Genomic DNA, 72,089 nt, shown 5'->3' with positions numbered 1-72,089 from the left:
AGTTTCCATTATGATTCAAATGAAGTGTTACTGAGTGGGGGTAGATAACATAATACCTTCGTCAGTTACAACAGTGCCGAGTGTTTCGTGTTGATGTGTCTCTGGAAACCATTAACACTTCTATAGTAACATGGTTCAACAACCGGCAGACTTGTGTGTAGACGTGCCCCTAGCAAATACTGACAATGTAATAATAACATTCATAGCCTATTGTGTGCGTGTGTGATTTCCAACTCCGCGATGACCTCAGGCTGCTAACTTCTGCCCGATTACTCTGTTGGGCCAATTCTGGCCCTCGGGCCGTGTTATGTTCCTATCCCTCACGTGAAAAAAAACGACAATGACAGTATCCCTGGATAGCTGCCACGACTCTCACCAAGGCAACATAAACAATACCCAATGTTTAAACAGTGTTAAGTTTTTCATCCGACGCCCTAGTTACCTACATGAAACAGATTAGAGAAAAAGGTCACTGTATACATGAACTGAGTAATGGGGCCAGTCGTTCTACCGGCTTTCCAATGGTTCCTGTTTGATCATGTCTGGAGTGAATTATTCAATATGTCTATTATTTTGAAAGGAATGGATTGGTCATTAATTATTTAGTGTCGTGTAAAACAGTTTATAAATATATCCCCAATATTTACAGTCAATTAATTGCATCAGTGGATAGCCCTTAGACATAGTTAAACACCAATGAAAGACGGGGTCTTATATTTTCTCTGTATACGACTCCATTTAATACGAAGTGACTTCGCAACTTACACAGCATAACGCAGTTCAGCATAATAATGTTCACACTGGAGAGTTCTCTGAGTTTGAGACAATTGCGATGTTTTTGGTGTTGGCGTTCATATATGGTCATGCAAGATGAACCACGTGACAGTTTTTGCTGTCTAGGATTAGGGCTAATGAGCAATCAGTCTTTAATCGTGAAATTAATGACTTGTAATTTATCAATTGAAGGATACTACAACATTCACAGATGTTTGTTTTTCGGTTTCGTTGGACAAAGTTGATCGACAACGTGACCCATTGGAGGGTCACCAGTGGGGTTTAATAACATAGGTTTAGCGTTTAATGTGAAGTTGCATAGTAATCCATAGTTTCTTTAATTGTTAAAATATAATAAAAACGCAGAATGTAAGCGAAAGTGGCACTTTTATTAGCATGCTAACTGGATTATCAAATTTCCATGAAAAAACAGCCACAACGCGAAACTGTACAAATGTTCTAGTAATATTTCAATAGTCTGTCATGGCCAGGGTCTCTGTATTATTATTAGGCGATGTTGAGAACATGGTTCTGGAAATTGTCACTTTTACGTAATAACAACCGATTTTTTGCAAATAACCCAAACCATCCTATTTTCTGACTTCACATAATACACCGTACTATAAAAAAAAAAAATACCGATTAACGAGCTGATCTTCAAGAAAAGTTAGTTATACCCGCCCTGTACACGCTGAACAAATATACTTTAAAGCGGGAAGTCGTCATCTGCGCATGCGTCAGATGGCCGTAGCGTGTCATTGTTTACAAACAAGCGTCTGCCTATGAGTATTTGCATTTTCAGCATGTGTTATCGTCGCGTGGGACTCAATTCCCGCGCGTGCGCAGGTGACGATCCTCCCGCATTAAGAGATGAAATCAACATGGGCGTAATGAATAATTTGGTGCCTGTACTCGGGCCATAAATCTTTATATCCGACAATGCCACCGGCTATGTTATCTAAACCATTGTGGTATGTGTGTATTCTTGGTCTATTTTGGGATTACCCCAGGCAGACCGTGTAATGAGAACAATCTAGAAACTTTTCAATTCGAACAATGTCTACATATATCTTTTTTAACATGTACCAGTAAACGAATTCATGAATTCTGGTTCTGCTTGCTCCCATCAAGGCAACGAATATACTGCATGTAATGAGTTGTCTTGAAAGTTCATGATGTTCGACTTGCAGCATTTTAAAAGTTTATTTACCTAACTCTGTAACTGTGTGGTGAGCGGACTGAAGCGGGTAGAAAAAAAAAGAAATACAAATGATATTGTGTAAATTCACTCAAAGATTATTTTAAACTTTTAAAATATGCAATATACGCCTACATTCGCATTTATATTTTACACATAAAATACAAAAAAAAAGAAAACTTCATAATGCATTTAATACAATTCTTCTGCGCACGCCCCAATTTCACAAAACCATAAATCATTTTTTTGACCTTCGCAGTCTGTTATCGTTTTGACCAATCGTAGTCTGAATTTGTTTGCAACGCACACACATTCACCATGACGCCATCTTGCATGGAGAAAGAGATAAGCTGATTTCCATGTGATTAAGTGAGTTGACACAAGCAGCGAAGCAGGTACGACCATAAGTTGAAGTAGGTGTATTTACTTTTTAACAAGAATTACTTGTAATTAATTCTTATCTAATTAATATCACAATTGTATTACCATGGTCTGTACACGCGTACGTTTTTGGACATGTTGTGAAATGTACATCTAAGTTTGGAAGTGCGATTTTACTACCTGATATTGTTTACAGGCTTTATTGATGACTATTATTATATCAACAGTTTAAGACACTTTCAGACCATTGGCCATCTGGATAGAGAAGCATATTAATATAATGTTTGTGTAAATCGCCGATGAGTTCAGACGACCGACATGGAAATCATATTAAACAAATTAAATTGTTTTGAAATTGAAATTAATATATTACGCTCATTGGCTTAGCATAACAGCTAAAGAATATGTCGACATACCTGTAAATTAGTTTTTGGGGCGGGAACTCATCAAACCACATAAACAACACATGTAACTAAGGGGATAGGGTGGCCTGATTTTGATCCGATTCTCAATTTAGTCTACTATGCCAGTGTGTTTTTTGCGTGTTGTGAATGCCACAGGCTTGTCGTCAAAACAGTTGACCGTAGCACACTATCACGTGACAATATCATTGTTCCAGGTAAGAGTACACAAACAAAAACTGTCCCTATTATATAATGCTGCCATAGAGACCAACAAGAAATGGCAACATTACAGTTATTGATTATTACCTGATGCAATGTAAAGTTGTCAACTCAATGATCATTCGTGTAGGACATGTGTAATAACACCTGCCTGGGGACATTCTCCAGTCTTATTGTCAGAGTAATTAGCTCTTTCACACACGAAGCTATTGAGTACAACCACATTCACATATCTACATATTAATTTGAGTTTGTGTGATTGCATGTATGCACTGAGTGAGTGTCAATGATGGTCACTATTTGAATGTACTGTAGAAAGAATATACACCTTATTTGCAATCACATGGTTGCCGAAATCTCGCGCGATTTGTTCTTGCCCCGAAAAGTTGTCTACCATTCTCTGTCTCCGCTTTTTTAAAACATTATTGACACGTATGTCAACGGAACAGTGGTGTCACACGCAACTTAATATTACCGTAATTGGTATAGTACAGGTATGATGGTTCAAATACCAAAATGGCAACAGTAACAGAAAGACTTCCCTGGCGGCAATGATAACATGCGAACACGGAGCCAACAAATGAGGTTTCAACTGGTACTGGTATTATTATACTCTGCAAACATCAAGTACAATAACGCGGTAAAACTCCACTACTCCAATAACTAGATACTTAAACTCCAATACAATACAATTCAACGAGATCTCTGATCTGAACTCAGTGCTGAACAACTCCCCTATATATACCCGCACTGTCTATAAATAGACCATTACATCAGCATACATAATGAGTCTGGAACTTACTACAAATTTCTAGAATGTTCCATTACCATCTATTGCCTCCCACAGTGTTCTATTACCTATTCAACCATTTTCTAAACAAATATAGAATATTCCACTCAGACACAGTACGGTTCTAGAACATTCTCTGTGACACGGAAGTGAATAAATAAGTAAATAAGTCGTATGCGATAAGTGGTCACGATGACGGCAAAGAACGAGCACTATTGGGGGAGGGGGTCATCAACTCCGCTATTTAGGTAATGTAACAATCCCGCTATTCAAATAATGCATTAACCTTGCTATCCATGTAATATCAACCCCGCCATCCAGGTAATATCAAACCCGCTATCCAGGTAATATAAACCCCGCTATCCGGGTAATATCAACCCCCGCTATCCAGGTAATATAAACCCCGCTATCCGGGTAATATCAACCCTGCTATCCAGGTAATATAAACCCTGCTATCCGGGTAATATCAGCCCCGCTATCCATGTAATATAAACCCCGCTATCCGGGTAATATCAACCCCGCTATCCAGGTAATATAAACCCCGCTATCCGGGTAATATCAACCCTGCTATCCAAGTAATATAAACCCCGCTATCCGGGTAATATCAACCCTGCTATCCAGGTAATATAAACCTCGCTATCCGGGTAATATCAACCCCGCTATCCATGTAATATAAACCCCGATATCCGGGTAATATCAACCCCGCTATCCACGTAATATAAACCCCGCTATCCGGGTAATATCAACCCCGCTATCCAGGTAATATAAACCCCGCTATCCGGGTAATATCAACCCTGCTATCCAGGTAATATAAACCCTGCTATCCGGGTAATATCAGCCCCGCTATCCATGTAATATAAACCCCGCTATCCGGGTAATATCAACCCCGCTATCCAGGTAATATAAACCCCGCTATCCGGGTAATATCAACCCTGCTATCCAAGTAATATAAACCCCGCTATCCGGGTAATATCGACCCTGCTATCCAGGTAATATAAACCTCGCTATCCGGGTAATATCAACCCCGCTATCCATGTAATATAAACCCCGATATCCGGGTAATATCAACCCCGCTATCCACGTAATATAAACCCCGCTATCCGGGTAATATCAACCCCGCTATCCAGGTAATATAAACCCCGCTATCCGGGTAATATCAACCCCGCTATCCATGTAACATAAACCCCGATATCCGGGTAATATCAACCCCGCTATCCAGGTAATATCAACCCAGCTATCCATGTAATATTAACCCCGCTGTCCAGGTAATATCAACCCCGCTATCCAGGTAATATCAACCCCGCTGTCCAGGTAATATCAACCCCGCTGTCCAGGTAATATCAACCCCGCTATCCAGGTAATATCAACATCTCTATCCAGGTAATATCAACCCAGCTATCCAGGTAAATCAACCCCGCTATCCAGGTAATATCAACCCAGCTATCCAGGTAATATCAACCCCGCTATCCAGGTAATATAAACCCCGCTATCCAGGTAATATCAACTCCTCTATCCAGGTAATATCAACCCCGCTGTCCAGGTAATATCAACCCCTATCCCCTATGAACAAATCCCATTTCTAGAAGTTAAAAACCAATATACACACTGATTCACGTATTGGAAATGGGTAGATAGAAGCACTGTTCTGAAAACTAAATTCAGTGTGATAGAAGTAGTATAAATTCCTCTGTGTCATTTTATGGATTGCTATGTATATGCAATATCTAAATAACGTAAATAATGTTATCACAATTTTGTTTTTAACAGTTGATGACATCATGCATTACCTACTGACTGCCGCTATGGGTATGTAACCTAAAGACTGTAGTTTCCCTTTTGTCGTTACTTATGTGTTGAGCATAAATTACCTGACAATTCGATTAACTTACAAACAACTGTTTTGTTTTTAAATCAGTCATGTTTTCTGCAAGAGCTGTACATCAACTAGAGTGTTACACCTGTGTATATGAATCTGGTGGTTCAGGAAATGATACTTGTGCTAATGGAGACAACAGTGATTGGCAGACTCAATTGTGTGACGCCAATAGTGTATGTGCTGTAAGTATATGTACCATGTAACTATGTAAGTGCCTTTATATGCACAGGAACAATAATACATGTGTTCTTGTATTCATGTACATAGCTATGACAAACGAAACACATGGTTACCACGCTCGAAGTAACGCATGACCTGTTATTGGGTCGTAAAATTTCAGTAATGATTATTGATTCCTGAAAGAATAAGTGATCCTGTTCTTGTTAAAAATACACGGCCCTAGTTCATTTACAAAAAACAATACACCTTAAAAACCCAGATACCTTAAAACAATAAGAAGAAACAAATTATTGTCATATTTTTGGAAACATGATCTAGGTTTCAAATCAAGAAATGTATTGCTAAAACAATAATGATATAAATATATACGCATATGTATAAATGGCGAACATTTATTGCAGAAAAGGTCATTGACACCTGTTTCTGCGAGGTATCTTACCAGAAATTGTATTTTCAATCACCAAGAAGTTGTTTTACAGAATTTTATTTTAGTATACCCCTTTATCTTGTTAGCGATGAGCTGCATGTTTTTACTTTCTTTATTTTTAGTGAACGTTAATAGTGTTTTAAACTAACTGTATGCGCTTATAGATACAGGGTATATTGTAGAATACTTTATTTTCGCCTGGAATTGATTTTCACTATTTTTGCTGAAGGAATGATTAGGTGAAAATAAAATCCAGCGAATATACCTTTTTTTTCATATTTTACATTAAACTCATAAAAAAATCAGTGAAAATAAATTCCAAACAAAACGCCCAAAAAGTCTATTCAGCGAAAATAATTCCAGCAAAAATAAATGATTTTACAGTGACTAATTTGAAAATATTCGGTGCACCGTAGACCCCATCAACACACATTATTTTAATGAGTACGTTTCAATTATTAGATTAGGTTCTCCAACGACGAGGACATTGATACGATGTTTGCACGAGGATGCCTCGTCAATTGTCAAGAAGGCTGCGTATCCAGTAATGGTAAGTAATTCGTAATTCTTGGCAAATAATATAACAAAGAATATATATATTTTGAAGGGCAAAAAAATGTTAATAGAAAAAGTGCTTGCATATCACCTTACCTAAATATTGTCGAGACACTACATTATGACAGAGCACGTAACAGACAAATAGTTCATTCTACGCCTACGTTGGCGTTTCAGTACATGTTACAAGGTGGCCAATGTGACATGGATTTATTGCGATGCGTGTTTCTTAATTCTTATAATTTTGCAACTTTAGTTTGAATAACTTGTTTTGTCCTGTTTATTGGCTTAATGACTCCCTGTATCTGTGCTGGTAATATTGAAAATATGTATATTTTAATGCATATGGGTCACATTTATTATAACATACCATTATTAATTGGCTCTACTTCTGTTATTTTCACAATGTTTAAACATCATTGAAAACGGCATGCACACTTTTCAATTATGTCATTGTTTGTCAACATACATACAAACACATACATGGATCTGTTTTATATAAATTATGTTAATTAGTCATATTATTTTTCATCAGACAACGAAATATGTTACTCCTGTTGTGACAGTGACCTTTGTAATGGAATCAGCAATACGAGTGCTAGTGTTCTACTGGTGATAACGCAGCTATTTCTGGTTGTACTCAATAACAACAAATGAAATGATACACCCAGAAACTAGATGCACAATAATGGTTCATATCATCAGAATCCGTAAATCCATAAATATAATGTAACGCGGAACTGTGTCATCGGTGCAACTATCGCTATTTCGACATTAACAACAGATGTACACAATGTCATTTAAATGTGTTAATAAAGTGACATATTTCAAATCTGACTGGCGTATTAGTGTGCTATCTCACACTTCTGTATTTAATAATATATTAATGCAGTACTGCATATTGGCCTTGCCCAATTCCCAATTTTCGAGTTCCCGGTTTTCGCTAGAAAGCCGCTAGAGGGCTATCAAAGTACCCGGATGACAACCACTGTCATGGCTCTGAGTGGGGTTAAAATAACCACAGCTTTGGCGTTTACTTGCTGACGCACGCAGAGTGAATTTCTTCGCTTACTTTCGAGGACTCAGTAATCACAATGGTAAATTGGTACTGCAACGCTCCTGGCTGTTCTTCCAGTGCCATAACAAAAAATCTGACAAAATATCCGGTGCTTTCCAACGTAACGGAATCATTAATGTCAGCGTTTTTATGTCTAGTCTGGTACTTCTCAAAATATAACTGGTGTGCGACAGGTTTATTCTCGATGCTGCCTTTGAGAACTCGAAAATTGGGAATTCTTGTATTGTTGACTGATGGTTCAAAAACTATTCATTTAAAGCAAGGCGTATAACGTTTTCTGGCATATAACGTTTATTATTATTATTATTATTATTATTATTATTATTATTATTATTATTATTATTATTATTATTATTATTATTATTATTATTATTATAAGGTGATATCAACATCTGCGATTGAAAGAGCAATTTACAAATTTCACGACAATTTACAATATCATAACATACTGTTAAATATATCTTATATACCTTCAAGCGCCAGTCGATTTAATTATGACTGCTCCTTTTACAGTTAAATCATTCTCAATAATCCATGCTGAGGCACAAACATACTAATCTAGATTGAAATGTTCTTGAGTTACTAGACTACGTTGAGACAACAGCAAACAATAAATAAACAGCGCCCTCTTATGTAAATAATAAACAAACAGATTCAGTATGAAAAGTAGTGTGCAGTATAAACTGTTTTCCTAAAACATATCTCCTGATATTAAAAACATGCTTTGAATGTGGGTCGTACATTTTATAATTTAATCATCGAGCTTGGGATTATAATTAATAATCAATAACGTAAATGTGTTTTTACGCATTTTAAAGAAAAAAATGAAACAAGTTCTATATTCTGATTGGTTCAGCCATGTATGTACTTTAGAGAAACTGATATTTTATAGGGAATTTAAATTTTCTTTTGAACCTGAAAAGTATTTATTTTGTATGAATGTGCATTCTCATGTTCAAATGTTAGCTCGACTCCGCTGTTCATGCCACTATCTTCGTATTGAGACAGATAGAAAAAAATAATGTAGATAGGAGTGGACGCATTTGCTTGCTTTGTAACAGTAACAACATTGAAAATGAATACCATTTTTTACTTATTTGTTCCTTTTTTGTTAATTTAAGAATAAAATATATTCCTGCTAACTTTGTTAATCCCCCAACAGTCAGTAAATATTACAAATTAATGGGTACAAAAACTACAGATATTCTTCAAAGACTGGGAGCCTTTACTTTTCACGCAATGAAATTGCGAAAAGAGCTACAAGTATTGTCAATTGTTTAAAAATTGTACTTTTATTTTCAAATATAAATAATGTATGCAGATATTATGGGCCGATGACCTTCTATTACAAAGAAAAACCATATATATATAATTATTAATTGTTTCTTCAAATTTTAACATATATTTTACTCGGGGCAGTACGTCAGCTGAATGTCATTCGGTAAAACGAAAACATACATTACCATTTACACAGGTGCAATACAGTAAAATTAATTGATTTGTTATGAATAGAAACTTAATCTCCCGATGAGTCAAAATTGTGCCGATTGCCCCCAATATAACACGGCTTTGTAATTAACGCACATCTACACTGTGATATATTAAATAGGATATTAACTTTGTGACCGTGTTATATCGAATTCATTCAACTTGTGTAGTAATTTTCATAAATAACTTGCACTACGCTAGCTTATAGTTGAGTGGAACGCAACATGTACTCCCACACTATCAGTGGATTTTATTCTGCATGATGGGATTTATTATTGTTCAATATTAAAACTGACAGGATGACACAAAAACTCACTTTAAATCGTATGAGTACATCATGGCATCTAAGTGATGTCCATTACATGCTGGGATTTACATCTTCAGGCTGAATCTGTGGATACATTTCTGTTCATAGATTTATAATGTATGGTCTGGACTTTGAGAATTTTATTTTTCATGATTACATGATGTTGAATTCTAATTATTCTAAATCAATAATTAACGCTAGGAAATTAATTAAAAGTCCTCCTTTCCAAATTAGTTGCATGTTAGAATTTGTGTGTTGGTTTTTGATTTCACGATGTTTGGTTTTAAATACTAAAATATTCAGTGCAGTGCATTTTAGGCAAATATATGTGCCGGGATTTATTGTGACTTTAGACTGAATTTAATTTTTCTATGTTGTTGGAGGCATTTCAAATCAGTTCTTGCTCTGTTTACGTGGTAACACACAGTCACGTGATATGTTCTTTTAAATCAGATACTTGCCTTTGATTGTAATAACATTGAAGTGCATCACGGGAAATTTGATGATACCATTATATAATGAGAGTTAAGTCCATAGACTGTTTTTTAGCCTTTCATGAGTGTTCTAAAGATAGTACAAAATGCAAAATTCTGATTCGTTGGTATGTTTTTTTTTTACACAGATACTCTCGCTATAAGTTGTTAACATATTGTTATGCTTGTACAGGTCTAATAACTAACATCAGCTCATCTCAAATGACCTTACCACCACTTCATTGATTGCCAACTATTGTTGACAAATCCCTAGGTTTGCCAGTGTTTATGATATTGAAGTCTGATTAGGCTTTTACCTTTAGGCAATGCAAACGCTCAGATTGTGAAGTTGTTAGTTTTACGTGCTTTATGACAGCTGTTTGCAGGAGCTCTTGTCTTAGCGAGGAGCGCAGTAGCAGTTTACCCCCTTTCGAAAAGACAATACTGACTATTTCATACACAGGACTTCTGCCATGTCAAATAAGAAGTACAATTAGAAAGTCATACCAGGTTCAATGACTATAATTAGAAAATCACCCTCTGTTTAAATATGGCAATAACCATCACCGATGCATGCTACCACTTCAAGGGAAAAGCCACAATCAGGTGTCACCACTAAAATAAGCAAGATTAACGAGAACAAGTAGGTACTTGGCTGGCTCATGAAGCACTGGAAAAAACTGTTTTTCCTAGGGACTGCCTGTTAGGCCTGTGAACACAGGCAGAATGTCACTAAAGAGATACGCATACTAGTATTAAAACCAAATTGCTACAATCTTGATTGTCTATGGCAATGGTTTCCGCTTCTTAAGTGACTGCAAACCTCTTGAATCATACATGCCCTATTAGCTAAAGATCTAGAAGTATTGATTGAGGGCGTCTCCAGCCTGCCCTAAAGTCATGGAAACCACGCTTATCAGTAATGGGATGAAGAAAAGTAGTTCGTCATGTCTATATGTACCAACACCCTCAAAAGGCGAAGGCCACTATTACTGTGTATGCACTGTGATCGAGCGTAGCACAACTGTTGATAAGTAGCTGCTGCATAGCAGCATGCAGGAGATATTAAATCCAGATAACAAAATCAGCAAAAAATGCCCGCAATGTGAACATCACTGTTTGTGTGTGTGTGTCTGTTGATTTCTAACGTAACGTTGTGGATGGCAGATTTATGAATGTCTTCCACCAATCATACTCATATCTGTGTGCAGACTAGGTGCGGAGAGGCAGTGTTCATCCTTGGTCAGCTAGAAAATTCCTACCCTAGTATTTAGCTCAAGGAGGAAATTTGTCAGTGCAATGCAATCAAACATACCAACATGGCCCCTGGATATGAGCCGACCCTGCGGTCTGCATTGAGAAGCTTCAGGTATTTTACCAGCTTTTCTAGTGTAATCCCACATTGCACAACATTGATGACTGTTTATTCACAAAGACAGTGAAAATAGCATGCTGTCCAAGAAGGGTTCCCGGGCTTACACACAGAACAAACAGTCCTGACTCAGCAATACAACAAAGTGAACCAATAATGCTAGTTGCAGTGAAACTGGACGCAGCGTACTTATCGTGTATTGGGATCTTGATGGTGGATATGATGCCAAAATTGTAAGATTAATATAGGGCCTGGATGGGGCAGTTATGACAATGTGTCTTGGAGAGCTATTATTCAATTCGTATCGGGGTAGCCACTATGTTTCTCTCAAGGCTGCGAACATCTCCCTCCCTGAGACTGCCACTGAAGCAATTTGGAGACGCATCTCCCCTATTTGAATATCTTCAAAGATAACAAAGCTTACAAGTCTTTACTATATGTTTCTTGAGTCTGGAGATTTCAGCTTGTCCACACAACTGCTGCAAAGTCCTTGCCCACATTCTAATCTTACATGCTACAAAATAGCTGGATTATGCCTTCAGCTGTAAGATATATTCAGACATCAGTTTATCCTAGTGTGCATTTGGCTTTATCTCGGAACTGAATTGCCTTGTTGTGTTGGTGTTCAGTTTTCTGGAGTACATAAGCTGATGCATATACATAGATAGCAAGGATGGCCAACTCTATGTAGACATCAATGATCTAAACCTTTGATTGATTGTTGAGAATAAGAGAAGTCCACTTTCATCATTGAGCCAAACAGCTTTAGCAGCCTAAATTGCAACGTCGACAAAGTCACACTACTGTAAAGAACTATCTTTGTGTTCCTACATTTATACAAATGTACATCAATCGTTTGTACACAGAAAACTCGGTACTAGTATGAATCCAAGATACATATAGACACAAATTAAAACTGTACACTTCGGTTGGGAAAATGTATATTATTCAAATGCACTGCAGATATAGTGTGTTTGTTTGTATATTAGACAGAGAGAAACACAGGTTAAAATGAATCGCCACTTTTAATTGAACTGCATGTTTACTTGTCTTCTTTAACTTTCCCAAATTTGTATTTTCCTTTTGTATTATTAATTCTCTGTCTATAGACCGGATGCCTTGAAATACCAAGAAATCATATAAATTGAAAAATAAGCAAATTGTGAGATGTGAATATTCAATAAGACATTATTTATCCATCACTGAACAGGCAAAACATCAATGTCGATTAAATGTGTAATAAATTGATGCTGTTATAACATATTTGAACAAATACATTGTTAACGCACACAACTGAAGAAGTAAACAAATATCACAATTCTATTTTGCTAGATTGAATATAATGGTCATAAGAAAAATTGACTTTTCCCAAAAAGTATATTTTTGTAGTTGACATTTATTATATGGTACAATTTTTTGAAAAAGCAAAGAAAAAACAGTATTTATAAAAGTTTTCAAAGTCTGCCACACTATTATTGACCAACATGTTTGTATGCATGGCTTTTGTGGGTTCAACAAACTTTTCAAAGTATTCGGATCTGCTCCGCTTCATGATAATACAGTCTGTGGAACAAATTTCATTTTTGTATACTTTTTTGGAAAAACAAGCTTTTTTGTCCGAGGGACTGCCTGTTAGGCTTGTGAACACAGGCAGAATTGCCTCTAAAAAGATACGCATATTAAAAACCAAATTGCTACAATCTTGATTGTCTATGGCTATGGCTTCCGCTTCTTAAGGGACTTCAAACCCTTTGAGTCACACATGCCCTATTATCTAAAGATCTAGAAGTATTGATTTGTTCTTTTTCTTTTTATAAAAGCCACTGACAAAACTATTAAATAAATGTGGTACACCGAGTTTAAATTGTAAATAATTTATATGACCACGTAAGTCAGTTATTTATAATATAATATAGAGACCTAATGAAACCCGAACAAATTAAAATGAAACAGAATTACCTTCTGAATAGTTTTATACTACAGATACACTGATGAAAAGTGTTACCATTTAAATGGTTAATCATTAACAAACTAATTGGACGCCACGAGGTACGCCATCATTTTATCACTCATCACTCATAGCTCATCTCCACACATACGACCGATACGAGTTGCAAGCAAGAAGCGTTGGATACAACTCTAAGGATGTCTGAAAACAGTGAGACTTGGCAAAATGATCACAATGTGTACTCTAATGAAGCATTCAAGGTATGTACTCTTTATTGGAAATAAACATGCGTGGCTAATAAGCCTTGTGATTGGGCAAATACTAACTGTCCCCCGTACTGTGCCCTGGACCGTAGGGATTAGAAGACATTAGTTAATGCACGCGTGTACTTAATCCTAAAACATCCCAAATTCAACAAACAGCAACAAATTACAAATAAATGTATTTTTGAAATCTGTTCAAATTCACTAGCACGACAAGGTCATGTGAATAATTAATGCTTTTAATCAAAAGCCATCACATCCACACCTCATTAATAAGTATCAGTCTAAAAAAGTTTCATCACACCCGATGATATATTTGTCTCCGATCTTCTATATAAAAGTGGCATGATATATCATTTGATAGTTATTTTACGTAATTGGCCAACATTCGGAACCATATTTGAACCCAGTGAACTATTCAACTCGACTTTTTTGGTTTTTTATCTCCTACCTAACTATTATATCTCATTTTGAACTGAAAAAATTTTGCCGGAGTTGACATTTTGATCGACCAGGCGTAGCAAAAACGGCCTGATATTTGCAATGTGTTAACATAAGTATGCTGTTTTTCTGCGACATTTGAAGCGCTGACAGTACAGGCATCATGTTAGACAACACAACTATTCAATTAATGCAATTATCTGTAAATATTTACGTGTGGTTACATGTTTGTGTTTTTTTAATATACGTTCTGTAGTTATTTCATTATATTTAAAATGTTTGCGAAATCTAGTTTGCCCGAGAACGACAAAAGTTGTTCAGAAAACGAAGTTGTTAATGAAAAACAAAAACAGTATTCGATTTTGCTAGACTAACTTTGAGGAACTGGTATTTTATGAAGGGGTCAATGATCTGAGTGACCGGAGCTTCAACCGCTTGACGGTAACGCAACCTTACGCAATCTGAAGGTACACTGATAACAAGTGTTACCAAATGAATGACACTGGTTAATCATCAACAAAATATTAATACTTATTAATTAATTAATAAGATTTCCGGACAGAAACATTTGAATACAACTTCAAGAATACCCGAATATACAGTGAGCCCAGACATCACTCACTCACTAGTACAACTTTTCTGGCAACTATAGAAATTTCATTTGTGTCGTGTTTTATATATGACGTAATCCTGTTATTGCCATATATTCTAACACGAGTTGACTCAAGAATAAACGTTCGGCCGACTCCCGCTCTTTGCCGTATAAATAGAGTAGTCGACATTTCGAATAAAATCTGTCTTGTAAATAGGTACGTCTTGTTACGTGGTTGGAGGTTTTTTGATTGGGTATAACGAGGGTTTTTATAGTTATTCACCGTATTAAGGATGTTAGCTAAATCTACCTTGACGCAAAAACAAATATGTAGATTATTACATTTTTTTAAGTGGAACATAACAATATCTGACTTCGTTCGATTAACCCAATTAAACGGTCAACGATTCAAGTGTCCTGAGTTTCCCCCTTGATGGTACTCTGATGACAAGTGTTAACAATTAAATATCACTGGCTAATCATTTACAAACTATTTGGAAACGTTATTCTTACATCACCTAGTTTGTTAGTGCATATCTACACATGTGACCAATGTAATTTGAATACAGGGTCCATTGAATACAACATCGAGGATGCCGCAATGAGACCAGGCTAGACAATTATCATTTCTACTAATGTGCATAGCTTATCGGTATTTTGACAGGGCGATTACAGTTCTTACCCAATATAGCCCTGTGTTGTCCGGCAAAACAAATACCACACACATAAGAAATTTAATAATTAACGCTTTTAATAAAAGTGAGCACATTTACACCACAATGAATGTATATCATTCACATAAATTTCATCATGCTCCATCCAGTTTATTCGAGATTCTTTGTTTTACCGAATTCTTTTAGTTATTATCTTCATATTTAGAATATTCGCAACATCTAGCATGACGGCAAAAATAATTCAGATTATCATTTTATTAAGAGAAACAATAATCAATAACATGGTTCTAGCAGAAAAAGCTTTAAACAAAATTTTTGTTCTTAAACAATATCAATGCCTAATAAATGAACTAAAACCTAACTCAGATGGAAATAAATAGCAGCTCATTTTCACTTTAATATTAAACAATTTCTAATAACGAAAAAAACAACAATAATTTGACTTTGGTATTACACTGAAGACTATTGATAATTTTTTATCTAATTTGTATTGGAAATCCATACTCAATAAGACATATTACAAACAACATTTTATCTGGGTCCAGTCGATGCACGGCCATTCAGTTATCGCAATTGTTAACAATAATGTTAACTTTTGAAAATTGTTTTGATAAACATTGTGGCACTATAAAAATGGTGGGATTAACTTAATGGTTCACACGCTATGCGTTATGAATGATTTTAATTTTGATCGACTCTATACAAATCACTTATAACTTGTCATGTATTGCGATAAGATACCAATTACGATTGGTGTGTATACTCAGTAAGGTATACTTACTCATTCCGAACACCTGGTACTGAAACTGAGACATGAGTTGATCATGGTGGTCAGTTATCTACTCTGGTAACGACGAACGCTAACTCCTGTAGTTACATTCCTTTTCAACTATTTGAAAAAAAACAAAAACAGGATACATCGATGTTTCCTCACTCAGTTTGTTAGCACACATCAGCACTTAAGACCAGTAATATTTACAGATAGAAAAAAATAAATACAACTTTAAGGATGTCTGAGGCCAGCCCAGAAGATTATTATTTTTACTTCTATGAAGCATTCGATAAAATAATATGCATTGCTTTTCGGCCTTGTGCCTGAGAGAATATATTTTGACCCCAATACTTTATCCTAAATGTGAAGTCCGTTTTTAAGATGTAAGCTCTCAGAGGGTTTCGGTGACATGAATTAAGCCACATGTGTAGTTACCCGTAATGTTGGCCAACGTTTTGTACCATATTTGAACTCACTGTACTCGAACGTACAGCGAAAGTAGTAGAATATTTCCAAAATCCCGCAACACTCTGTTCATCCTGACTGAATTAAGGGTTTGAATAATAATATTGTATAACGGGATTAATAGCTTAAAAAGTCTTTAATACGACATTTCTGGCAAAAACATACATTTCACCTGTGCCAGAATGAAAACAAAATTTACCCCTACAAAAGTACCCCTCTCTGAAATTGGCATTTTGATTTAAGACGCGTGCCTGTCGACCAGGCTTAGCAAAAACAGGCCGATGTTTGAAGTGTGTTATCATAAAGCACTTGTTACACTGACCACATCATATTTTGCGGATTCTCCAATTTTCAATGGGCTATATATCATTTTCTTACTGATTTTATCATGTTCTTGTTAAAACTAGTTCAGAAAACGATATTGTTTATGAAAACCGGAAACAGTGTTCGATTCTGCTAGAATAACCTCAAGAGACTGCACCTTTATGGTGGGGTCAATGATTTAACTGACCGGAGTTTCACCCGCTTTATGGTAACGCAATCTTACCTAGTATGTAGATACATTGATGATAAGTGTTAACAAATACATGTCATTGGCTAATAATTTACAAAATATTTGGACACAACAAGATACGTCATTGTTTCATCACTCTAGTGTGTTACCTACACCTAGGACCAGTATGATTTGGATACAAACAAATTTGAAAACATTTTCGAGGATACCTGAATAAAGTGTATATATATTTGTCGACCCGAAAATCTGTATATCGACCGAGGCCTGTGTCAATCATGATATTACTATACCGAATATAACAAACATTTTTTATCGCAAGATCTCTCCTGTCCAAGTTTCAATGACAACGTCCAGAATGTTCTCTATTCATTCAGTAGCTGCTTCCTCGCACTTCCAATGGTTTATGCGTATTTATATTCAAGAATTCTTTCCGAAATTACTGTCACGTTTAATATTTGTATAGGTATCAACTAGCTATGGGCGACCGACATTTCAGAAATCACGATGCAATCTCCCAGGCAGAGTTTTAATTCTATGAATATAACTCTTCCACCACGCGAATTTTTCCTCGTCGTTGATTGGTCGATGAGTCAGAGTAGAACTTCTTTCAAAGACGTCCCACCCGTTGTGTCGTCACAGGAAGCGCTGTCCCAGCACAGACCTATGTCATATGACGCCTTACTAGCCGATTTTGGCTAAACTGGCGCTCCGCCGCCTCTATACACCAGTGTTCATACATGGAACTTGATAATTGATAACTTGATAATACGCAAATAATACGCGTAGTAAAAGTCTTGTGACGTTTCACCACAGATTTGCGACGTTTGGCAGATATACTTTCGGGGTTCTGACTATTTATACATGACGCGCATGCACAAGGGAATCAACTGCAGCTAAATGAAACGCAATATAACCTTTCCGTCTAAATAAACAATTTAATTGATGTACGTTACACAAAGTGTAATAAAATTACATTGATGAAATAATTAGATGCGCTAGACGTCGCTAAAAGACAAATCCTGTAATGAGTACTACGTACACCGTGTGGTTCGATGATTATCTCCTGAAGTATTCACATCGAACTGTCATGAATTTGTTTTCGCGTATCCGTTGACCGACTTAATTAGCTGATTATTAGCTGAATTGCTGTGTTATGTCTGTCATCGTGTAGGCCTATTTGAAGTTTTGGACGGAACTTGGCTCAGTGATTTGGAACTAATTACGAGATAATCGTCGCCATTCTGACAGTTTATATCCATAGTTATTAATGTAGTGAACGATTAATCAAAAGATATGACGTATTCAGTACTTAGTGTGATTGGCTTTATGATTGAAGGTTACGCCCTAGAGTCTTTTTACTGCTTTGTAATTGGTTAGAGTTTTGAAAATGAATAAAGAGAGTTTGAGTTGGTCTTGGCGAATACTCCACGACAGACGCAGTCCGAGAGAGTCCAGGGGCGAGCCTTGAGGCAGTCCAGTCTTGGGCGAGTCTTGGTTCAGCCTTGTGAGAGTCTTGGAGACTTTTCCCCAGGGCGCTGTGTCTTATAGAGTGCTCCAAAAGATCGACTAAGACGAGAGCTGAAACGTATTTCGTTGTGTGTGCCTTATTTGATTGTAAAGTTAAAGTGACTTTCCCGATCCCGTACCTCAAGGGGACGATATAGAGACGAGACGAGATTCCCCCCTGACAAGTGTGGAGAACCCCTGAGAGAGAGAAGATTTCCCCCTGATAGAACATACAAGATACCTTTTTGAGCAGAAAATGTTATAGTTGATTCTCCGATAAAACGCCGACAAAACCCGACTATGAATCATCAATTTTTAGATCTATCATATTGTATGCGCAAGTGCAGAAGCTTACATTGGCGAGGCGTATTATCTGAGTTGTGAGTTCGAGCTCGTTTTTCATATTTATATGATCGTATACGTTCCTGTGATTTTGAATACTTACCTTCAGGTTTTCTTCAGTGTATGGTGAAAATATTTTTTCCGAAAGAAGTTTGTGACTGGACAGGTCGGTCTGACTATTATTATACTAGGCTTTATTTGTGTGCAGAATTAAATTCTGTAGAATTATGTTACACGTTTTTTGTTTGTGATGGTGATTCGAATTATGCATGCGCAACTAGTCATTTCAGTAGCGAATACACTGCATGCTATATCAAGCTGTCGTAACCTAATCAAGCTAACCTAATCAAACTGGTGTTTTATGTGTGACGTTTGGCGGGGGTCAACGATCTAAGTGTCCTGAGTTTCCCCTTGTTGGTAGCGCAATCATTTATGACAAATAAATATCTCTTGTTAATTATTTACAAACTATTTGCGCACAGCACGATACGCCATTACTTCATCACTCGGTCTTGTAACACGCATAGTGGGAACTGGGCTAGAAGATTATAAAGTGTTTACTTGAATAGATAAGCATATCTCATCGGCCTTCTGAATATAGTTTGAGAACTGTTAATATGTACGCAAAACTCACACGGAGATTCGACCCATGAAAGAAATTGAGCAACATGTATTCTCGTCCGGTATACAAAATCAGAATTTTGGTATGTAAACATTGCCAAAAACATGAATAAATCAACTTTTTAAAAATTGGTACAAATTCACCAGCAGGACATGACCATGTCAGTAATTAATACAAACACCGGGCTAAACTAAATGTTACCAACCGTTGTCCTGTTTGATTGTATGACCCAATTACTATTGAATATTTTTTAATGTAAGTTTATATGTTGTATGTTCTCAATTCATTGATAATTAATTTTAATGAATGAATGAGTTGTCATTCATTAATTAGTGTTTTACGACAAAGAGGTATACCTCGGTTTACTATTTAAAAAAACATCTTTGTGTATAGCACCCTCATTAGTCTAGGCTTTGTCTTTATTGAGCATTTGTATTTATTTGAGCATATTCTGATACTAAAAACGAGAATGCGCTACGCCCTCAATGGCCACTTCTGTATTTTTGTGTTCTTTTATTGTTTTAATCTTACGTTGTACGAAAATCTATAGCCATTACCTATGATAAAATAATTCTAATTAACTTGTAAATTTTGTTGTTTTGAATGAACTGTACTTAGTTACGATTGATCACGGCGACATGTGTACCAGTCCACCATGCAAAAAGCACCACTAAGTTGAATTAAAAATTGTACATACACACAGACAGACAAATATTGCAACAAAATACAGGGTTCGAACTCACGAACTGATATATGTTTTGTTAATCCAAGCTGGCTGCACCTTTTGGGGTGATGACGTGGGCGTGTCTATTCACCTTGAATATATATTTTTGACTGCATTTAATGTACCAGACAAGCGGTTAGAGTTTCCTTGCCGCGTTCCACCTTGACAACCATTGGTGTTGATTTATTACCCATCTGTCATTAAATAGATTGATAGCGTTGCACATTAGTCGTACTTTGTGTAGGAGCACATTGTAAACTGTTGCCGTTTGTATATCTTTATTAATTGATATGTTAGTTTTTGATGACTGAATAAATACGTTTCGCCATTACAATCTTCAGAGTTCAAATCACCATTCCAATCACAGTAAAGTAAACGGGCTAATCTAATAGTATAATGATCTGTACTATTGAAAACAAATTTTCTTCTGATGTGTATGGCGTCCCTATGATTGCGAGCTATGTCTTCATTGAACATTTGCTTTTTATTCTAATTTTCTGGTAGAGGAAGATGTGTATTTTAGCGGATTAGAATCTTCAATGGCTGCTGCTGTATTTCCGTATTCTTTTGATTTTTGGAACCTGCAGGACATTTCTGCAGCCTTCTTACAATGTTTCATGATAGAATAATTCTGTTGAATAGTTAATTTTGTTGCGCATTTCTAATTTGTATAGTTATTCATCATTCTTTCATTTTGGTTGGATACGAAAAATGATAAATGTATTTGTAGTAATCCCGTTGTTTAACAGTACGCAAAGTAAGCACAAAGTAATACAGATTTAATGCAGTTGGTAACGTATACGTAATTGCCTATGTGGATTGTTTAATTGCAGCCACACAGAGATAATGCCAGATGTTAATGCTCACTTTTAATATATAAATATTTATTTTCAGGTTGGCGAAAATGGTATTGAGTTAGAACCAATTAACCCTCAACAGGTATTAACATAATGATTGTATATTATATAATTCGATGTTTGTTTGTTTGTTTGTTTGTTTGACGTTGACTTTATTCGTATTACTACTATTGGGTATCCATATATTGATACGTGGTATATTTGTAAAAGACAGTATATTTTTTAGGTGGATGGATCTATGTTGCAACATCAAACTCAAACTAACGTGGCAGTTACTGAAGATATCGGTATCACAGAAACACCAAATTATGATTCATCAAATGACGAGATGGAGATTTATGAAGGCACGGGATGCTCAAGGGTAAGTTCCAATAGCATTAAAATTAAACGTAAATATGAAAACGAAGTATAATAATAAACTTGAGCGTACTCATAAAGTGCAAACATTGGCAAAATCTGCAGCAAAAGTAGTTATCCTTATTATTGCACTATTGTCTCAAGTTTACCTAAAGGAATTGGATCATGCATTTTCATCTATGAAAGGTATTTTATCCACTTTTTACATTCTGAGTGGCTACACTCAATGCAGTGAGGGGGCAGGCCAAACGTATCTGAGATGTGTCTCGATGACAGAACAGATTGGCATCATGAGGCTGTATGTCATTCCTCGTTCAAAATTGGGTGCAGCTTGGACAAAGACTTTAGAATAAGCTATGCTTCAACTATATTTGTAGGCAGCCGCGTTATTCCTCCATAGAAACCAGTCAAAGCTTTCCGATCTGTTTGGCATCCATTAAGCAATGCCCCCTGTGTGTTATCTTCATTTGTACACACACACAAGCTTGATATTCACTCGCTTGGGGACATTCTCAAATTCTCAATTCCCAAAAACCGAGTTCTTATTTAGCTTTACATGTGCTTCTTGAACCAGTGATTGCCCTTTTCTGACGCTTGGTTCTGATGTAAGACTCCGTCCCATACAATGTAACTGTATAAGCCAAGGATATGTAGAGCTGGAGATTGTGGAAATAGGGGACATGCCATTCATTACCACAGAGATTGATGTCACAATTGTCTCAACCCAGTCTCTATTAAGTTTTTTTGTGCCTATGTGACAAACAGCTAGAGGCTTGGCAAGCACTGTCTTAATCTAATTTGCCATACATTGAAGTGTATTTTTTGAGGTCATTGCAAATAAAGCATAATATTATTAGCCTGGCATCAGTATCTTGACTTCTGTTTTACCTATACCAGAACCTGCCTTGTAGTCACATGTTTCTATTTATAGAAATAACGTCATAAAAACAAAGTAATTAACTGCGTATAGGACATGTTGGTGTGTACCCTACAAATTACACCAAAAATACCTAGTATCCTACATATTTCACAACAGATCAATGTGCAATGTTCGTCTCTAAACAACAAAGGTTTATATATAATGACTAAATAAGTTAAATTATGCATATCTATTTTCAATGCAGTCAGTGTTCTTAGATAATTGGGGATATTTCCTTTTTATGTTTGAAGACTCGGAAAATGAAAACTGGGCTATTTACTGAATACTTTTGCGACATCATGAAGCTTTCTCGTGTTATTGTTAGATTTTCAACATGAGATTTCAATTCTTTGTAAATGAAATACTAAATTAAACCACGACACCAAAGCATAGCAGAAAAAATGAAAATCCTTCAATTCAAACAAATCGTACCAGTGAAATTGTTTTCAATTATGACCAAATCGTAATATTTGTCACTTAATCATATGTTTTTATTTTTTTACCAGAAAGTTGGAGATGGTGTTCTATCAGCTCGCCGATGGTGTTCCGAAAACCAGGACCGAATTAAAACAACAATCGCCGCCATTTGCGTCTTGGCATTTTGCGCCTATTTTATCTATGCCTGCTGGTACGACTTCAACAATGTCACCGAAATGTTGGTCTTCACTATATTGACGTTGTGTTTTTTGTTTTACGCCCTCATACGAGATAGATGTGGAGATCAAATTGACAAAGCCTGCATCGTACCATGTTGTGGTGTTCTTAAGAAATACTGGTGGATATATAAATGGTAAGCTGACATGTTCTCACCAACAAATAAAACTAAACGACACTCAAAGGGGACGTACACCTGTGGTAGTAATAACTACGAACCATGTGACTTTTAAAGTGAATCAATTCATCCCATGGATTTATATTTGGCAAATATACATTGACACATTGATTTGTAAATTAACTCTTGTGAAGTGTACGTAATAATGTTTGTATGTAAATAAGTATTATATATATATATAAATGTGTATAACTCAGAAAGAAAATATGTACACTATTCACAAGACCTTGCTACATTTTAGGGTCATAGGTTCTTTCAGTTGTGTACTACTTGGTAAAACAGCCAAAGCGTTGGTAAGTTATTGCCATGTGTCTGCTAAAACCTTCGCACAGTTACAAAAGGTTAAGTCAACAGTATGTGTTTGTGATTTTCGCTACGGGGGGGGGGGGCGCTAGAAACCTTAAACTTGTAACATATATTACTTATTTATCCAACTGCGCATGTAGTGGCAAGTCTCGATGGTAAAAAAGTCAACAGTACTATACAATATAGCTGCATAGAAAAGTAATTGCCACCCAAATTTTCACTGCGATTGACAAGACATTGCACATTTTTAAAACAAAAAGCAACTTGAATGTGTAGGTTTATGAATGTTCGTTATATGACTACAGGAGCAAAATAGCTAAGACCTTCAACTTGGCACACATGTTCTCCATGAGGCTCACATATCCTGTAAATGTTCAAAACAAAGGTCAATTTCATAGCACATGTTTGTATGAACTATAAGGGAGTAATAACTAAGAACTTCAAACTTGGCAGAATAGCGACCCTCTTTAAAATTAAATTAAGCTTAAGGTAACTCTATATGCGCAAAACGCTTATACTATGGCTCTGAGTGTAAATATAATTAACTGCAGTTTAGTTTATTTGTTTCAACCAAATATGACTTTGTTTTATTAGGCCTCTTTATATAATATTGGTCGTTGGACTGGTAGTGTTCATAATACTTGAAGCAAAGGATTACCCGCCACAGTTGATGTCAGCTTTAGGGGCATGTGTCTTTGTTTCATTCGGATTTGTCTTTTCAAAGTACCCGGGTGCGGTAAGTGTGTAGCATTAAATCAATATCTGTAGATAACACCTCACTGATCAATAGACCAACCATATTGTATGTCACAAGTAGACATTTGTAGACATTAAGTTAGTTAGCTACCATAGAATTGATCACAATAAATCATTCAAAATTTTGTGTGTACTGATTCACATACATGCATAAGTTGCACAGAAAAAGAAGGATGTGTTTTCAAAAGCAATACATGCAAAAAATCCATAAATCGGCTATTGGGAAATATTTTCCACAGCAATTCATGTCACATTATTCCATCGATAACCCATACTAATAATCGAAGTTCTTCCATTTTTCGAGACAGTCATAAATAACCCTCATGACACTACATATGTTTCAGCATAGGTCAATGGAAAAAAATGAGATATGAGATTTTCTGATATATGAGATTTTCATAAGTACCAATTGTAAACTATTCAAAACACACCTTTTTGATAAATTTTCCAGATCGCTTTGTGAAAAAAAAGTGTTCGGTGATCATATATCTTTATTTCAGAATATGGAACATTAAAGTAACCCAACCTCTCTTGCTGGGTACGTTTTGATTATAATGATGCCGAACTACCTTAAATTTCCGTTTATTTGAAGCAGGATGGTGGAATCATTACATTTAAATCAATAATAACAGATTATGCATCGCATATTACAAATACAAATATATTGATATAAGTGGTACGTGTAGTAGTTTACAATTTCTGCATTTACAAGTTAAAATATATTGCAGGTCAGTTCACTATTGTATCAGGTATGCATGTGATAATTACGTTAGGGAGCGTAAAAGGTCAAGTGTTGTTGTTGGGGACTTATTTATTACTCTTTGGATCAATGTGTATATTTGTATACATATTCCATATTCCATATTATACACTATGGCGTACCTTAATCTCAACAACAACATTCATAACAGATTCATATTATGTCTTTTTTCATAGGTAAGGTGGCGCCCCGTATTATGGGGGCTGGGACTTCAGTTCATTTTTGCCGTTTTTATTCTGCGTACTAAAGTTGGATTCGAACTATTTAAATGGCTTGGTGACTTTGTACAGAAGTTCCTATCATTCTCGGATTATGGAGCTGCGTTTGTATTTGGAGAGAACTTCCAAGAGCATTACTTCGCATTTGCGGTGAGAAACAATAAGCAATAAGACTCATCTAATATTATGTTTGTACCATATTATTCGACTTTAAGTGTATTTAATATGTATTTTATGCGACTCGCATCAACGCTTGTGTTGTCAAAAGGAAGGAAGTAAAAATCAATTTTAATTTTTAGTTAAATTATTAACGCCCGTATATTTAATTTTAAATTACGACATTTTACATATTTTGTTGAACTTTTAATTATAGTTAAGCAGTGTATATAACAAATGTAACTGTTTCAGTAGTGTAGTATTACTCAGCACCTGGCAACGTATTTTATTGCCTAATCAGAATATAATTGGTAATATATTATTTAATTCACTACGTCAAATGTAATGACATTTCATTTTGTTCCAGGTAATGCCAGTCGTCATATATTTTGCATGTTTTATAGCAATATGTTATTACCTCGGTATCATGCAGTGGGTAATCATAAAAGTAGCCTGGCTGTTTGAGGTTACCATGGATACATCGCCATGCGAATCGTTAAATGCAGCTGGAAACATTTTTGTTGGGCAGGTATGTAGGTAATGTGGTCCATTATGTTACCAAAAAAATGCAAGGTAATTTACCAAAAAATTATGATTAGTTGCTGAATGTTGATTATACTAAATTAATCTTGTCATATTAATTGGATTTCAAAGGCCAACCCGAGTTTTGATTTGCACTAGTTCAGTGTTCAGTGTCTAAACATAAAACGACTTGTGTTATCGAGTAGTTAGGTGGTATTGTGTCATTCCAGTGCAATGATGAGATTCACTCGAATGCTGAAACAAGGAATCACACCCGAACCTTAACTATTTTGTTTCAATGAATTGTAAAGGTTCAATATGCTGCATAGATTCTTATAATACCATTTATCCACTACATCCATACATACACACAGTTTGATGTTAGAGCAAATTGAAATATTCAGATCATTAATTCACGACAAACTATCGAATATCATGTTGTTGAAATAGTGTAATGACTTACTCGCGACCATTTATATATAGAAGCTAATCTGGATTGGATTAGAAATGTCCCGAATTATATGCACATGTGTTGCTGGAGGTGAATGACTAAGTGACTAAATCTTTGCGAGAAGCAACAATCAAACGTTGTTTGAAAACATCCATGTTCTGTTATTTACTAAATTGAGATTGCGTTATCCTATCAAATATAAATGGTAGGTGTAAAACCTCTAGATCTAATAAATTAAAATGTACGTTATTATTTTTTATGAACTTCATTTAGTCTGAAGCTCCTCTTATCATCAAGCCATTTATAAAAGATATGACAAAATCAGAACTGCACGCCGTTATGGTAGGAGGCTTTGCCACTGTAGCAGGTAGCACTCTCGGTGCATACATCGCCTTCGGAATCAGTGCTTCCCATCTCATATCAGCGTCAGTTATATCCGCACCGGCAGCCCTTGGTATATCTAAGTTGTTCTACCCTGAGACACGATTTGGCAAAACAATGGACACAGAGATTGTTGTCAATAACATAGGAAAGACGTAAGTTCTAATTTTTGTGTTCACCGGAAAGAGACATGCTATTTGTCTAATCATTTTGAACGATGTGTATTGGGACTAGAGAGGTTGTAATTCCACGGCCAAAGTTGTGTTTATTTGTCATACTGTAGTCTAGAAAATTACTATGCAATATTATTAATATTTATATTAACATTTGTAGTAGGAGTCAACACTAAACAGCATTATGTCTGAGAATATTGTTGGTTGACTGTCCAGAAAAAAAAATTGGGTAAACATTTGTTGCATAGAGGGGGTAGAGTGTTCTGGAATATGATGGACAAATAGTTGCTTGGTAGCCAGTTCAGGCATAATGTGTTCATTACTGAGGGTGAAACTGAGTATACAGTTCAGGAATAAAGTTGATTCAAAGTAGTGTGGGTAGACAGACAAAGTTTAGGCATAGTATTGGTAGACATGTAACGTAGAGAGTTGATGCTTGCAAAGAAAGTTTGTTGAATGTTCACGACTGGCCAGGAAGTATGGAGTTTAAAATTAAGGAGGGTAGATATATGTGGGAGCACTTTCAATGAATTGAGTTGGTAAACTGTCAAAGAATAAAATGGATAGATTTACCTAGGAAAAGGTTGTGAGACACGTCATGAACATAGTTGATATACAGTTACTAACCTATGGTAAGCAATTCAAGAATAAGGTAGCTAAATAATCCTGCTACGGCTCCAGTAATGAATTAGTCAATAAGGCAAATAAACAGATGTACAATCGAGTGGGACGACAGAATTAAAAAACGAAAATAAACAGGAAGAAAGGCTAGACGGAGAGGAAATAATACAAGAGTAAATAAATAACATCGATAGATAGTCCAGGAATAGTATGGAGGTAGTAACAGTTCATGGGTAATTTGGTCATCCAGGTGTGTAAACAATTTAAAAATGACGTGGATACACATTTCAGGAAGATGAGCATATTGCCGGGTAATATAGTATATGTGTCGTCTTATAACATGTTACATACATCGTGTGGGAATAATGTGGTCAAGTTCAAAAATAGGGTGAGTACATTTTTCAAGACGGTAGTAGATAGTCAGTTGAAGAAATTGTATGCTTAGAAATAACTGTAAACTGTACTGGAATAGGATCGTTAACATAACATGAATAAGATGGTTAGAAAGTATGGACAAGAGGCCGATACACATTCCAGGTATTAGATGTTTAGGTAGTTCGATAATAGACCGGATAGACATTTCAGCAATGTGGGATGGCGGGTAGACAGTTAAAAAATGAGTTTGGTACTTGTTCAGTGATGGGATATGTAGAAAGTCGATGAATATGATGATATTTCATGAATAAAGTGGGTAGACAGTTCATGAATTGAGTGAGTATAGAGTTCAGCTATAGTGTGGCTAAACAACTCAGAAAATTAAGGATTGAAAAAATGGGAAAATATTGGAAGGTGGTTCAGAAATGGGTTGAGTGGGCAGAGAGTAGTGGTGGGTTGAAAATTTACTAATAGGGTGGACTGGTACAGAAATAGGCTGGGTAAAATGTTCAAAAATAATATTGGGCAGAAATTCCAGATAGAGGGTGGGCTGACTGTTCAGGGATATTGTAGGAAAACAGTTCTGGGAAAATGTGGGTATACTGTCCAATGTATATAATTGGGTAAACTGGGTAAATAGAGCAGTGCGGTGATTGTTCAGAAATAGAACGGAAAGATAGTTCAGGAATAAGGGTGGGCACACTGGTCAAATATAACTTCTAATAAAGCAGTTCAGGAATAAAGCAGTTACTACAGTTAAGAAATGCAAAATTAGTCATTTGATTTGGCAAAAGTCCGTCATGTGACCAATTATCATAAAATGTGGTTCGTGTATCTATTAAAATATCTTACCTAATTTTTGTTCTGGATTGTAATCAATTTGAAATTTAGAACCCGGACTTGGTATATCAGTAACAAAGTCAATAATAACAATAGAAGCACACCCATTTTGTGTATATTATCCATGTCTAGAAATAAGCATGGTAATGAACCAATAATTAGTCGATAAATTAAGCAATTAAACAATAGACGGATGTCAGTGTATGCTTTTGCAAATGACAATACACTACTAGCAGAAGCAAACACAGCGCAGTGAAATAATATTAACTAGAGCCACTTTGAGAGTATAAATCTCTGCTTTAGATGCACATTACACATCCTCACTAATTCACCAGCCCTTTTGTATATGGTATACATAATATCATCACATAAGCTTTTAATTTCTGTTGAAAAGGGATACTAAACTGAGAACAATCTATACTTGTTTGGGTTATAAAACTTAAAAAACAACAACTAGCTTAAAAAAACGTGCAAAAAATATGTGTTAGAAAATAACAGACCTGAGACACAGATAAAAAACATTTGCCAAATATATGGAAAACATAATTACATCATAACAGCTACTTCACAAAAAAAGAAAGATCAAAAACGTCAATTTTATTTTTAATTAACGTAATTGTATTTCCATTTTTTCGAATTTCATACTGCAAGTTTATTTTGCATGAACCTTAGTAGGAATAATAGCTCGTCCTTAAAATCGTCGATGAAATGTTAGCTTATCTCAACTGTTATCTGCAATAAAATAACACAAAGTCTCGTTTACAGAGAAGACAGAAATTTCCTTGAAGCAGCAGCAAGCGGTGCGTGCCAGGCTGTTCCATTAGTCGCTAATATTATAGCTAATCTTATTGCATTCATTGCGTTACTGGCACTATTCAATGCCTTCCTTGATTGGGTAGGAGATATGGTCGGAATAGAAAACCTTAGTTTTGAGGTAAGTTTCAAAGCTTTTGCAGCATTATGTAACATTATTAGATTGTTGAACAGCTAACTAACCAATAACCAAATAATTGACGAATACATTAGGCATTATTATAGCTAGCATTATTTAAGAACAAATCATACTTGTGGACATATCCTTACCAATGTGTTGATTCAAAAATATTCCCGGACTTGGTATATTTGTCACAAAGTTCAATAATGATACGAATTGTGAGTTTGAATTGTGTTTGAAGGTATTTTAGTTTATTTAGTATGGTTATACATGCGAGCTGCAATTTTACCCAGACTCCATATAATACCATACAAATCACTATTTACTGCTGGGTCATCTTAATGTTTAACTGAGATTTTGTTAAAACATATATTTTGCTTCCGAAATTCGGTGATGTCAATATTTAGGAATGATATAATCAAATGTGAATATTGGAAAATTTGAAAACAAAATCAAGAACACTTAAAGTGTCAACACTGCTAATTATTACTATACCACGTTGAAATTTAGTACACTATGCATCAGTTCACATTATGTGGCTAATGAACGCACTGATAAAAAAACATTTCCTAAGCATTTTCCGGCGTGTTGCAATCATAGTCACTTTACATAATTTTCTTCGAACAAAACCACTTGAATTGCAATCACAGTTACCGTGAATCTGTTTGTTTTCATTTTCAGTTTTCTCAATTATACCATTAATTTTTGTTCAGAAGTGGGAAAAACAGTAAAACTTGTATTTTTTTAGCATAAAGTGATTTTACTCCACAAAATGTTTATTAATTTCAAGCTTTTAGACCAAATGTATAACTGCCAGGAAACAAAACCAGAATATTCGGAACATGTTTTCTTTTTGCTGTACTACTGTAAAAATGTACAATAATGATTGTTCAATTTGATGTATATTAGTTTCGAGTGAAAACTACAAAGCTGAGAATTTCTAGCAAAAGACAAAAACATGTCGTTTTAAACAAACAATATGCGTTAGAAACAATTGACTGCAAACCCAGGTCTTGTCATAAAGTTTATTACCTCTTAGTAATAATAACAATAACAGATCTGCATGTTAAATTTGATAAATTGGGTTGCGTTTTCTAAATCGTGATAAATGTCATCTATAACTTACTTATTTATCATAACAAAATACCAATATATATGTGTACGCATTTGGAGGTAGTGCAATTATGCGCAATTACCAATCTGCATAAAAACCTGGAAATATTTCCAACAATACATAACTAAAGACATTTGACAAGGTCGTTGGAGACATAAACTAAAAAACCATCACATTAACTAATAGTTTATGTACATTTACTTAATTCATAGCTCTCATTTTCTTCTTCACAGTCTATTTGCTCTTACCTTTTCGCACCTGTTGCCTTTCTCATTGGTATTGAGCCGGAAGACTGCAGAATAGTTGCTGGACTCATTGGCACTAAATTGTTCATCAATGAATTTGTGGCATATGAGAAACTGGGTGAACTAGTTGATAATAGAATCAATGGTGTTGAGCCGAGCATTTCGGTAAGTTTAAGACACATTGTCACTGATGCATAGAAAACACTCATCGAGTGGTCGTTTCAAAATATTAGAAAAAAACAATTATTTTTTAGATGAAATTAGTTCTGAATACAAATTGTCCTCGTCTTATTCTTTTTCCTATTTTTGTCTAGTATCGGTCAGAAGTCATAACAACATATGTTCTGTGTGGATACGACAATATCAGCAGTATTGGTATCCAGTTAGGGGCTCTTACTCCCATGGCACCTTCTCGCAAAAGTGATTTAGCTTCCGTAGCTGTCAGAGCTCTAGTTGCCGGAGCGCTTACATGTTTCATGACAGCTTGTGTTGCTGGTAAGTATGTCGTCATTAAATCTGGTTTATTAGGTTATGAAATGGATGTTGTTGCGTAAGTTGAAATGTGAGCATGCACAGAAATGTAAGTTTAAACTAATAACAAATAACTTGAAGTACCAGCGGAATTTGATTTTTGTAGTGTTATTCATTCTTTACGTGGATTTCGATTAGCTCGTCTTTTGGACTTCTCATCAATACTGCTACAGCTGAACAAACTGTACCAAACTCTAATAATTCCTTTTTTTTCCTTTAGGTATGCTTTACACAGAATTCGATTAGCTCGTCAGTTCTCATCAATACTGCAGAAGCTGCAGGTGCTGTACCATACTATTATATGGGCAATGGTTTAAATGGTTACAATTATGCTACTACCTGCACTTTGGAAAACTATGCAATGTGTATGATTTTACTTGGTCTACAAATAACACCACCACCAATCTATGCTGTAGATTACCGTACCTCATTGTGCTATTCTTCGGAATTAATTTAAACCACAGTGAATTGAAGTGCTGTTAATCGCTATGTCATGGTGGCAGAGCACACGTCTGTTTTCTTGACGTCTACCAGTTATGTCTGTCTACCTGTGTATTTCCTTTCTCTGTGTCGTCATTTCTTCACCTATTGACTTTTTAATATTATGCCTCTATATTATGCCTCTATATTATGGTGTACGGCCGGTAATAATTTATCAAACAGAATCGTGGCAATTTGCATGTGTAGTTACGGGATATTATCAACCAGTAATTACTAGGATAGTTACATTTTAAAATGAGCTATTTTGACATAAAATAAGTCACTTTTATCTACTTATTTTCTATTAGATTAGTACATTATGTGTTCCTGAATTGATTGTATTGTTATACCATTACATCAGTGTGAGAAACTATTTAAAATGTCATAGTATTAATTGCAGCAAAGACTTGCATACTGTTTTATAACCTAATATACATGCATTTAGTAACATAACAGTGATTTAGTTTTTTCCATATCCGTTTTTTTAATTGATGGATAGGTTATAAATAAAAAAGACGTTGATTTTGCTTACGACTCACTTATATTGTGTTGGACAAGAAGTCTGTATCCAATTTATTTTCACTATTAGACAACTTTCATATTTTTTGATAAAATGGGTGCAAAGATATCCAATGAAAATGAAAAAACACAACGTTACTATAATCGTGGGATAAGCTTTAATGTTACTGTATTCATGGGTCTGGCTTTGACGTTTCTGTGATTGCGAAACTAGCTGTACTGTTACTGTAATCGTTGGACTGGCTTTGCTATTGTAAATTTGGGACTAGATGGAAAGCTACTGTAAGCAATGGATAAACTGTACTGTTACTGTAATTGTGGAATTGGTTTTGCTTAACATTGATCGCGGGACTAGCTGTACTGTTACTGTAATCATGGGTCTGGATTTGCTGTTACTGTAATCGCGGAACTAGATGTACTGTCACTGCAATCGTGGAATTGGCTTTACTGTAACTTTAATCACTAGACTAGCTTTAATGGTACTGTAATAATGGGTCTGGCTTTGCTGTTACTGTAATCGCTGGACTAACTGTAATATTACTGTAATCGTGGAATAGGCTTTGGTGTAACTTAAATCGCAGGACTAGCTGTAATGTTACTGTAATCATGGGTCTGAATTTGCTGTTACTGTAATCGCGGAACTAGCTGTACTGTTACTGTAATCGTGGGACTGGCTTTGCTGTAACTTTAATCTCAGAATTAGCTGTAATGTTACTGTAATCATGGGTCTTGATTTGCTGTTACTGTAATCGAGAAACTAGCTGTACAATTATTGTAATCGTAGGACTGACTTTACTGTAGCTGTAAATGTGGGAATAGCTGTACTGATGCTGTAATCGAGGCTCTGGCTTTGTTTTAACTGTAATAGCGGGACAAACTGTACTGTTACTGTAACCACAGGATTATCTGTACTGTTACTGTAATCGTGAGACTGGCTTTGATGAAACTGTAATTGCGGAACTAGCCTTACTGGATTTGCTGTAATTGTAAATTTGGGTCCAGCTTTACAGTTACTGAAATCGTGGAAAAGCTGTACTGTTACTGTAATCGTGGAACTAGCTGTACTGATACTGTAATCGTGGGTCTGGCTTTGATGAAACTGTATTTGCTGGACTAGCTGTACTGTTCTTGTAATCATGGGTCTGGCTTTGTTGTAACTGTAATCGCGAAACTAGCTACTGTAATCGTTGGACTGGCTTTGCTATTTTAATTTGAAACTAGCTGCACAGCTACTTAAGCAATGAACAAGCTGTACTGTTACTGTAATCGTGGGATTAGCTTTGCTGTAACTGTGACGTGACTGGCTGTACTGTTGCTGGAATCGTGGGACAAACTGTGTTGTAACAGTAATCGTGGGACTAGCTAAATCGTTAGTGTAATTTCAGGACTAGCTATGATGTAATTGTAATCGCGGTTCTAGCTGTGCTGTAACTTTAATCGCTGGACTAGATATGCTATAATTGTAATCGCGTGTCGAGCAATACTGTATCTGTGTAAAATAAAATCATTAGTTAATCATCAACCCAACTACTATATATATATATATATATAACGACTTAGATGCCACGAGGTACGTAGTATATCGACACATCACTAACGACACTCAGTCTAACACGATGTGTCTACATCTATGACAAACACGATTTGCAGATCGGAACTGTACTTCTGAATACAACTTTAAGAATGTCTGATCACAGTGGGAGCGGGCGAAACAAATACCCTGTTTATGCAAACGAAGCATTCAAGGTCAGTTCTAACTGTTTTCCTCCATATTCATAAGGATGCTCGATTTGGGCGGACACGCCATGTGACTGGTGGATTACCGCTCGATCTCAATACAGCGCTTTGTGCCGTGTTGTACGAGCTTGTAACGCTGACGTGTGTCAAATATTATGGTGACGTACATCAGTCATCTTAACTTGTTAAAGTCGCGTTTGTTTTTACCATACAACACGACAGAAATCAAGTATTAACGGATGAAAACAAAACTGTGATAGTAATTTTAATCTGTATTCACAAGACATTGACAGTAATCGGGCATGTGGTTAATTAGCGATGCTCAAGATGTCTTCTCAACTGTACCACATCATCCACAGTATTCACTATATTTCAAATTTCAGGCCATATACTGAATTAGTAACAACCTTGTGTACAAGAGATAACGTCACGACAGGCTGATACAAAAGTAGGTCAATGCATCGCCAGTATATTGATGAACTTTGACCCATAGTCGATTGCAGTTATCATAAATTATAAAATTTGTCATTCTATATTTGAGTATTAATATCATTTTTTATAACAGTATATAAGACCACAAGATTTAAGCACGTGACAGATACACCCATTGTGTAAATACTATAAATACATTAATTATTCACTGTTTTAATGTTGCTATTTTCGCTGATAAGTAAAATCCGCTAAATAAAATCTACATGAACATGTAAAATGACAATAAAACTTCTTGACAGATTCGTGAGATTAAAACACAGTGATTATGCTCAAAGCATCGAAATAGTGCAATTGAATGTCAGTGAAATTATATGGTTTTTCCGCGTGATACATGCATATTAGGCGAATATTATACAGTGGGCTTCAACAAATTTGTGTGAAAGATTGTATACGAAGATCATAATCCAATTTGTAACTCAACATGCCACATCGAGCAACAATATTGAAAAAAATAATTAATATTAATATAAATTTGGTTGATTTAAACTCAAGTATTCATTTGGTATAACGCTGAGATACGCGACAACCATGATATGAAGTCCTGATTTTAGCAACGCCGTTGCAGTCAATAACTTTAGAAATGTGTTTGCGCATTGTATGAGTATAACTAGCCAGGAGAATGTTTTAAATGTGTGTTACTGCCATGAACATAATAATCGAATAATTCTGCAATTTAATAAGTTATGCGATCAACGACAGATGGTTAGGATTTCTATCTGGTTCACGGCTTTAATATCAGACTGTTAAATCACCTCCGGATCAACACAATTGGAAAGGTTATCTAACTGTGTGGTGGTGAGTGTGAAGGGAGAGATTGGAGAAATGATACCAATCTTGATGTCAACCAACATCTCGATCCCCGGATGATATTGTCCTTCGTAAACTCGGACGTAGTGTTTCGAGTAAGTCTACTTTCATTCCTCTAAATTCTAAGTCTGAAGGGTTTAAACTAATTCGCGATGCTGATGGTTTATTCCGCTATCTGAGACAACGGTTATATCTACCCATAGAATCCAGGAATCTCATTGTTTGTATATCTCGTACACCAGTGTATCATTTACCCACAATTCACAAGGAGACCATTCCGGCCAGACCTATCGTGTCTACCTTTAATTGTTAACGGACTGTTTGAACAACAGAGACAACTTGAAGCCAAAAAAGTTGTTTTACTACATTAAGCGTCCGCATGGCCGTCTTTTAGTATCACTAACGCTGAAGAGCCGTAGAATGCTCGTACAAGACATGCACCGTCAACAATTTTACCCCAAATTAGTCAAAGCGAGTGCATAGAAAATCACGATATTATAAATAGAACATCTACCAGCAAACACTTTTTGTTATAACGAAATTAAAAAAATATATGTAGGAACCTGCTAGGACAGATAAATATGAAATATGGTAGTAAGTAATCGTAATCTCGTTGTCGTAATATTCTTCCTCGACGGTATTTCCTGAATAGAGTGAGAACATCGTACTCGTAACGACAAGAATAATCAAAAAATTCAAGCTCGACACATGGTTACTGTAAGCAATGACATAAACCGTTTATTCATTTCCATTAGGTTCTATTGCACAATGTCTGAAAATATTTTTTTTTCTAAGCGTCTAAATTGATTTTCGTTGCAGCTGGCAACACCGTAATACGGGCAGATCTGAAAAACTGCATCCCCCCAGAATTGTGCCACGACAGCTGGACAGGGACGGCTTTCTTGCCTGGTATACCGTATATGTTAGGAAGAACGATTCCCCTGTTGACATGACCCATACTATTTGTAATAATAATACAATAATACAATTAATATAAACGAGCACGTGTTATTTCTCGTAGGGTTACATGAAATTTTGCTGTGGTCTTCCTAATTGCCCCTGTTATCTGTGAGAACCAACAAACAGAGATGGCAGCACGAAATGTTGCATGAGGGGGCGGAGACCTGCCCACCAACCTTGCGCCGAAGGCGCGACCTTACTAGGGGGCCGGGGCATGCTGCCCATTAACAAATTTGACTAGACTCTCTAAAACGCTATTTCCTGCATTTTGAGGGGCACATTTTGCGAACGCAAAAGGTTTCAGCTTGATGATTTTGGAGGGGCGACGCCCCCCAACATTTTCTTTGAGGAGCAATCGCCCCCCGTTCCACCGCCACTGACAATTTTTTCAAACTAGTTAGCCTGTGAAATGTTGAAGTGTTTTAAGTGTTATGTCACCGATAGTAATGTAACGTAGCTGATAGACGTAAGCGTAAGTCCTATAACCAGATCACGTTTATCTCGTGCATCCCGGGAATCGATACAGCGTGACTGGTATCGTTAAAATACGGCTAACGAGAACGCTTACTGTGGTTACAACAACCGTTTTCAAGGATAAAGGACTTTTTCCCAAACGAGCTTGTTCTCGTATGATCAAGTGGAAAAAACAACGTTTCCCTCACTATTTAAAAATGGAACATTTCTTTGAGCACCATATAATCGATAAACGATTTTCAGATCGACGAGGTGTGTGGAAGCTGAGCTGTCATTTTACTAAATAGCAAAGCGTGTGATTTGTTGTTGAATATTCACTATAACACATACATGTATTAGGTGCATTACTGCAGGTCACTGAGCCCGTCGTTGCCTATTTACCTGCTTGATAACCACCACTTTTCTTTAGGATAAGTCAGATTTTGGTAGTTTCGTTGCTGCGTTTGCTGGTTATTCAGGCAGTTCCAGACCATAGTAATGATGAACAAACGTGCGAAAAAGTTCATTCCTTACTTTTCAAAAGGAATACTTGTTTTCAAATCAAATCAAATCACGTTTACTGAACAGTCAAACAGTGGAGAAGCCACTGAGCTGAATAGGTTTTGTACTTTTTATTTTTTACAATCTCGCTCTGAGAAACATTTTGTTTCTAGTGATTGTTAATAATAAAGAAACGAGTAAGCGGGAATGTTTGGAACAATAAATTTCCGAGTAAATTCGGCACATAAAACTGCTCTTTGAGATTTTGTATTCAGTGAGAACTCTTCTCAGCATTTACTAGTAAGTTTTCAGAACTATGTTGTTCTAGTACAACTTTATCTTTTATATTTTAAAATGGGATTTTTTGAGCTGTAGTACCCTGGAATCTACTCAACCATCAATTTTCAGATCGACGAACTGTGTGGATGCATGGCCAATCTACAGAATAAATTAAAAAGGTGATTTGTAGTGCATATATCAGTTACAATATCTACAGATTATTGGCACATTTCCTTCTATACAAAATATTATTTACGTGACACCAGTACGTTGTTATAATGCACAACCAGCAATAGAGCTCCATACAAAATACCAAAATATCTCCAAATCCGGATCCCGGAATAATTTTGACAGAAAACTTCTACTCGCGATCGGCCGCTACTTAATTAACTGACTGAGTTGGAACCTTGGACAGGTAAGAGTTATCGGTTCTACGCGCCTTCGACTTCTACCAGACCTCGGCCTAAAACTTTCTGTTAATTAATGATAGCGGCTTTTTAGTCGTTCTCTAACTATCTGCTATTAAACAACATTACCAGTTGTCTATGCTGCTCTAATTGTTGCATGGTGGATCACATTCGGTACCCAAATTTCATTGTATGTGGCTATCTATAATTCATAGTCTGACTAGTATATTAGTAAAACGCAATTTTGATGTCACAACACTGATTTGCCTTCGTGTACTCAAACTATCAGGGTCACAACAGTTTATCGTTACCTTCAGTTAATTCAATATACGTATCTAGGTGGCGCCAATGTATTAGCAAGACTCGGGTGCACTTTTTTCAGGATTTGTCAATCAATACTATTTGTACCTCTTAAATTATAACACAATTAAATGTGTCTCATGATAAAGCGACGTATATTGCCAACAATGTGTCAGTATTTCAATGATGCCTTTTGCACGATTAGCTGTGAGTAATCGTACGAGATATAGTGTAAGCCGAGTGGGGTTTTTCATCACCATAGTATCAGGGGGAAATCTCTTCTCCCTGAGGTTCTCCACACGTGCCATGGGGAAATCTCGTCTGGGCTCTATATCTCGTCCCCTTGAGGTACGGGACCGGGAAAGCCACTTAAACAAAATACTTTCAACTCTCGTCTTTAGTCGGTCAGTCGAGCACCCTATAAGACACAGCGCCCTGGGGAAATGTCCTCAAGACTATCGCAAGGCTGACCCAAGACACTCTCTGGACTGCGTCTATCGTGGTGTTTTCGCCAAGACCAACTAAAAACTCTTTATTCACTTTCAAAACCTTAACCAATTACAAAGCAGTTAAAAGACTCTAAGGCGTGGCCTTCACACATTCAACCAATCACACTAAGTACTGGACACGTCATATCTTTTGTTTAATCGTTCACTATATTAGTAACTGCGAATACCAACTCTCAGAACTAGTAGTCCGAATAGCGACGGTTATATTGTAATTAGTTCCAAATCACTGAGTCGAGTTCCATCCAGGACCTCGCATGAGTTTAAACGATGTCAGACATAACACAGTCATTCGCTAGTAATCAGCTAAATAAGTCGATTAACAGATACGCGTAAACAAATTCATCACAATAGTAGTAAACAGCCGATGACATTCTGTTTATGCCATAGAAAAAAAGATGAAATTGCAAGGTCTTGCGCGCAATTGATTTGCGTTATCTACAACTCTGGGCTTTCTTTAATTTACATAAACACAAAATGGTCTATTATACGCTCATTATTTGTTCACACACGCGCGGAGTTGCTCATTAATTGAGAACTAGTTTTTTTTAAGTTTATGTGAAATATTAGAGTGGGGCACGCATGGAATTTAAAATTTGTGGCGAGTCTGCATACAATGATGTTTTATTGGGTGTGGATTGGGGTGTTGTACTTAGCAGGGCAGCCGCTCCGCTGCGAACTATTGACAGTAAGCCTCTAAGACCCATAGGATTCAGTACGCACAGAAGTGTTTTTAGGTGATCCATATTCTAACATGTGCCTCGCGCGATAGGTTGTAACCTTTTTTGTCAAGGCACGTACGCGTACTTTATTTATTTAGTTGGTCATTGACAGTCAACAAGATACAACTTGTTATACTAAAATTATCAAGTGGCAGATTGTTGATACTAGCCTGTCATAATGTGACATTGAAGATATTGGGAACGACTTTGTGGACGACATGATATGACAACAGCTTGTATGTACGACATGTGCAACTTTTAAATCAGCATTCATCAACGTGGCATTTTTCGTATTAAAACCCGGTCCGTGAATGCATTCAGAATAGAAGTTGGCGACACATATGACTCATTATATACATCACTGTGAAGGGTGATTGATACTACGGAACACACCCATATTTATGGCCGTCAGTATCAGTGTTGATTTACTCATCACCAAATTTTGGGAGATTTAGGTTGTGGTGTTTCCACGTGTAGTTCAGGTAGGAGTCAGTGGACTAGATTCGATCCATATTTCGTTCCGTGTTTAACACCGAACTAAAACACGTGTGATCAAGATCTTCCGGTTAAAACAATGCCTTTCTAAGGGCGATCCAATGGTAGATAAATGAGGCATGAACAGTTTGTGAACGCCGAATTAAATTAAATTTTTATTCTAAGAAACAAATAAAAAACTTTAAGATGAAAATATAAACACTTTCTTGTCTGAATTTTGGAATGTATAAGGTCTATTAAAATATCTATATTTCTGGCGCATTGTATACATTAGTTTAAAGTGGACATGTCGGCTAGTTCTTCCAGACACCGACACATAGTACATTGACAAGTACTGTGTCCCGAGATTGCGTCAGTCATGCAGTTATCACCTGCTCATTTTCCCTGTCTCAGATGTAATGACATCACGCACCAGTACCTACACAGTTATCTAAGCAGAAAGCTCTTTGAAATTAGTGGGCGTTCTCTTGAAGGCTTGAGTGCGTATTATGAGCGTAGACAATTTGGAACTCTCGAGTCAATCATTATTAAATATTTGAATTTGAACGAAAGCTGATGATTGGCGTTTAAAAATGTGCCCTTTACGGTACCTCTGCGACGCCCAAAGTATAGAACGTTTCGAAGTAAACAATACGATATCATTCGCAAATGGAATCGCGTTAGGGTTAGATTGTTAGGCTATAGAATCTTCTAAAATGAACAAGACGCTCGCCGATTCTACTTTTAGCAATGCTTCTTTTTTGAAAACGAGTGAAATGTCACTAGTCGAAATAGGTTCGTTGCTAATATCGATAAAGATTACGTGACTATATTCTACAAAGTGACCAACACTCGCATTGATGCAGAAAAAAAATATTTCACTCAACGTAAGAAAAATGGTTTGATGCAAGCAGATCTTGGTTGCGTAAGTCGCGTACGACTATGTCACTCAACATACATCGTCAGTCAGCTGTGTACTATCTTGGGCATGATGAGTTGTGCGTATATGTTAAAATGTTATGAAATCATATGCGGGAGAGAAACCTGTTTTTTGCGGGCGAGACGTTTCGTGGTAGCAACGAGGTAGAATGACGTCGCCTTACGAGTGTCGTAGTCAATGTGCATATTACACGACAATTTTTGTAAGACTACTCGTACAGAAGGAGTGAATTCCTGGTCTGTATTGTTCACGAGCATTAAGTGACATCACGTACCTCTATTTTAAAACGAAAAACGAATGCACAAAAACCGTCGCTTATTATTTGATACCAATGAACGCAAAACATATTATAATTCATGTCTTTATTCAATATCTCGATTCTAAATGCGCAAGGTTTTAATATATATGCTATGTTTGGTAGATATATTGCATTTTGCCACAGAAAACCTACTAGTATTCCATTAGTTGCCCTCTGTGGCAAGACTTTGTGACCACCTTCCTAACATAATGGCATTACGTCAATTAAGTACACTGCATCTGATTCAACAGACCAGGTCGACCTCAGGCACATACGAACCATAACCAGAGATACCAAATTTAAAGTCGCATCCCTTCCTGAAAGTTAATCCCATTCAGTGGACGATGTTACAAAATATAGTTCAATACATCTAAGTGCTCAAGCACTCATGGTAAAATTATCGCCAGATAATGTTAATCAGTCGACAGTAGATAACATCGTGACACCGTTCCCCAAACTAAATACTGTGCATTTGTGTGAAAGGTTAACACCATGCCTCGTGATCGTCATATCGGTGACATTGTTTTTAAGTTTGGTCTTATTGTTTGTCCCCCATCGTGTACTTGTGTAACTATACTTGTGTGTCAATGCGTGCGTATTTGATAGAAGTTCGCCGATGACGACACATATTAATTAACTCACATATACATCAATATGGAGCAAACACGTGCGGGCGTGTCAGCTGATCTACTCAAACTCAATCCAAGTGAAGTGTGGATGCAGTGAGCTGTGAAGTCGTCCTTGCCACTGGGCTTAACACGCGTAAACTAGATATCGAATGCTTTAGAATTGGTTTAGAATTTAAATTAGGACACACATTTTGATAGGGGAATATTATTTTAAAAGGGCCCAGACGTACGAATAGTTACACACTGTCGCCAGGGTCAGACATGGTATCACTCGCTGATTATCATGTCCAGTAATGTGATGTAGAAGATAAATAACATTCAAAAGCCAATAGTAACTCTTTCCTGTTGGGATTAATATTAATCAACGTCACCCTGAACACAATAAGCCAATCAACGCAACTGTCTTAAGTCAGAAATTAATGTGTTATATTGCTCCAACTGACAGCAGGATATGAATATGTTTACCATATAAATCCAAAGTTTCCACTGCCACGAGTTTCATCGGTATGTGGCCTAGTGCTGAAGTATAAAATACGGTTGGCGAACTAGTTATCGCAGACTAAACTTGATTCTGTAATCGTGCGTATTTGACGCAAATATCACACTGCTCTTGAATCCATGGGTCCATTCCTTCTACGAGCATGAAAAGCAAGAGTCGTCAGTGAAATTATTAATTTTACTCGTCTCACAGTTAATATCAGAGAAAGCATAAATACAGTTGTTATATTTTCAAAGGTGTGAAAATGTTTTCAAATATGTTCATATTACTGAGAGCATAACAGCTTGCATCGCGCACCGGTATATTACCATGTATTTCACGGTGGCTATGTTTTACATCTGTGGTTTTTAATGTATTATAATGAAAAAATAGAGAAACAAATTAATGGATGAATAGGTTGAATGATCTAATTATTCGGATTTTCAAGTAACTGATAGTAAAATGTCAGACTGTAGACGAGTATCAGTGTTGTCCGTGATACATATAACGAACGATTTGATTGGACAATGGATTGAAGAAAATATCTTTTGCATGCCCACTTAAATACCGTTGATTGAATAGAATCATCCGAGGTGTAGTGGTGAGGCCGAATAAACCAGTCTTGGCTGGCAAAGGTGGGATCATTCGGATCCGATATTTCGTGTTCGTACAGTCGGTTGGTTGGTTCTTGGCTGTATTTATTCACAAACCGAAGACGCATGCGCACAAACGAAGTTATTTATAGTTCAGGACCATTAAGTGCTTTAATACTCGTAGTAGAAATATCGCGAGATAATCTCGATCAGTCGGTAGTAGATAACCTCATGACATTATTCCTCCAAAACAAAATACTGTGCGTTCGTGTGAGAGGTCAAAAGAGTGCTGCGTGTTCGCCATATCGGGGACATGTTTTGAAGTTTAGAGTGCCATTTCATAGCTAGATACAGCATATTTTAACAAGATATCAGATATATTGTTTTAATGATAACACCGTGAACTTGACATTCCCTTGAAAGTAATCACCCGTCAAGTGGGCCACTGTATAAACAGTATGGCGAGGAGGGGTTCATTGCTCGGCGTATCCAACTCTCGCGAACAATAGACGTATTTTGTGTACAGCCTTAGCAAATATACTTAATAATTTATAACTTATCAATAAGAACTGTTATCTTTGTCAATGGAGACATATTATTGTCGCGTGACATTATCATCATGAATTGACATTGCCACCAAACATTGACCCCCCTATGCTGGTTGAAATACATTGTCCCCGCGTCTCAGTTGCAGCACGGAGCTTCGTTTTAGTCCCACGTGATTCAGAATGTGGACCACTGAGTTCTCTGGTTTCATTATAGTTCTCACACCACTAATTACATTTCCATTGACAACAATATTCGTGTTTCGGGAATTTCTCTAAGATAATAATTTTTATAAATTGAAATGTTTTAATTTACATGAATGTAATAAAAAAGACATGTTCACCTGCTAAAAATTCTACAAAATAATTGTGAACAATATACACTGTCTACGTTAAAATTCATAGATTTGACGTACTGAAGTGCGCCCTCATACTTGGAGTTACAGAGAAAAAAACGCTGAGAAATTAAAGCTATTGTCTAACAACAACCACATGATCTGACGAACACTGATAAAGCCCGTTGTTTTAGTTAATTGATGGTATGAGACCTAAATGGCTTATATATTTTGCATAATCTATTCATAGATTAATTTGTTCATTGATTAATTGGCAAAAGTCTCGTTTTATAACCTGAATAGAAAGATATGACGTATATTAGTAACTATTTTTCAGTCGAAAGTTTGTTAATATCAACCGATCCAACTAACGATCACTACCCATGAACGGGCAACGATCGTGTTTATAACAGTGCTGCCAGTACTCCCTTATACCGTTGCTTGAATCCTGCGGGAAACCTGTGTTGACACTTACTGATAAGACTAAAGTAACTGTCAGACCTTGATATAAAGGTCGACTGCTCTGTCATGAACTCTGTCAATATCTATACGACGGTGACTATATCACATTAAACAAATAAGTGGTCTATATAATGAGCATGTTCAATAATCTCCTTGAGAGAACATGAAATGAACAGAATTTGCTGCAAAACTGAATAATATTCTAAAAGTGAACTTAGGCGCCACACAGGATTTTTCAAATTCTAGTATTACTCATGTATGTTGTTAGGTAGAAAAGTAAACGACACTATAACTGATATGATGATTTCTTGATTTTAGACTTATAGAAAATTCCTTCACAATACAAATGCTAGACAATCGATGATGTTCCACTAAACGCGTTTGTCTACATGATATCAACTAGGTGTACAGTCAATGAACGACCAAAGCAGAACCGTCATTATATTGCATATCAGATACGATTACGTACATATTTATCTTTGAAACCACTGTGAGCCAGGGACAATTTGTAAATGAGTCTAGTTTCTGTCGTGATAATATTCAGTGTAACATTTCCATAAGTTGAAATATAATATGAGGTTATTACAGTATCCTCGTAAAACCTTATTATTATACATCTTTTCCTCCATCATGGGAATACATCATTGGAATGCCGAAATAAAAACGCTGAGAACAGATTTAACAAAATTCTTTGTGTGGGGTCCGGTCAAAGCCTGGTGACAGCCACGTTTGTTTTTGTATTATTAGAGGACGCTTACGCGCGTAATCGTACCATATATGGTAGGGTCAATCTGATTAAAATATGATGTAGTATACGGGCTTTAATTATTCTGGCTATAAACTTATTTAAATTTTATTTTTTTATTACTTTTGTTATTAATGCCTTTTTATTTAATTATTTTACTTTGATTTTGATTTTTTTTTAATTCCGCCCTACATACATCTGATCCGACGCCTATGTAAGTCCCGTTCAAATCTCGCGTAAGTAACAGCCAATCACAGCCCCCCTTTTATACAGGCTGTCGGTTGCTTACTTTTCAGTGTAGCGATACTCTACGGGCAATCTTTCTGTACATTATATTTTGTCCATTTGAATAAACCATTAATAGAAAACTGCTAGTATATTTTTATTTACGAAAGAAATTCCACAGCATTTTACAATTTTTGTCATTACATTGAATATTTTTTTTACTTCCAACAAATGTGTACATTTCCTGATACATCTTCGCCAGCGAAGGTTCGTTTATTCAGTCATCGCTTCAATTTTACATCAAACACTAAGCATGAATATCTAGAATGGAGGCAAAAAAATAAGTAAATCGTAATGATTAGAACACTGTAAACAGCTATAGTAAACGATGCAAACTGATTTCAAATTGTGTAACGGTCACCGGCCACGGAATCGACGCAGAAAATTGGAGAAAAAACAATTTCCTGATCAATTGCGATGTTGGACGATTTTGGCCCGATCGTCAACAAAACATCACCCGTCTCCAAGGCAAGCGACTGGAAAAAGACACCGGTGTTCAGTCGAACCGGTGGAAACAAAATCGTCACTCCCAGAATAACTACGCAAAATAAGAATCTGAACTCGAACCATTCGAGCCACAATATAAATATAAAAAATGACCCGTTGCATTTGACAATGATAAACTTACCGAAAAGCCGTGTTTTTCTCGGTCGCTAACGTCGATATAATCACAGGGAGTTGGACAAACTTATGTATTTTAATAAATTATTAAATAATAAATTGTTATATAGCTTTTCTTTTACCCCCCCCCCTTCCTGGTATCGATTTCAAGTAATCACTGATGCTTGTTTATATCACTCTTTCCTTTATCACAACTTTGTTACGCGCTAATGTTATATGCAAATTTTAACGCGCGTTGAAGACACGCCCTCTTATAGTATTACTTAATAATTTATTAAAATACATAAGTTTGTCCAACTCCCTGTGATATAATCCGCCATTTTATTTGAGTGTGTTTGCCACCTGACTCTGCCCGGTGACGTCATCATGTGCGCTATGGAAGGAGGTCTGTGATTCGTTGACTAAAATCGTCGACAGTGGGTCTCGTTGAAATCTCGTTACATAGGCATCGGGTCAGATGTATGTAGGGCGGAATTAAAAAAAATCACAAAATCAAAGTAAAATAATAAAATAAAAAGGCATTAATAACAAAAGTAATAAAAAATAAAATTAAAATAAGTTTATAGTCAAAATAATTAATCGGATTTTAATCAGATTGTGGTAGGGTGAACATACTCAGTGCAGTGGCGGATCTGGACCTCAAGACCCCCCCCCCCCCCCTTGAACAATGTATTCTATTTTTTTATATTATAAAAAAATCATTAACTTAGTCTGGCGATTTTAAAGTTTGGACCCCCCCTCAATAAAAAAAATCCTGTATCCGCCCCTGCACTGAAATATCGCAACAATACCGCTCGCTGTAACTTATGGCGTTACCTTGACAGACGTATAACACTATGAAAATAATATTAATATTATTAAATAAAGTAATATTAATATCATAAAATCGGCGATCATTAAAACATCACAAAAACGAATCCTCATCAGCAGATGATATATGAAACCACCACTGAACAATTGTGATGGATATACCATTTTTACTGTTCTATTCGTAAACACGGTACTGAATTATTCTTGCCAAAACGGCTGACACGATAGGAACCCTAAAATAACTCATCATGTCCCAACACGTTCAGAAATCAACCTCTATGTAAGCACGTTAGAAGCGTCCATCTTACAAACGCGGTATACTTCTTATATATGTTTTGTGGGTTACTGTAATTTCATTTTTGAGGAAAGGTTACACAGTCACCTGGCATACAAGTGTAATAAAATTAAGTTACTGATAGTATTTGCTACTTCAAACGTAGATTCACATAACCCGGAGACAGAAGGTCGTCCGGGGTTCGACAAGTCGAGTGTCTCAATATAGTTTCTCTACTCTCGCCATACCATGTAATTCTAACGTAACTGAATGACCGTGTACCGAGTGTTGTTTTCTCTCCATCAACCAGACACTCTCTAACACACACCGTAAGTGGTCAAACTGTGATTCAGACATATCAGAAGCGAAATCGGGAGACTTGTTCAAAATGTAAAAATACAGTTGGTCATCTAAGTTCAATGTATATTGCACGCGTTGTGTACGTCGCTATGAGTCGACCACCACCTTTAATACTGTATGTGTGAAGACAAACTTTGGAAGAAATATTCCCAGTTCCGAACTGCCACTACATATCTGCTACATAACAATAACAATAATAGCAGTGTATATCACTGTGTGATTGTTAACAACCATGTAATGGCATCTTCTTATGAAGATTCACCGATTTGTTCCTTCCATGGGCAAAAACAGAGATGAATATTTGCAAATAGTTTTTTGTATTATCCGAATCGTTGGTGCACGTAATGAAAGCGTAATACGTAATGTAATGTTTAACAAGATGAACACCTAAAAGATTGTTTGAATAATCTTGGATAAAAAAGACATGATTTCCAATTAAAGACGTGTCTTGACCATCAATATGAAAATATCACATATGCTTAATGTTCGAATTGTGACAGAAGTTGACTTACCTGAAAATAACTATGACAACGAGGTCTTCCAAAGAATGAAGATTGTAATTTAATTTTATATGTTTTCTGTTATAATATTTGTGTACAGAACTCAATACTACATAATACAGCGCCCTCACACACCTTAATTTTTAACTATTCTATAAATATGTGTAGTGATTATATTGAGATGCTGAATTGTTTGATTGGCTGACATCTGATTGGCTGATTGACGAAAAATGACCACGCCCATATTTTAGAAATCACGCCCACTTCAGGGAAGCCACGCCCAAATTGTAACCTCTTGTTTAATTAACAGTTAACAGAACTTCGAGTTACCGGTGACATAGTTATTTTTATTTTGTTTAACGTTTTATGTTGTTGTCATTTTGTTCAACGTTCAAATTTTGTAACTCGATATTTAATTAACTGTTAACTGAATTTCGATTACGGGAAACATAAAACTTTTTTTTTTATTCAACAAATAAATTTACATAGACAAGTACAAAAAAACAAAAAAAAACAGCCAACGCTGTATGCCAACAGCTACTTATAAAAATATAAACTAATACGCTAAGTATTGTGTTAGTGGACCCCATCGGTTTCTGAATACTAGTAGGACACTTTTGTCATTGAATCTGTCAAGACGTTTTTCTAAATTAAAACGTTGTTTAATTTTACAAATGAATAGTCTGAAAGGGGATACTTTTCTGTCTTGTCTACAGTCATATATAATTTGTTTTGCAATGATTATAATGTAATTCAAAATATTCTGAAGATTAGAGGATCCAGTAATGATAATATCATTTGTAAACTGTAAATGCATGTTACTAGTTTTGTTCCACCATTCGACGAAGTCTGCCCAGTACAAGGGTGCAATCACAGAATATATGAAAAACAGTTTCACTATGCACATTGCAAAAACTACACTTGTCACTATCTGTAATTTCCCATTTGTGTAACCAATAATTGGTAGCAGGAAAATTTTGCAGAATTTTATACTGAAAAATCTTCGTGTATGAATCTATTGCTACTACATGTGGAAGCTGAAATATTTCATCCCAGTTAATATTTTTATTTTCAAGATAGCTACAGATTCTACCACCAGAATTAGGATATCTTTGTTTCAGAAGTTTACAGTAAATTTGATTCGAATGCATAGATGTTAGTTGGATATCTTGTCGATCATTAGCCTGTAGAAACATAAAACGTTAAACAAAATAAAAAAATCTTTGTCGCCTGTAACTCAAAGTCCGGTTAACTGTTAATAAAAGTACGAGTTACAAAACTTGGAAGTTCAACAAAAACAAAAATTCGTGTTGCCCGTAACTCAAAGTTCTGTTAACTGTTAATTGATCATTGAGTTACAACTTGGACGTGTTTTTTAAAATATGGGTTGTTTTCGTAACTCGATATCTGAACTCGATGTTCGTAACTCGATGTTCATAACTCGATGTTCGTAACTCGATATCCGTAACTCGATGTTCGTAACTCGATGTTCGTAACTCGATATCCGTAACTCGATGTTCGTAACTCGATGTTTGTAACTCGATATCTGTAACTCGATGTTCGTAACTCGATGTTCGTAACTCGATATCCGTAACTCGATATCCGTAACTCGATGTTCGTAACTCGATATCCGTAACTCGATGTTCGTAACTCGATGTTCGTAACTCGATATCCGTAACTCGATGTTCGTAACTCGATGTTTGTAACTCGATATCTGTAACTCGATGTTCGTAACTCGATGTTCGTAACTCGATATCCGTAACTCGATGTTCGTAACTCGATGTTCGTAACTCGATATCTGTAACTCGATATCCGTAACTCGATATCCGTAACTCGATGCTTGTAACTCGATGTTCGTAACTCGATGTTCGTAACTCGATATCTGTAACTCGATGTTCGTAACTCGATGTTCATAACTCGATGTTCGTAACTCGATATCCGTAACTCGATGTTCGTAACTCGATGTTCGTAACTCGATGTTCGTAACTCGATGTTCGTAACTCGATATCCGTAACTCGATGTTTGTAACTCGATATCCGTAACTCGATGTTCGTAACTCGATGTTCGTAACTCGAACGATTCAGCATCTCATAATACTACATGGTTCAGGCAACACAGTGAACATATTTTAGATAAAATGATCCACCGTTTTCAAACTGATTTGCTTGAATTTTATTATAGGTTGGCGAAGATGGTATACAGTTGGAACCAATCGTACATCAACAGGTATTTATACAATATACTTATCTCTAAAATAATACTCTGTGCGAACGTAGTCGTCACGCTGCGCATGTGCGAGATATATGGGTCTCATGTAAACAAAGATAGCGACTTTGACTGTTGCGCAGATGAACGAGTACAAACTTAGATGTTTCCAAGCTTTAATTGAGTATTTTTCATGTTATTGGAAGGTATCGAAGGAGTCACCTGCGGTAATAAGTGCAAGTCGCGCCAAGGTCAAACATCATACTTGTGATTTCCATTTGAAGAGCGCATTAGCTTGTGGGAAAATCAATGTTTATCAACACAAATGTCGCACATGCGCAGCGCGACGACTATCGCGCTTTAAGTTGTTCTTGCATTATGAGTGGCGCCCTCTTGCTTCAGTGCGTTTGAATGGAAAGTTGTTCACAGCGTTGGGATTGTTTTGTTCCGTATTTTATCGCCAAGAGAAAAAACATGTCTGAGAGCTTTACTGTATTCAAAATGACGAACAACTACAAAACAGAAAAGTTTTTTTTTTTAACCGACAACGTAATTTTGTCGTCACAGAAAAGATTAGGCGCTAGAGGGCGCAACCTTTAGAAAAGTGAATTTATTGTCTTGTCAGCAACATTGCAATAACTCAGATAATGGTGTTTTTTTCTTCAAGTTGTATCATCAAACTGAAGTGGCAATGAATAACGATGTCAACGTGACAGCGCCACCAAACGGCGAATTTCCACATGACGAAATAGAACCACCTCCGGAGATTTACGAAGGCTCCGGATGTTCCAAGGTAATATCCGCAATCCATTAAACCCAATGTAGATACATTTGGTGAATGATGTAATATTATGAAATCTTACAATACACAATAACCAACTGTTCGCGCCATCTTGTGAAACAGCTATGAGAATAATTTCCAAAAAAAATTACAGAACATATGAAATTTAATAACTTATATTTTCGTATTGTTCACGGGGAAGGAGGGGGGGGTCGACGTCGTTATAATAATATCGTAATAACCTTATTATTATACATCTTTTTCTTTCAAGGATACATCATGGGAATGCCAAAATTCAAAAAGTTTAGAACATAATCAGCGAACTTCTTTGTATGGAGTCCGGTCAAACCTTGGTGGAAGCCATGTTTGTTATTTCTTTAGAGGACGCTTACGCGCGTAATCATTCCATATTTGGAATTCGCATTTCCTAATATGGTAGGATAAAAATACCCCGTAAAATACCGCAAAATCACAGCACGCTGTAACTTATGGCGCTATAGTGACAGATGTATAATAATAAAGTATATTAGGCTCTGTCCAAGCCATAAGTAGAACATACAAAAAGTCTATTTTTCTAGCAAGACATATAGTTTCAATGATATCAAGGACTTCTTTAAACTTAAAATCGTCCGTTTCAGACTTTTGTTTTCACATTTTGTAAAACCAGTATGACTGATACGCAGTATGTATTTGTTTCGACAGAAAGTTGGAGATGGTGTCCTATCAGCTCGCCGATGGATGGTTGCAAACCAGGAACCAATTAAAATTTCAATTGCCACTGTATGCGTTCTGGCATTTTCTGCATATTTTATCTACGCGTGCTGGTACGACTTCAACAATGTCACCGAGATGCTTGTCTTCACGCTCTTGACGTTTTGTTTTCTGTTTTACGCCCTCATACGAGATAGATGCGGAGATAGGATTGACGAGGCCTGTATTGTACCATGTTGTGGTGTACTAAAAAAACATTGGTGGATATATAAGTGGTAAGCGAAAACGCTGTACTCGACCGTAGTGTATTTGAAATAACGCCCTCTTTTTGTAATTATATAAATCTGCCGTTTTTGTAAGTATTTCATTTTTGGATGTCACGTGATAACTAAAGTACAATTTTTCCATTTTTAGGCCTTTGTACGTAATATTGGTCGTTGGACTGGTAGTGTTCATAATACTTGAAGCGACGGACTATCCACCACAGTTGATGTCGGCCGTTGGGGCATGTGTCTTCGTTTCATTCGCATTTGTCTTTTCAAAATACCCTGGTGCGGTAAGTCTGTAGTCTTTCATTTATTCAGCATGCGTACCCTCACACATATGCTTGGTATATTGTATGTGTTGATGAATGTTGAAGCCAATCAGACGACCTATTACCATCATTGCGCTTAGAATTATTGTAAATACAGACAGCTATATCGATTTTCTGCCTCTTATGTTCGTCTGCCATGGCATGAACTGATAATCCAACGTACCTATTAATCGCGTGATTTTTAAGGCGAGTGTATTTGAGCTCTCAGTTTCACTATAGCATTATCCATGCTTGCTAACCTTATGCCGGTAATTCGCATGCAAGTTCGTGACATGAACAAAAAAACACACATTTAACATTTATCTCTTTTTGCTCAATTTTTAACAAAAGTAATGAATCCCAACAGTGTCACATTAAATTCGGACAAGGGTCTAGGCCTCGCCTCACACTTCATCTTGCAATGTAACCAAGGAAAACTACCGTACATATAATAGATTTCTAGAAATTATTTAACAAAAATACTGACCAAATGTTCCTTTCTACAGGTACGATGGCGCCCCGTATTATGGGGGCTGGGACTTCAGTTTATTTTTGCCGTTTTTATTCTGCGTACTAGAGTTGGATTCGAACTATTTAGATGGCTTGGTGACTTTGTACAGAAGTTCCTATCATTCTCCGACTATGGAGCCGCGTTTGTATTTGGAGAGAACTTCCAAGAGCATTACTTCGCATTTGCGGTGAGAATCGATTGACTCGACGTAACAAACCAAGTTTCTCTTTTGTATTATGCCGATTACGTATTTGTCAGCAGCATATTTCTTTAATGTATACCTACTATTGGTGACATGTGACTCTCTTATCCAGTTTACAGTGCAAGCACACGTTTATGTGTTCAAGTGAAGGTACATATAGAAGTTAGCTTAACATTCCCCCGGGTATGCTTTACTCGCAATTTTGATGGTATTTCTTTTACAGGTAATGCCAGTTGTCATATATTTTGCTTGTTTTATCGCAATATGTTATTACCTTGGTATCATGCAGTGGGTAATCATAAAAATAGCCTGGTTGTTTGAGGTTACCATGGAAACATCGCCATGCGAATCGTTGAATGCAGCTGGAAATATTTTCATTGGGCAGGTATGTACATACAACGACAGTGATTGTTAACTCGCGATGGAGTCTTGTTTACCCTATGTTTCATAGCAACGGCCGCTGACGATTCGATTTGAATCCGGGAATGAGCACACCACCATTGTTGGCAAACATGCAACTTAAAAAAAAAAAACACCATCCGGGTAATCAGACAGCGCTTGAGACCAATATGAAACATAGGTACCCTACAATGTACTAAACGAGTATAGCAGTTTAACTTCACAAGTTAAACACAAATTCTGGTATCGTGGGGTTACGAATTTCAAATATTGCATATCCCATATATCCGTTCCTCAGATTTTAAAAGCTGACAGTTAACATAGTGATCGTATTCAGTCAGCGCATATTTAAGACATTGCCTCCACCATACACGGCATTATATCACATACGCGTTACAGCTGACTTGTGAAACTGACATAAATATGCAAATCAATGCAATTCCTAGTAACAATGCAAGTTTGTGTAATCACCAGTATTTTAAAATTTACAAGTTGTTTTTAATAGTCAGCCATGATGTCCAACGTTCAATTTGTTTTCAGGACCAATCAGATCACATGGATTTGTATTTTGGAAATATATAACATTGTGACACTGATTCATTCACTGAACCGCCACGATGTATTGCATTAAATCATTAACTATCTTTCCTCAGACTGAAGCGCCTCTTCTCATCAAACCATTTCTGAAAGACATGACATTATCAGAACTGCACGCGGTCATGGTAGGAGGGTTTGCCACCATAGCGGGCAGTGTTCTCGGTGCTTATATCGCATTTGGAGTCAGTGCCTCGCATCTTATATCAGCGTCAGTTATATCCGCACCGGCAGCCCTTGGTATATCTAAGTTATTTTATCCAGAGACACGATTTGATAAAACAATGGACACAGAGGGTGTTGTTCACAGAATCGGTAAACCGTAAGTCTGGACTAATATCTTCTCATATTTATTTATATTCTAAAGTGAAAAGATTCTAGTTCCGGGTATTTGTTGTAGAACACATTTTCGATGCCAGTGGCTACTTATATCTCGTTGGGGGCGAATGAACCAGGGGATTTGTTTTTGCTACTCAAGTTATTCTTCTGTCATGACACATCACTGTTTTATTACAATAGTTACAAGGTTTAGAGGAACAGTAGTGATGACAATATAAAAAGTAACGCTTGAGAGGCAAACACAAGTCTCGTGGATTTCTTGCGCTCTGCGAGACCTCGGCGTCCATTTGGGTCTGTTTTTACGCTCCCGCGATAACTGGTCAAAACTGCGTACTTGAACGAATGAAAGAAAATACAATTAAAGTTGTTTTATTCTATTCTAGTTTAATCATGATTCTTGAGACATGTATTAAAATAGCTTTGCAGTTCCCATGTTAAAATCAGTATATATCTGTCAACAAAAATGTATTTTTTTCACACAAAATAAAGCATTAATCATTTTATAATTTAAGATACTACAAAATACCGTGTCATTTGCAATGTATAAACTGTTGACCCTTTGCCACCACACCAAGATTTGAGATATGGAAAGATATTTTCTTCATAAAATTCAATGATAACACGCTTCAAAAATTGAATCACCATTTTTTAAATAGTTTGGCGTTCCCTAAACGTCATTACTCCAATACTCCGTGGGATTTAAACACAATCCGGATCTTTCCTTCAATTATAAGCTTTTTCTTCAATATTTTTTGGGTTCATATTTGATCAGCAGCGAGATATTTGTTTCCAAGTTTTCCATCTGTTCGTCTAATGACGTCTGTCTAACTATCTACAGTTACAATAACACAGCCTTTCGTTCACAGAGAAGAAAGAAATTTTCTCGAAGCAGCCGCCAATGGTGCGTGTCAGGCTGTTCCATTGGTCGCTAATATTATAGCTAATCTGATCGCATTTATCGCATTGCTGGAGCTTTTCAATTTCTTTCTTGGATGGGTTGGATTAATGGTTGGAATAGAGAACCTTAGTTTCGAGGTAAGTTTTACAGTATATGTGACACCAATTGTGTATTATAGAAAACAAATTATACTATATATTTAACGATGATAACATGGTTCGGTCTCATTTAAGCATTATTTCGTTTCAGATAATTTCCAAAAATATGTGATACATTTGCAGCAATTGTATGAATTATAAAAACTGGAAACACATGCGTAGAGGTTGTCATTTAGTTGAAGGCAGAATGTTTTTAAGCCGAACAACTAAAAGTAATATATATATATGTAAACTATTCTTAATATGTGAAGCGTATTTACCAGATGATCTGCATTTAAAACAATGTTATAAGCAAATTAACAAATGGCTCACAGTTAGTATACTTGGAAATGATTGATTGTTAACCAAATAAAAACATACAGGCATATATACAAACACATAAATACGAAATCACGACCACGGAAAATGTGCCTCGTCTTTGTAATCTGACTTATCCCAGTTACGAAATTCCAGTTATACGCTGCCTCCAAAGGCAGCTTGAAATAACATGTAGTGAGCGGAAATTTAAAGTCATGACTAAACGGTCATGCGTTCGATTCTCTGACGTCGAAAACACCATGTACTGGGCAGGATATATTTCCACACAGTCACATGGTTATTATCAGAACGACCAACCCAGCTCGATTACTCTTGAAAACAAATTATTCCTCAAGGCGGAATTACTAAGGGAGTAAGTTACTTTGAGTGTTGATTTAACTATAAATTTGTATTCAACAGTCCATCTGCTCTTATCTGTTCGCACCTGTTGCCTTTCTCATTGGTATTGAGCCGGAAGACTGCAGAGAAGTTGCTGGACTCATTGGCACTAAATTGTTCATCAATGAATTCGTGGCTTATGAAAAATTGGGCGAACTAATTGATAATAGAGAGAATGGCGTCGAGCCGTCAATTTCGGTAAGTTTACTCTTTAGTGAATGACTTATAATTTTGAGATATTTGTGCAACGGTTTAAAAGGAACCGTGCCGGTTTGGTAGAGGTGTCCGAAATGGGAAGCTTGAATGACTAGTCATAGTCACGCGTATTCAGAGGTTAATTGCAATTAGTCAATCGATATCACGTGGATCACGTTTATCAGATGATATTTGATCAGTGATTTAGATCATCGCCTCTGTCCATTATTCGAAGAGCAGCAGTAAAAACATCACGTTTCAAACGGGAGTGTTTAAAGTTAACACACTTATAAACGGGTCGTCTAAAAAACATAACCCTTCATTATTATCTTCCTCGGGGAATTCTGGCTAATGTCATATACGAATATATCCATGCCCATGTTTCATTTTGTACATGTCAATGGAATATAATTGTCTTCGATAGCCAAAGGAAGTGTTATTTCTTTTTCTACTGTGCATACTAATGTGCGTGTATTGTTCAACATTTTGAGATAATTTAATTATGGTAATGAGATGCACAATTCTCAGAGGGTGATGGGAACTTGCATATAACGGACGCCACTGTGTCTCACCTAATAATTATACAGTCATCCATCCTTGTCCAGTTATTGTGCAATAAAAGCAACGTTACAGTTGCCTAAAGGGAGGTCGTTGCGCCGCGCCCTGTTCGATAATTGACCCACATCGACGTATACAACGCGTGTAAAATACATTGTTTGTTTACATGAAATTTAAACGACCACCTCCCTTTAAAACAAATATTAATAAAACAAATTGTAAATGCCGGTAATTACCTTTAAAGCGCTACAGTCATCACGCAGTGCGTGATCTAATTTCATGTAAGCAAACAATGTATTTTACGCGCGTTGTGTACGTCGTTATGAGTCCCATTTCTGACAGGACGCGGCGCGACGTCCCAGCGCTTTAATTGTAATTGACACAGGAGCGAAACACGCCCATAATGCGCGCGTATGGTTCATATGACATGGCAACTGCGACCACCCACATATTCAAAAATAAGACGCTAACTGATAATGTTGTACTAATATTATTACCTCGAACGTATTTATGCACCTTTTTTTAATCAAACATTTATTTTCACGTTTCCAGTATCGGTCAGAGGTCATAACAACCTATGTTCTTTGTGGATTCGATAACATCAGCAGTATTGGTATCCAGTTAGGGGGTCTTACACCCCTGGCACCCAGTCGCAAAAGTGATTTAGCTTCTGTGGCTTTACGAGCTCTTATTGCAGGCACGCTGACTTGTTTCATGACAGCCTGTGTGGCAGGTAAGTTTGTCATCATTTCTCACAAGATGAGGCTTGCAAGATAAATGACGTTTGACCCAGAATCCGGTGTATGTAATATCATTTGCCTAGCTCTTGCCTTACTCTATCTGACCAATCATTTTCTTTGTTCTATCTCTAGGTATGCTTTACACGGAATTTGATTAGCCCGTCAGTTTGACGTCACATCAATTCAGTAACTGCAACAGCTGTGTAAACATGACTACACTAATTGGCAATGGTTTAATCGGTGACGTCATGGCAACAAACTGAATATTTGTCACGAAATTCAATGTATAAAATCTTCGTCAACTCAAAGTGTAAATCAATTTATCTGGCAACAAATATTGTTTTGTTGTAGACAATAGAGACAACGTTCCCAAATCTCGTTTCGTCTGATCGATGTTTGGATATCACTTTCTTATACATTGCCATCTTCGCGTTAGAACGAATTCCACTCTTTGTTACTGTTTAATGAGACTGCATCGTAGCGTGGTAACTCAAAAAATATTTACTAAACCCAGCCGTGATTTTATTTTGTGAAAAGGTTTTATGAATTGTTTACTTATAGACTGCATTTTATCATTGTGTTTTGAGATTCGATGTTTTTTTTTCTGTTATTTTATAGAGTACACATAACGTAAAATATTATGAGTAGGAAAATCGAATTTTATGTTCATAACTATCATGAGCTTGTTTACAGATAGGAAAAATGTTCTTAACTTTTGAATAAGTACGATATGTACATTGTAAATTTCTAAAAAAAAAAACTCATTTTATTTTTGTTTTATTCAGAGTAATAGAGTAAAAAATATTGACTGGGGAATAAAAGGCAATACAGTGGCTTTATTGTCGGATAGCTGGTAATAGTTTGACATATACAGTGGATGTGCCATAGTGAAGCACATAAAGTATACAAGTATTAACATTTTGCAACATTTGGCACCCACATTTTAGTGGAAAAGATCATTTCCTTCAAATAGTCGAAAAATTAATCGCCAGCTTTGTTGAAAAAACATCATACAAAATAATAATGTCAATGTAATGTATATCCATTTCGATTATTTGTCTAACAAAACAATTAACAAACAAATAAATACATTATATTACAATTGCAATAATGATATAGATGTTGGCTTCTTTATATATTAACACAAATTAGCTACACACTTTTAATATGTGTAGCGATTATAATTGATTATAAAATATGTTCTTATATAACATTTTGTGTTATTATTGTTAATATTATTAGAATACTATATTATGTCGCATGACGTAAGTGTATTGTTCTGTTCGTACTCAGAAAGGTTCCCACCATGTTTTATCAATTTTTAACATGTTGTTATTTGTACCCTATTTATTCGTACAAATATATACCTTCACATACCTTGATGGCATTATAAATAATAAAGCTTAATGAAGTGTTTTATTGTGCTGTTATGTCAGCGTATTAAACTACTCTATTTCGAATGTAATTACATTGTGTAAAAAAATGTTTTTTTTTTCTTTTTATGATTTTTATATTGAATAACATTACTTAATTAATGAACGCTTATATCGTTTATTTATTTCACGCTCCCTACTTAAAACATCACGTATATATTTTGTTGCAAAAAGTAACACTGTCTATTGCTGTAAGTGCCAATCCATCTAATTTTATGTCTACATTTCTCCTCCTTCATCTTAAAAGTCCAACGCAACATTGGCGTTTCTGTTTTCCAACCGCTCACATTTCTGCTCGATAGTTCAGCACTAGATTTTATCTCGGTTGTATTTACGGTGATTCTCAATTTATTTAAACTGGCCATCATTACTTCCATCTTCATCACTTCCATATTCACCACTTCCCCTACATATTTTCCTCACAAATATTTTGATTTAGTTATTTTTTTTTATTTGTGCTTTGTTTTATCTGATAGTGATTTGTAGCAGGTATCCACTGCCATTCAATTCATTATAATCAAATCACCGTGCACAACATTCGCAAGTACAGATGGATTAAACGTTAATCCTTGTTACAGGTCCCCTCCAATATACCTCGACCCAATTGGTCACCGAGATCTCGTTGACAGACAGCGAGAATTACGAAACTAGTTTGCGTCCCTGAAATAGTGTTCAGTTTCCTTCAGTTACCTGGCGTCTACTGTTCGACATATCATAGAGACATATATCAATGGAACAGTTGAGAGAATCGAAAGCTATTGGAAAATAAGAAACAAGTCTATATAAATATACTTATGTTGTCATCTGCAACAACACACAGAGACAGATATGTTATGTTTCAGTCCTATACTGTTAACTATAATAGTGTCAACATTCACCATATACAAAAGAACGGTGAATTAATGCTAAAAATTCGAATATGCATTGAATTATCGCTGTACAGATGCCACGGTTGAGTCATGGGTAAAAGGCAAAATTTGATATGTCGACCTTAAACTTGGGTAGAACTAAACGAACTGAATCTTAGTCTGTGGTTTGAAATTCAATGTACTACCATAATTTGGTGGATGACTGAAGCCAAAGAAATGTTTGCTAGCCATGAAGGTACTCTTAAGATCTGTAAAATTGTTAAAGTAAGGCATAAATAACACATTACAACGTGTACATTCTATTGTGGGTATGATGAGTGGTAACTCTATAGATCGAGTGCCAGCATACGTTTACACATACTTTCATTCATGTATGCACAATTCAGAGAAATACATTTTGTGATGTATGGTATTTGACTGACTACAGAGATTGCTACTCAGTGGCACACGTCACACGATCTTTGTGACGTGATGCGATAAACAATTATCTTCTGATTTTGTCGTATATTAAACCAGATATTGATTTGATTCATATTTTTTTCTACGGAATTTATGTTTTGCAAATCTTTGTTTCAATATATGTGTGTTTGCTGCTTATTCTAAAGGCTGATCCTGTTTGATTTGTGTGTTCCGTCGTCTGTCTGTATTCTAGTTAAAGCGTAATATATCTCCGTCTCGAGCGTCCTACCAACATCCCGCGGGATTGTGCTCCGTTTTAGCGTCTTAGCGTCTGTATTTCCGACCTGTCCAGGTTGTTTTCCCTAAGATTACAGTTCCTTTAGCTGTTTGAAGGAGAAAGGAGAAGAGCTGAAAAAACTGCCTGGGATTCATGTCAACAGTGGTATGTTGCATCACACCTGCCGGGGAGTTGTGTATAGTTTTCCAGGTTTGGGTTCTTCTCAACTGACTTTTGTTTTTAGACGAGCCTCCCCCGATAACTTATAAGAATTTACATTCCAACAGTAAACATGTCGAATGTGAGATAATAATAAAAAAAAGAAGAAGAAAGTAAAAACAGCTGTTATCATAACACTCTCACCAAAAATATTAACAGTTAGGTAGTTTAATTTCAGCCTATGTTGTGATGTCATCATGTCCCATCATTTTGCAACAACATTACTTAATGAAAAATGTATAGTTACACTTCACAGAAACATATCTTTTCTCCGGTCAGAAAAATACTATGGTGTCATATTTTGGACAATATATGCCAGCAAGCATGTCACGTGACATATGAAATTGTCATTAGTTTTTAGGCAATTTCACAAAAGAATGCCCAATATATATATGCTTCATTTGTCACATATCAGGATATGTGTTCAATCTCTTTTGCTAACCAAGTTTTGAAAACGTTATCGTGACCACAGTTTCCCTAATGCCCCCCCCCCAAATACCCAAATACCAATTTGTTCCAAACATCTATAATTAAAGATGTTTGTATGGCAAAGAGCTTGTTGCCTAAAACAATCTAAGTCATCTCTTGCAAAAACTAGTTACCTAGTGTTGTTTCTAGAAATTGTTATTATGATAATAATATGTGTGTCCGGAAAGCTAGGCTAGGTGTGTACATGAAATGACGAAGGGACGGTAAACCACAGCATAATCAACCAGTTGACTGATCCGAACCCTCATAGCACAAATCGATCATTGGTAGCATCGTGCTTGTTGCACCAGACTCATGATCGGTAGACCCAAGTTCAAATTCTGTCTTAGGGTGAACACCAAAATAGGTCGACAGCAACACCATGATAAGTGTATTTTTAACATCAGCAAGTCCTTTGCGAAAGACAACAGGAGTTAGGAGGATTCCCATCTCTATGTTTAACATTGCTGACAAGATCTTGATAAGATCATTGTCCGGCTAATATCATCTGCCATTGGTTTCTGTAAACATTATAAAATTATGGACCCACAACATTTGCAAGATTTTGTTTTTCTTTGTCGATAATAGGATTTTGAAAGAGCTTTTATTCAATTGATCGGAATACATGTTCCAATGTTGTATATCCGGTTTCAGAATATTTATCACGATATTTATATATTTATATTTATTCAATATTTATCTGCAAACACTATCAATGCATAAATGAATATATCAAGAACTAGTTTTCGATTTCCCAACTTGGTTCAACCTAAATTTGGCTGAATGTAATCATCATAAGACGATATGCAAATGAGGTTTTGGTGGCCCGTTTTGACCGCCGAATTCTAGCGATAAAATTCTGTAATTACAAACACATTTGCTTGTGGAAGGGGCTTATCGTGCCCCATACATGGTGATGTGATATGTTAGTCACATATCTTGTCAACAACATTAATAATTCAATAGTTGTATTGTATTATCTACAAAAGTACTGTCGCATGACAATATTTGGTCACAGAAAAATGAAAAAAAATGCTGATTATGTAATAAAAATGCAGAAATGCCAGAAACCTTAATTATGTGTTAAAACCAAATCGAAAACTTGTTATTATTTAATCATAAATACAATAAATATACAGTGTGTATGTCGTTTATGATGTAATTATTGATTGTCATAGTTCATGCAGTACTTCCTAAACATATATAGAAGACAACATTTGGTAATCGTAGTCCTAAATAACTATTAAAAATAGCTAGACGTTTCGAGCAATGGCTCTTTATCGATAGCATAGAAGAAAATGTTTAAACGTACAGGTAGAACATAGAAAGAACATAGGAACGTAAGAACGCGCAAGAACTATAAAAACAATAACTAAATGATTCCACAATAGAACATGTTACGCGCCTTACGTAGTAGGCTCAACCAATCTCCCCAGGCAGAGTTCTATTCCACGAATATATCTCTGCCACCACGCGATCTTATGCTTGTCGTTGATTGGTCGATGCGTCAGAGTGGTACTTCTTTAAAAGACGCTCACCAAAACATTGTCATGCAAGTGTTCGAACTCAACGATTGTGTACGCGTTGTACAGATTTTGGCTTTTTTCAAAGTTAGAAGCTTCTTTTTATTTATTTCTGTTACACAAACGATGTGGCAGTAGGACGATTTAGTCGTCAATAATACGAAGTGCTTTCGATAGTTTGTAGTTCTTCGCCTCGCGATCGACAGGGTCGCCAGCTTGATGACCCGAGTAACACCTTAGTAACCGTTATTCCGCGATGAAATGATTTTCTTTTGTAAATTATAAGTATTTCACCGTTTTCAGTATGTTTACGAAAAAATCATTATCAACTATCGATAACATATTTTAAAACTTGTTTTCCAATAGGAATAAAGAAACACTAGAGACCTTTAATAACAAAAATACGCGAATGATACGCGTAGTAAAAGTCTTGTGGTGTTTCACCACAAAATGGCGGTGCGTGGTGGCAGAGATACTTTCGGTGATCTAACCGCAAGGAGCTCTGGGAAGGAGAATGAGGTTCAACAACTGTTTGTTAATTGCATGGGGTTGTTTAGTTCCAAGGCGGAATATATTTTCCGCCTCGACACGCCTGAGCTGATTTAATTTATAAACTACTTCCTAAACATGCTGTTTCATTTCAACGTTTATGGGCTTAGCTTTGTTATGTTTCAAATTAGTCTATTAACGTCTAACGTGCGGGTGCTGTAATCCCATTTCTAGCCCCGTGGTTCCATAATTATTATTCTCCAGTTCAATGGCATGTTTAATTACATATGTGATCATTATGATTGATGAATGAGTGGTCACATGTCTGGATTGACTATTCGGGGCTTTGTGGGTGCAATCTTTCTCTACTCATCTCAGAGGTTATATGGACCTGACTTGTTAGTTTCAGACTCAGACGGTAATTAAAATCACCACCTCTTTCTGGTGGGTTACTTCATGTATACACAATCAGGTAAATCTAGTACCACAAAAGGACTGTAAAAGTTTCATTCTTCTACATAATAACTATCAACTGTAATTCTCATATATATATGATATTATTAGGACCTACACTTTGTTAAGAGGTTTATATGTTATATATGTTATATCATGTTATATAATTCTACTAGTGAATGGAGATTACATGTCGTGATTTCCTAAAAAATGTTGTGACCTAATGAACCTAATGCATCGATTATCACTTCGCAATGACTATGTCGGCATTATTCTTTAATTTTTAATAGTGTCATTTGTCTGACAGAATTATGTGATCTGACCATTGCTAGGGAGTGTCTGTGTCCTAAATTCTGTATTTAGTTTTACCCCAGATGATTCTTTTAAATCAAGATGCGTATAATTAATTATATCCGTTTTGTCGACGCTACGTTTACAGTAACCAATCGCGTGTGTTCACATATCGTATATAAAACATTTATGACCCCATTGAGACAGTACCCCGACCTCAAACGAGTGGTGCATTTCATCAGACAAAAGAAAAAAAAAACAAAAAAACGACGACAGTATTCTCCCCAAATCTAGAATCAAAACGTCGAATACGTTACTTCTGCAACGAAAATGGTGACCTGATACAATTTTCATTGAATGTTCAGCAATGGCGTCATTGTTCAAGTGCAGAAAAAACATAGACAGAATGGTGCTGTCAGGGCGGAGCCCAATATAAATCCCCGGTGTCACGTGGCGCTAGCTACATATACACTGGTTGATTTCATTTAATTTAAAGTACAAGGCAAAGTTAACATGTAACTTCCACATCTACAAATCATTTCTAAATTTCCACTAATTGTTGACACTGACTACTCAGAAGCCAGAATCACATCCGCATACAAACTTAAAATGTTGAATGTACATTACTACGCTACTAATAAAAAAGGAATTTGTGGTGGGATCAGTGAAGTAGTTCTACTTGACTATGTAAATCATTAAATACATAATATGTAAATGAAGGCACTGCTTTCATAACAGTAACTGCAAGGCGAAAATGGAAAAGCGTCTACCCAACAAGTGTCAGAATTATTTGTCAATAATACAGAAAAATAACAAATATTGACAGATAATAATACATTTAATAATAGAATAATATCGGAAGTATGAATATAGTGGCGGTGAGAGATGAACATGGAAGGTAAGCAATAAGTTGACTGAATTTAATTAAATCAGGGTAAAATATAAGAACATAAAAAAAATTAAATCTATACTAATTATTTAATAGAAGGTGGAATATTAATTTTGATTTGAAACTATATCTGCGTGTTTCATTTTTTACTTCAGTGGGGAGAAAGTTCCAATGTCTTGTTGCTTTGTATTTTAGCGAATTTTGACTGGACGTGAGATTCATATTGGGAATGTAATAATTGTTGGGTAATCCAGGTGACGACCCCCCGCTTTAATGATTCACACATTAAACTGTATGACGTCATGCTATTTAATAATTGAGACAGCTTGGAGTTGTTGCTATTTTTGTGTGACCCTGAAATCTGATGACAGATCCATGTACTACAGTAAGCGTGCTATAGTCGAACCTGGCGTATAATATCGAAGTTAGAGAAATCAGAAATCAAACTTGGAAAGAAACCTAGTGCTACGGTTGCAAAGGTGGGGTCACAGTCGACGCTTTAATTCGTGAACTCCAGTCGCTAACTACCTAAAATCCACGGGACGACGGTGCGAATGATACAATTAGACACAAATAGGAAACGTCAGGTACCGAACATTCCCATACACATACTAGTTTGTCCTAGGCTTTCAGTCATTATACTAGTATGCAGTTAATTTATAGAATTGTTATTTTTCAGGTCTATTCATTTATGTAATATTTTACAAGTGACCAGTCACTGTCATATCACAAACCAAACAATCCTGTCACTGGTAGCACCGTGATTGCATCAGACTCATGATCGGTAGATCCAAGTTCAAATTCTGCCTTAGGCTGAACACCAAAATAGGTCACCCCCCCTACCCTGGATGAGTGTGTCGCAGAGATTCAATTACTAACGAAAGGTCCGCAGGTATCTATGTTCAACCAGGCCTGGTTGACGCCAGGATAGCGCATTCAATTGCCAATTGAAAGAGAGATGGCCACACAGCCCTGTCATGTAGTCCAAAACATGAATATGACTTCTGTGACAAAAATGCACTATGTGGCAGCACTAGCACTTGCAATTTGCACATAAAAAAATAGGAGAGACAACATATAGTTTCAATGTCCACAACTGCCACAAAATCATTTAAGATGTGTGCAAAAGTGAAACTCTTTGATGAGAATGAGAACTATTTACTCTCTACAAAAAAAAAACACCAACAAAATAATACATCCGGTGAAATCAGTAAGGTCAAGGAGTTTAGTTTAGTTTAGTGTCAGATAAAAACAGTATGTCTTAAAAATTCAAGGATTTTTATGAAGACAATCTATTCGCTGTGCCAGCAACACTCTGATAAGCTTATTAGCAAAGTCCCTCGTGAAAGACAGCAGGAGTAAGGAGGATGTCCCATTTCTAATTTCCATATTGATGACAAGATCTAACTAAGATCATATTACCATAGAATTAAGGAATTATGACCCACAACATTTACAAGATTTTGTTCTTCTTTGTCGAGGATAAGATTTTGGAGGAGCTTTGATTCAATTGATCAGAATACAGTTACTGTTCCATTCTTCTACTTCCGGTTTCGGAATATTTATCACGACATCTGCAACCACTATCTTTTCAAGTGTCAATAAAGGTTGTAGGCTGTTGATAGTTCTGTCCATCTAATCAATGCATAAATGAATATATCATAAACTAGTTTTTGAATCTCCAACTGGGTCCAAGTAGGATCTTGCTAAATGTAGGGACCGCAAAACGGTCTGAAAATGATGTTTTGGCGGGTTGGGTAATCGTGGGGCGTGGGATCAAGATAATAATGTACGTGATATGCAAAATGGTTTAAGTCAAATACAAAAAGGGAAGTTTGAAGCTTGCAAAGTGTATACACACCTAACTCCACCTACTCAACAAGGCACTCAAACTGTCAGGATAGCTGCTTTGAGGTTTATAGTGGGAAATTATGGCCAGTAACGCCACGGCTTTTATTCATTAATGCGAGGAATCGGCAGCTACAACGTGGTCGCTGATTGGCTACTCACGCTGTCAATAACTTGGCCGGTGTATAAGTGTCATATGTTAAATATAATCTAGAATATATGTAGTAATTGGTAAATTATTCAGAGGAGAGAGAGGCTTTGTAATTATCTATATATAAGTCATTATGTGTTCAGTATTCCAGAAGAGCTTTGCATTATGTTTGGCATTTCTCATTTATCGAAGTTTTTTTTTTGTCTCTTCATGTCTCGCATATCTCACCATTTAGTAATCACCAAAACTGGTATATTTAAACGATTAAAATGTGCAATTTGTATACTACATTATGTATAATTTTCATAATGTAACAATTCTTCTGTGAAACGAGCGAACGTTATCGAGAGAAGGAACAGCCAACAAGACATTATGGGTAAAGCGTGAATATTCGATGGGTTATTTGTGTTATTACTTTCTATTAGAATATAAGTACAAAAACGTGTAACTACACTAAACGAACTAAAATCATGCGCTAGGAACATAACTATGCTGAATTTGATTTGCTAGTTATCACCTAGGTTTCTCTATTGAATTTTGGCTGATCATTTTATTGATTTAGCTAACTAATAACAGACGTCCAAAACAAAAAGGGTTGCACATGTTCATATGAGTATTTATTATAATGCATTACGTGTTATGTAAACAAGTAATGTAATTATGTACATGTATTTATTTAATTACTATCAGATGTAGGTTCTATAACCCAGTAGGTCGAAGCATTTAACACTATACAAATTGGGTCGTGTTACGCGCCGCAGGTGTCACCCCGTACCCTTGGAACGATTAAAGCGGGAGCGTCGTCACTTGCGCACGCGCGAGAATTGAGTCCTAAGCGACAATAACAACACAGGCTAAAAAGGCAAAGGCTCATGGGTAGACGCTTGTTTGTAAACATCGACACGCTAAGACCATCTGACGCCTGCACAGGTGACGACGACCCCCCCCCCCCGCTTTAATGATTCACATACTAGACTGTGTGACGTCATGCTATTTAATATTTGAGACAGCTTGGTTCAAGGAGTTATTGCTATTTTTGTGGCTGAAATCTGACGACAGATTCACGTACTACAGTCAGCGTACTATAGTTGCACCTAGCGTTTAACATCGAAGTCTGAGAAGTCTGAAGTCAACCTTGGAAGGAAACCTGGTGCTGCGATTGCGAAGGTGGGATTCGACGCTTTAATTCGCGAACTTCAGTCGCTGGCCACCTATAAGCCACTTAAACATTTAGAAGTACGGCAGGAAACGTAAGGTACCGAACATTCCCAAACACTAGTTAGTCCTATGCTTTCTTTCAGTTACTAGTATGCTGTTAATTTCTAGAATTGAGTATGGCATGCTGTTTACTTTCGTCGCATGATCTTTACCGACTTTTCTGTGGTGTCTGCAGTGCGTAATTTCGTAACCCCCGCCGGTATTCCCGTTGATGCTTGGCGAGGGCTGCGTTTACTGCCGAATCGTTGAAGGGCGGGTGATACTGTCGGGGACGAGATCTATATCATGTATACATTTGTGTACCTAATAACTATGGTTCGACGTACATGTAAAGCCATGTGTGGCGTCATAGTAATACGTATAAGATTAAACGGTGTACATTATTGTTTCTAATTATATATGCATACAATGTCACATTGGTACCCATCAGTCTATTGCGTAATTTTAATTTTGTTAAGAGCCCGCACACGAGAGGGTAAAATTATTTGCTATTATAAAATGATTTGGGTTAATATCTCGTGGCAGTTGCAATCACCTGAACAATCCACGCCAAATTAAATGTCACTCTGATTAAAACATGCATGTGTCTGTCGTACACCGGGTGACGTACAGTGACGTAATGTCGTAACAGGAGACACAACTCTGCCTCTATGACGTCAATAGTATAAACAACTCTAAATGAAGGGGCGCGTTCACTCGTGTATGTTCTATGATCAATTTGACCATACATTGCTATTCGTGTGTTGTTGTTTTTTCAATTTGTCTGTGTTGTTAGACTTGGGTAATGCATAAATACTGGTTTTGTGTATCTGTTAGATATATTGATTAAACCTCACGCCCCTACATGTTATGATGTGCTGATTGTTATCATGTTTATATTCAGATAAGAACACGTTATAATTACAGTCAACGATCACACCCACATCGTGATGGAATCGTCGTCACGTGACTTATGTCAATATCCAGAAGCATACCACGCGGGTTTTCAAACTATGATGACCTATGGTTTAAAATCTAGAGAGAATCGTTACAAGAAAGATGCAATAACAATTGTAGCAAAGCTACGACCAAAATCATCGAACGAAGTCCGGGTTCTTTCTGTTGGGTCCGGCAATGGTATGTTTTTTTGCTTATGTAAATGTGTTCGTGGAATATTTGCGGAGGATCATCATCTGCGCACGCGCGGGAGTTGAGTCCCAAGCTAAACACACAAAGGCTCATGGGTAGACGCTTGTTTGTAAGCAATGACACGCTATGACCATCTGACGCATGCGCAGGTGACGACTCCTCCGCTTTAAAGATCGGTGGTCGTAGTATGCGCAGCACGGCTTCGAATATTAAATATGTAAATAAAAAATACATTTTACACGCGTTGAGTACGTCGCTATGAGTCCCATAGCGAACAGGTCGCGTTTATTCAGTAAACTTATTATTAGTGGTATTGGTGTGTTAGCAAATTATATAAACGTTCTGACAGACGTATTATGTACAACTTTCATTCATGCGTAGTCAAACAATAGTCGTTCATAGGATTCTTAAATTCTGAATACTGTAAAGGGGGAAATTATTCACTGGGTTTTAATTTAGCTTATTTCTCTGACTGGAAAAATGCGCTACAAAGCACAGTAGTGTTTATGTGTTCTGTACTGTATAGTGTAACTAAAATAAAAGATAGCCAGTGCTATCAAAATTAGCAAACATGTACCCAGTGAGACCTTGCACAATTGTGAAGTCAAAGTACACAAAATAAGATCATGAATGTTTTGTATATAACTACAGTGGGGAAATAGCCAGGGCCTTCAAACTTGGCAAACGTGTTCCCAAATTCGATCAGCAACACATGGACACAACAGACAGGGACAATAGTTTGAAGGTCATGGTCATATCATTGATTTATGTTATTTATATCCAGTATTAAGCTACTTGAGACATACGCTCCCTATGTAACTCGCATGACATGGTGGTCAAAGGTCAAAGTATATATGTGTATGTATGTTAACAATATAACTACCAGGGAAAAATCGCTATTGTCTTTAAAACTTGGCACACATGATCCCAATATTTTACAGGACTGTTGCCAAGTATTGATATAAATATTAAAGAAATCTGGAACATGTTGACATCTCTCCTGAGTTGTGAGTGTTATCTAGTTTCCAATTTATTTTAGGGGATGTCGATCTCCACTTCATCAATGCTCTGGTGGGTAAATATACGACGGTACACTACATTGTGGTGGATCCAGCATCTGATCAAATAGATGAATTCAAGACCTTAATTGAAGACCACAAGAGTCAGTGGAAAGGAGTCACATTCAGTTTCCATATACAAGAAATAGATATGTATCTCTTAGAAGGTGGTAAATCCGATAACTACGACCTCATACACGCGTGTCATTCGATTTATTACTGTCGTGATGTGGCAAAAACAGCGCGCAGTTTATATGGTTCGCTGTTCAGTAATGGGTTGCTTCTCATAAGAGTCTCCACAGGTTAGTTCTTGCCATTGATTTTTGGAAACGGCATATGGGATAATTATAGGTGAAAGCTTGAACTTGATCTAGTAATTTGTGTCATATATAATGTCAGACATTTTCAGATTAACAACAAAACTACACAAGCATTCACTCACTCTTAGACTGTCTGTCTCACTGGAGCTTACAAATGAGTTACACATGTCAAACGTATATAAACTACCACAAATGTTTTCAACAAAATGTATTCGATTACCTGAAGCACCACAACGCTGGGTGGAAACAAATCACAACTAGAAGGCACTCCGTGAGCATAATCCTTTACCCTAGTATACGTTCTCTTTGTATGAAAAATCTTATTTATCGTATTTACAAAACCATTTATTGTTTAAGAGAAAGACAAAATTAAGTTTAGAATGAGTTATTCTAGCAATGAAGAAGAATTTGTCTCAATAGCTACTAGATGCAGATCTCACCTGAAATATACTCATTTGGTTTTGAAAAACGTCTCGTCCTAATCAACTAAAAAGAAAAATTGTAAGCCTTTTTAATTATCTATCAAAGATAGTCATTTAGAATCGTCTTTAGAATGATTTTGTTTCCATGGCAACGAGATCTAAAATACAACTTACCAATTTTAATCTGTTTTCAAGGGAACCCCCTGAAAATGTCATGATAATCTATAATTTTGTTAAGTAAGTACAAATTACATTGAATGATGGAAGTATTGTTACCATGGCAATCTGATTTGCATCACCAGATAAATCTAAATCATTCCCGTGTCAAAGGCAACCACTGACAAATCATTCTCCTAAATTGGTGTTCCAATTCACATCTTTTTCAAAATCTCTACGATTGGTTCACGCGTTTGAGCACAATATTATAATAATTACAGTTATAAAATGTCATTTCAAAATGTGTGATTCCATTGCAACCACGCCCACATTCCGCATATTCTCGACCCTACCAAAAGTTACTTGGGCTCGTTCTTTTTTCAAGAGTAATATTTCACGAAAATCTATAAACTTTTGACTTGATACAACTGCTTCCATCCTTTAGTATTGAGGATGTTCGATAAATGTTAAAATCATAATATGCATATTTATTTAAAACAATGACGTAAGCACCCTAATTGATTGGTATTGTAGTATACAATATCCTTCTCCTAAAAAAACAAGTAATTTATCAAATGAAAGGTACCTACAATATGGCAGCCTTCGCAACAAGTTGTCAACACATCGATTAAACCATAAAATTAGCCAAACAGGAATGTTTCAAGCTGTGAT

General features: G+C 36.3%; 3 protein-coding genes across 3 annotated transcripts; all 3 read left to right on the top strand.

The window, feature by feature from the left end:
• The first annotated feature begins 2,295 nt into the window (after positions 1-2,295).
• LOC144349969 (uncharacterized) lies at positions 2,296-7,641 on the top strand. Its single transcript, XM_078008323.2, has 5 exons — positions 2,296-2,385; positions 5,534-5,572; positions 5,682-5,824; positions 6,712-6,799; positions 7,340-7,641. The coding sequence occupies exons 2-5, from the start codon at positions 5,545-5,547 to the stop codon at positions 7,459-7,461; spliced, it is 381 nt and encodes a 126-aa protein (XP_077864449.1). The 5' UTR covers positions 2,296-2,385; positions 5,534-5,544; the 3' UTR covers positions 7,462-7,641.
• Positions 7,642-13,667: 6,026 nt separating this feature from the next.
• LOC100369314 (solute carrier family 28 member 3-like) lies at positions 13,668-31,979 on the top strand. The gene is made up of 12 exons (XM_078008321.2): positions 13,668-13,730; positions 21,280-21,324; positions 21,469-21,603; positions 23,025-23,308; positions 24,251-24,392; positions 25,349-25,540; positions 25,914-26,075; positions 26,793-27,055; positions 29,675-29,843; positions 31,191-31,367; positions 31,517-31,697; positions 31,954-31,979. Exons 1-12 carry the CDS (start codon positions 13,668-13,670, stop codon positions 31,977-31,979), a joined length of 1,839 nt encoding a protein of 612 aa, XP_077864447.1.
• Positions 31,980-34,415: 2,436 nt separating this feature from the next.
• Positions 34,416-57,964, top strand: LOC100369463 (solute carrier family 28 member 3-like). The gene is made up of 12 exons (XM_085505865.1): positions 34,416-34,478; positions 50,427-50,471; positions 51,118-51,243; positions 51,934-52,217; positions 52,357-52,498; positions 53,023-53,214; positions 53,453-53,614; positions 54,282-54,544; positions 55,428-55,596; positions 56,335-56,511; positions 57,619-57,799; positions 57,939-57,964. Exons 1-12 carry the CDS (start codon positions 34,416-34,418, stop codon positions 57,962-57,964), a joined length of 1,830 nt encoding a protein of 609 aa, XP_085361991.1.
• The last annotated feature ends 14,125 nt before the right edge of the window (positions 57,965-72,089 follow it).

This window comes from Saccoglossus kowalevskii, chromosome 12, assembly GCF_978046115.1.
Source record: "Saccoglossus kowalevskii chromosome 12, keSacKowa6.1, whole genome shotgun sequence".
NCBI lineage: Eukaryota > Metazoa > Hemichordata > Enteropneusta > Harrimaniidae > Saccoglossus > Saccoglossus kowalevskii.
The sequence above is the reverse complement of the archived record's forward strand: the minus strand, read 5'-3'. Positions and strand labels throughout refer to the sequence as shown.

Coding starts and splice junctions, on each gene's coding strand:
- LOC144349969 (XM_078008323.2), top strand. CDS start 5,545: ATGCATTACCTACTGACTGCCGCTATGG. Junction 5,573..5,681: donor CCTACTGACTGCCGCTATGG/GTATGTAACCTA, acceptor TTTTTAAATCAG/TCATGTTTTCTGCAAGAGCT. Junction 6,800..7,339: donor AGGCTGCGTATCCAGTAATG/GTAAGTAATTCG, acceptor ATTTTTCATCAG/ACAACGAAATATGTTACTCC.
- LOC100369314 (XM_078008321.2), top strand. CDS start 13,668: ATGTCTGAAAACAGTGAGACTTGGCAAAATGATCACAATGTGTACTCT. Junction 21,604..23,024: donor AAGGCACGGGATGCTCAAGG/GTAAGTTCCAAT, acceptor TTTTTTTACCAG/AAAGTTGGAGATGGTGTTCT. Junction 25,541..25,913: donor AGCATTACTTCGCATTTGCG/GTGAGAAACAAT, acceptor ATTTTGTTCCAG/GTAATGCCAGTCGTCATATA.
- LOC100369463 (XM_085505865.1), top strand. CDS start 34,416: ATGTCTGATCACAGTGGGAGCGGGCGAAACAAATACCCTGTTTATGCA. Junction 51,244..51,933: donor AAGGCTCCGGATGTTCCAAG/GTAATATCCGCA, acceptor TTGTTTCGACAG/AAAGTTGGAGATGGTGTCCT. Junction 54,545..55,427: donor GTTCACAGAATCGGTAAACC/GTAAGTCTGGAC, acceptor TTTCGTTCACAG/AGAAGAAAGAAATTTTCTCG.